Source organism: Podarcis erhardii, assembly GCF_964252035.2.
Source record: "Podarcis erhardii genome assembly, chromosome: 4".
In the NCBI taxonomy this organism is placed as follows: domain Eukaryota; kingdom Metazoa; phylum Chordata; class Lepidosauria; order Squamata; family Lacertidae; genus Podarcis; species Podarcis erhardii.
This window is the reverse complement of record NC_138508.1, coordinates 66,397,285-66,451,137: the sequence shown is the minus strand read 5'-3', so window position 1 is coordinate 66,451,137 and position 53,853 is coordinate 66,397,285. Positions and strand designations below refer to the sequence as shown.

General features: G+C 41.0%; 1 protein-coding gene and 1 long non-coding RNA gene across 5 annotated transcripts; one reads left to right on the top strand and one right to left on the bottom strand.

The window, feature by feature from the left end:
• Positions 1-271: 271 nt before the first annotated feature.
• On the bottom strand, positions 272-23,108 carry LOC309340393. 4 transcript variants are annotated; one of them, XR_014155963.1, is made up of 5 exons: positions 22,141-22,233; positions 16,096-16,325; positions 8,194-8,315; positions 3,055-4,133; positions 272-556 (listed from the first exon to the last, which is right to left on the bottom strand). It is a non-coding gene; the product is annotated as an uncharacterized lncRNA (long non-coding RNA). The 4 variants fall into 4 exon arrangements; XR_014155960.1 differs by lacking the exon at positions 272-556 and adding an exon at positions 23,036-23,108 and having other exon boundaries at positions 2,528-4,133; positions 22,141-22,270; XR_014155961.1 differs by lacking the exon at positions 272-556 and adding an exon at positions 22,574-23,102 and having other exon boundaries at positions 2,528-4,133; positions 22,141-22,270.
• LOC309340387 (uncharacterized protein) lies at positions 22,446-48,606 on the top strand. Its single transcript, XM_081859158.1, has 4 exons — positions 22,446-22,563; positions 25,947-26,292; positions 27,262-27,303; positions 48,452-48,606. Exons 2-4 carry the CDS (start codon positions 26,100-26,102, stop codon positions 48,520-48,522), a joined length of 306 nt encoding a protein of 101 aa, XP_081715284.1. The 5' UTR covers positions 22,446-22,563; positions 25,947-26,099; the 3' UTR covers positions 48,523-48,606.
• Positions 48,607-53,853: the final 5,247 nt, after the last annotated feature.

The following is a 53,853-nucleotide window of genomic DNA, read 5'->3' as shown; positions in this document are numbered from 1 at the left end:
TACCAAGTGTGTCCTTTTATGAAGAGTTAGAATTTTGCAACAGGTATCCACTGCTAGAAATTGGGTATGACATCTACGTACCCTGGATGCTGCAGGTGGTGCAGTAATGATGGGTTTTTGTTAGCAATCTCATTGGATTTGATTAATTAATTAATTTTCTGTCCCACCCTTCCTTTCAAAGGAAGCCTCAGGCAACAAACAATAAAATGTGAAAACAATACAATTAGAAGATTGTTGTTGGTATCTGTCTGTCTCAAGAGACAATGGAGTGTGCATCAGGAAAGTCAAACTGCTACATTATCAGCACCAAAGTATCTTTCCACAGTGTACAAGCCTGGGCACTGTGTATGAAGGTCCTGGGCTGCCCAGACAGCAAGACCCATCTCTCGGCCTCACTGATGTGGTTCAAAGTAAAGCAGAGCAATACGTTTGGCACCAACTTGGCTGCAGGAGTTGCTGGATTGCGGCATACAAGGTGCCATCCAACCATCTTAGAGACTCCAATCCAGATTTGTATAGGGTTTACTCCTTAGCCTTTTCTTCTCCCAAAGATATCCTGCAAGGAAATGGAGGCTTAGAATCAGAGTTTTCCTTCTCCTAGACAGCCTACTTTCCCAGGTTGACAAGCCCCATCTGCCTCCCACTTCCCTCTACAGCACATGCAGAAACTGCCTTCTTGTTCATTGGACCCACTACTGGTCTTGTCCTCTCAATCCACTGGAGCCTGTATTTGCATGCAGGGAAAGTCCCTACTTCACCAAAGGTTTAAAACCCATCGGCTACCTGATTTAGCCAGCCAGTGAAAGCTGTTTCCAAGGGTTTGAGAGCTGAGTTCTAGGTGCAGACCAAAGGTAGACAAACCACACCAGAAGGAACACCCCAATTAGATGATTAAAGATTTTAAATTAGAAGATTAAAAACACATCTAAATCATTTCAAAGCAATTAAAACCAGCTAAATATGTTTAAGAATATTAAATCTAAAAGCACTGAAAACAATGACTTATCATCACATTTTAAAATTTTAACCATAATACAATATCTCCTACTCCCACAGCCTTTGTTCCAACAGCCTTTCTCAACCTTGGGTCCCCAGATGTTTTGGGACTAAACTCCCATCATGCCTAGCTAGCAAGGCCAGAGCTCAGGGATGATGGGAGTTGTAGTCCAACAACATCTGGGGACCCACTATTCCAGAAGGACACCATGGTCAATGCTGTCAAAAGCTGCTGTAAGACCAAGGAGAACCAAGGGGGCTGTATTCCCCCAGTCTCTTTTCAAAAAGAGGTAATTAATCTGAACAATGAAACCGCTTTCAGTGCTAAAACAGGGCCTGAAACCAGAGTGAAATAGATTGAGATGTGGGGATGCAAATTAAATGTAAATTTGAACTGTGTCTCCCACAACTTTCTTCAGAATAAATGTTTTCTTTATTTTAAACACAACATTAGGTATACAATATATTTAACTTCAATCACTCCTCCCACTATTCCCTTTTCATGTATTATTCAAAATGCTGCAATATTATTAGTTTATATTGGTGTTCTATTAGCATACTTTTCAAAGCTTCAGGTAAACACCACCAGTTATCATGAAGCTGTAATGAACATAGAATACTCAAGGGGGCACCCCAATCATTGGAAAATTTAATGTTTCAAAATAGGGGAAAGATTCCTGTACATTTTTAAAAAGCATTTTCAGAACCACTTTGGAGCTATTTCTTCAAGTGAGTCAAGCTTTTTTGTAAGCCTTTATTAAACATGTATGTGGGACCTGAGCTTTCACCAGGAACCCAAATCCCGCTTAACCATGGCACTGAAAGGACCCTGCCCCTCTTACCTTTTAGAAGCCTTTTAAGGCTATGGGGGCATGATTTGGCTAAAATTGAAAGTAAGGGGTGGAGCTTGTGAATTTCATCATGGGCCCTATTAACTCCCCTCTGCCCACTAAATAATTCAAGTACTAAATGCTTCTGAAAAACTGTGGTACTATGTGCGACCAAAGACAAGCTAGTCAGCTGCCACTTGGTTTTGGCCTAGGGGACAGGTCCAAAGCACTTAAACACTGTTAAGAGTGGCTAATCATGTAGGCTGCTATTTTGCACCTGATAAAATTGTGTTGTGTTTCTGTACTGATGCTTGCTTTACATATTTTTTAAAAATAATATATTGCAAGCTGCCTGGAGAACTGAAGATAGCCGGGAACATTTTGAATAAAGAAATGTTGAATGTAATTTACACCTTGCTCTTTCTGTCATTTGGACTTTATGGCCAGCTGTGGACTATTGAGGGTTATTTCAAGCTTACTCATTATTAGTTTCCTTTCATCTATGAAGGTGCTGTCAGGGACTTTACTTTTTCCCTTAGGATGGTTGTTTATACATCAGCCAAAAGAGAACAAAAAAGGACACTAATTTAAATATGGTAATTTCTACATACAAATTTAGAAATAATTCAAATTTAGAAATAATAATAATAATAATAAATTATTTCTATCCCGGCCGGAGCTCGGCTCAGGGCGGTTAACATCATAAAACTAACACAGTATACAAAGAAGTTAAAAACAGGCAATCAATTAATTAAAATACATCTTAAAATTAGTTCAGAGTAAATTAAAATCTGGACAGATGGCAGTCCACAAGTAAAATTGAGAGTGGTTAATATTCTCCAGGGCCAACAGTTACCACTGGTCTTATAAAGGACCTGTGAGCAGGCTAGGAGGCCTCTTTAATGCTTGTTCTTATACAGAAAGAAAAGAATCAGACTGAACCCCGACCAAAGGCCTGGCGGAACAGCTCTGTCTTGCAAGCCCTGCGGAAAGATGTCAAATCTCGCAGGGCCCTGGTCTCTTGTGATAGAGCATTCCACCAGGCCGGGGCCATGGCCAAAAAGGCCCTGGCTCCAGTCAAGGCCAGTCTAATGTCCCTGGGGCCTGGGCTCTTCAGGGTGTTATTATTTGCAGACCTTAAGGTCCTCCGTGGGGCATACCAGGAGAGATGGTCCCGTAGGTACAAGGGTCCTAGGCTGTATAGGGCTTTAAAGGTTAAAACCAGTACCTTAAGCCTAATCCTGTACTCCACTGGGAGCCAGTGCAGCTGGTATAGCACCGGATGAATGTGCTCCCACGGTGAGGACCCCGTGAGGAGTCTCGCCACGGCATTCTGCACCGCTGGGTCAGTTTCAAGGGCAGCCCCACGTAGAGTGAGTTACAATAATCAAGCCTATAATATAATATAAATGCACCTTATCATTGTGGGGAAGACTGACCTTCATATTCAAAATATGCTTGGCTGCACTAGTGTTTTTCATCTGATTGTATTAACAATTTCTAGCCACTGAAAAACAAATAGTAACTCATTTTGTTTCAAGTACTTTATGATTTGTTAAGTTGAACTTAAAGAAACTACAGAAACTGCATTTGCATTGAATTCACACTCAGCTATGAAACTGACTGTGTGATCTTGGACTGGTCACGATTTCTTAGCCTAACTCAGATGTGAGCATAAATGAAGCGGGAAGGAAACAATTATCTTGCTTCAAGCTGTCAAATTTCTATTGGTTCACAAAGGAGCCAATTCCTGATTTTTGCGGAAATGGTTTCGCTCATTTCAGAGCCAATCGTGTCCACTTCAAATTTATTCTGTTCCAAAGATGCCAGCCTAACTTTACAACTAAGAAACATCAAGGCACAGTAATGGGTGACTAGCTTAAGATTAGTTGATGAATTCTTAGCACAGTATTTTTAAGCAGAAATATTAAATAGCAATGCTTTATTCATAAGCTTTCTACTAATCACTAATCATAGTTTCTCCATGCTGAATTGGGAGCCTGGGCTTGCAGAATTAAGCATAGCTCCCATGTGAATTAAAAATTCAACACTTCTTCCTTTAGACATTAAACATGTCACCTCCATTATCAGCAAACTAGAACAAGAGAAAACAAACATTTGCTTTTATTCACACAATAAATCAATTATTTTTCCTTCCAGGATATAGCCCCCCCCTCTCTCTCACACACACACCTCGACCAGCCACCAAGCTTTCCCTCCTTATTCTTGTGTAAAACCCCTATGGATTGCCAGGGACACAGCCCTTTTTGCTCTTTTGGAGCAGCAATAGTGTGGTTTTGAAGAGATCTGAAGAAAGAGAAAGAATAGAAAATTACACCTAGAGGGAGTAAACCTTTATTACATACATAGCCCTTTATTACCCAGAGGGAGTAAAAAGGAAACATTCAGAGAACACCACCATGGAATAAAGAGCAGTTGTTGCTTTCTCCCCTCCCCCAGAACATTTATTCAGCAGCAGCTCTGCCAGGGTGTGTAAATGAGGCCTATGGACGTATCCCAGGATTGTGAAGCCATACACGTCTGAGAGGTTCTAAATGCTTTGCTATGTCTAACTCCATCCACTGTATTCTCTTCTGTTGCTTAGGAACACTTTAAATCACACCTACCCAAGCTGTTCCTCTTTCCCCTCCCCTTTCCTATTAGGTAAGTCCTAGCTCAAGAATGTAATACATTCTATTAAGTTGCCACTTGCTGTTTCCCCTTCTTCCTTTCAAGTACAGTGGTACCTCGGGTTAAGTACTTAATTCGTTCCGGAGGTCCGTTCTTAACCTGAAAATGTTCTTAACCTGAAGCATCACTTTAGCTAATGGGGCCTCCTGCTGCCAGCACGACACCAGAGCACGATTTCTGTTCTCATCTTGAAGCAAAGTTCTTAACACAAGGTAATATTTCTGGGTTAGCGGAGTCTGTAACCTGAAGCATATGTAACCTGAGGTACCACTGTAATGTGGTGGGCTTGAGGCACTGCACTTGGGCAACCAAATAATATTTGGGGCCCCAGCATTTCCCACTCTCAATCATCCTACCATGGTCTGAACTTAGGTCCCATAGCTCCTTCCACACAGCAAGGAGTAGCTGGTTAGAGAAAGAGGGTACTCTTTCCTTGTCTGTTTCCCCTTTCCTATTTAATGTATACAAAGATTTCTCCGAGTACACACATCGCCCATCTCAGGGTTATAGTTCTCAGCAACCATTAACAAACTACAGTGCCCGGAATTCTTTGAGGGAACACTTTATTTTGAACGTGCTTTAAAGGTATAGGGTGTATTCAGATGACTGAGTTCAGCTGCTGGTTTTCAGTACTAGGGTTGAAGAATGTGCAGGGTACCTTTACCACTGAAAAACTGCAGTGTCTTGTCTTCTCACACACTTATAATTCAGGAACAGTTTCCCTCTGAGCACATACCTACATAGGATTTTCTATATAAGGTATGTGTCTACAATCCTCTTATTGCACAAAGAATACAAATACTGTATGGGTTTTCACTCTGCCTCTGTGTTAAAAACAAGCACTTTCCTTGCACAAACGCCTTCTGTTCCCTGTCTCTGCTTGCAAACATTAGTTACAACTCTTAACTAGCTTTTCCTCATCTCAGTGGATTGTGAGTAAACTAGCCAATATTTAAACCAACTGATTTTAATTTGATGCTGAGAGTTATCAAATTAAAGGTGGTCCATGGGAAAAAAATGTATTTCAGCCCCTCCACTTAAAGAGTGGAAGAGAAACCTGCAACAAAGTGTAGGAGCCTGGAGTGCTTCTGTTTGAGACCCTATAGTTTTCTGTCCCCACCTTCAGTCAGCATTCTGTGCCCTCTAAGAATACTTAGTCCTCACTGGGCTATTTTTGGATCCCCTGCTTTTGAGAGGTAATATGCAAAAAAGATGCCTCTGATTTGGAGAGCTGAATTAGGGTAACCTTGTATGTAATGTGTAGCTAGGCTCAAAGAAAATCAGCCATATGCCTGAAAACTACCTTTAATAATTACTGATGTGCCTTTCCCCATGTTTTCTCCTCTGCCCTAGCGATAAAAGATATTTTATCTGTTAGAAGGAATCACAGGATTCACTTTGTTATAAACAAAGCACTACAGTACTTCCCATTCTAGATATTGTATATACTAGCGTTGGAATACAAGGAGCAATATGTTTGAGAAATGAGCTTTCAGCGTTATCATCTCTGTACTAAATTCACTATTGCTGCAGGGAACTACCAGAAATTCATGGTTCACCTGATAACAAGAGTAAGGCTGCTGAGAATTACTGGAGTAGTTCTGAGGATCTTTGTATTTCAGTGATTAAATGGGGCCAGTTGATCTTTTGCCTTTTTTCATTTTAGCTAAATCTCTCCCCATGTTTGTCATTTTGCCTGCAGCAAGGTGAATAAAAGCCGTTTTGTTTTGATATTTTTTTTAATCCATTGTGTGCCTTTGTGTTTCTATCATTCTCAAAGGACAAAAGGAAAAAGCTACCTCCCTGCTGTCACCTTTTCAGCTATTTGCCAACCTGCCATCCCCTGCCCCCAATCTGGTAGTGTAACAGATGAACAAAACATTGCCAAAAGGAATTCTGCAGATTACCAATGTGGAATCTGAACATGACAGAGGATCAAGGCTATGTACCATCACTGTTTAATTCAAACATTTTGTATTAAATATTTTAAATTCAAACTGGATTTTTCTATAATTTTTTACCATTATTATTTCACAGTTCTGCCTTCTTTAATAAAATTAATTTTGTGTAAGTTGTATATAGACAAAAACACAAACCTTACAAAATTGATGTCGTGTTGAGTCATTGAGGTACATTTTTTTTAAAAGACTGGGGGTCATAATTTCACTAATATCTGTTCTTTTTCTGTTTCAATTATTCTGTTTCAGCCTTCTACATTTAATCCAAACCCTTTTCCCCCCTTGCTCTTCATCTTTACTACATCTGTTTCTACATTTCCTGTGCTTCTCACTTGGCCTTCCTATATGGTTTCTTCGTTTATTTAATTTTGAGAGCTTTTTTTGCAGTGGCAAATCTTTCTCCTGGGGAGAATGAAGAGATACTTTCAGGGCACAATGCTGCAACTTACTGGCTGTGTGCCAGCAAATATAAATGCTTGTTAAAAACATTTGACAAACAACTGCTGTCTGAGCCGTGGTACACAGCAGGGCTTCATACTAGTGGTCCATGGAATGAGCATAGGACACTCCCTTCAAGAATCAGCTCATATAACTGTCAGCAGGTGGTGGCATTGTCATATAAAGTTGCACAATGTAGAAAAACGGAATGTGATGGGCCTTTGACTATCGATAAGATGACTACTGATTTAGTGTCCCAGTAAATTACCGTACTGGACACTAAAGCACCAACTAATATGTGTTAACATTTTGCAATGAAGAAATGGTAGGCAGGAGTTTCAGTAGGGCTGCAATAACTCACAGCATACTCATTCCTCCTCATTCCTCAAGCTGCTGTTAGGTGATGGCAAACCCCAAGTTGATGTACCCTTAGAATAATAAAGAAAATAGAGCACTGTGTACAGACATTTGAGGGTTAGGGCTGTTCTTTCGTTGTTGCACTCTTGAGAGTACATGCATCTTTGGGATGCAAGAAGCTCCACTGAGAACTGCAACTGACACTGGCTGGAGTCTTACACTGCAATTAGGACCGTGGAATCTTAGGTGTCATTTTTTGTGTAAAGTAAGCATGAGTGAGAATGGCAATGCCTATTCTGGCAAATGCACAGATTTGGAGCTAAATTCCATATATCCTGGGTGGATAGAGTGCTTGATTTTTGTTGTGGGACAAGAAAAGAAAGGTACTAGTGCTCTTACAGCAAATGAATATGTGAATGACTGAACCAGTCCCAGTTATCTAACCATAATTTGTTTTCCAGCAGCGAAACATGATCTGAAACCCTGGTTTTGCTCATATAACTTGTTCTAACTATGATTTGGTACTATGTACAAACCTAATTGATTTGCTCACTTATTGCTTTTTGGCACCTACCTCAAATGCATGCCAAGCTATAGGCATGAGGCAAGAGCATCTGTAAAACAGACCATAATATAGGCTGTTTAGGGACTTCATGGGAGGGGGGGTTGCCTAAAATACTTTCACACATGAATGCAACAACAACAAAAAATCTAGATTTTGCTGAACCATTCTTTGCTAATTTATTCTAAGATTATCTTTCCCTGACTTTTCATCTCTTCACCAGAGGGCACTCTTAACTAAAAGATAGGACTCAAAACATCTATCAAAAAATACTTGTTTTCAGCTATAAAGAGATTAGAGGAAGTCTCAGTTCTGAAAAGCATATTTTACGTTTAGAATTTTTAAATTTTAAAAAACAAACCTTATACAGAAGCTTCTATGTAGTGTTTCATCTTCTGTACTAGTTGAATGAATATTCTGCTGCTCTTTGAGATTAGTAGAGTGGTTTCATCACTTTAGAACAATATCTGCTTCAAGGCTGTTCTGGAGAGGAAAACCATGTGTGTCAGGAACTTGTCACCCTCCTCCAAATTATTAGATGTCACGTTGTCAAAGCCTTTACAATCTTATCTTTACCTTATTCTCTAGACAGAGCCTAGATCTCTACATGCATCCTTTCCTAAAATGGAAGTGCTCATGTTGTATCATCCTGGGCTCCCATTTTATCCTGTGGGTAATCCTTCTGCTTAAAGTATTTTATTTGACATGGAATTTTCAATTCACTCTTGTGGTGCAGACTCTAAAGCTTGAGTTCATCATGCTTACACTTCAATTCCTTTTACTCAACAGCTTGAGCTATCATAGAATTGTAGAGTTGGAAGGCACCATAAGGGTCATTTAGACCAACCCTTGCAATGCAGGAATCTTTTGCCCAACATGGGGCTCAAACCTATGACCCTAAGACCAAGAGTCTCATGCTGTCATAAGACTGTTTCTGGTTTCATCCTCTGTCTTTTATACTGTGCTGCTTTCTGCCTGGACCTGTTGCCAGACTTTATCCTGCAAATGCATCCAGATTTATGCTCCTTATTATGAGTTTCATTTGTGCATTACTTATTCAGTCTTTCCAAATCCTGTTATTGCATTTTCACAGATTTAAACTTTTTTGTTCTGAGGGATATGCAGGAGGATGTTGAATTTAAATAATGCCAGCTTGTAGGAAAGACTCTGAACTTTTTGCAAATGACTTCTATCTATTGCACTGATGAAATCCTTTCTTAATTTTCCTAAGGGAACTGATTTGAGAGCTCTGTCTAGAACATGAAAAAAGCCTGAAATTGATGTATAGATGCTGCTGCTTCAGGGCCCCTGCATGCTACCAGCCCACTCATAAAATGAGTCATGGTAGCAGTGTGAAGTTTTAAGTCCATACATCTGAGCAAGAGCTAACAAGCTATATTTAAATAAAATCCCAAGAAAACACTCTTGTAATAAAAACAGGCCACTGTATTTGCTTGTAATATATATTAGAAAATTCATAAACTGAAACCATTTATTTTCAGATTTCTAATCATGTTATCTGTTTTAAGAAATCAACATAGATTCATTTGCCTAAAGTAAACAGGATATTGCTTTTGCAGCAGTGAATTAAGTGTTTGTTGTACAGCACTAAACAATAAAGGTACTGGAATAGTAAAATTCTGCCACAATTAGAAGACTCACTAAAAAACACAATCTGTTTTGCTCCGATACATTTAACAGCAGCTGTTTTCACAGAAATAAGTAGGTGAAGCTTTTTACAGCATGATGTTAATCATTATAATATGTTAGTGTTCTGGTCTTTCAGGGATTTCCCCCCTTTTGTTTAGACTTCAGAAATAATGTTGCTCAATACACTTTTTTCTTTTTAAAGCTATTTAAAGTAAAATGTGAAAATATGGATTTCTCAGCTAAAGTAAGGCAGATATAATGGCCTTGTTCTCACTGAGGTGGCAAGCCTGTATCCCAATTGTACTATTTCAGATGGGATATCACAAGACAGAATGATATTTTGTGCAAAAAATAGCACTACCCTAGTGCATAAAACATACGAATCATATGTTGAATCAGCTCAAAGGCTTATCTGTATTGGACATGAGCACAACAGCACTCCCCCTGCTGGAGAGTTCCACAGCTGCTGGTATTCAGAGCTATATTAAATTATGGTGCAATGTTGCTGGAAGTGTAGTCAGGATCCCATTATCCTCCTGCCAGCATACATGTACTATCAAAGTATGCTAGACTTTAAAAATTGTTTTTATGAGGGAGGATTCTATTATGTAAATCTCCACATGAAGTCTGAATAGGCCAGAGAAAGATCCAGCTTAGTAAGAATTAGGCCATTGCTTTGCTGTGTTTCTCATATTCATTGATTTAGCTAATCAATTGTAGAATTAATTTTTCCACCTGAGAGAGAGAGAATAGGGGTGTGTATTAGGAGAGTAATGCCACAGAATTTAAGGCGGTCTTAAAAAAGACAGCTGTAAAATGTTAAATTGACCTCAGGGGAATACCTCCTAAGTTGTTTCATGACATGGTATATTTCAGTTTATTGCAGCATGATCAATATTCATTAGACCTGACCCCCACTTACCCCTAAAGAGACAAATTTGTGAGCTATCTTAGCATGGTGGTGCCACTTTTATCTTTTACATGGTGCATAGTAACACAGATTTGGTTCCAGCTAAAAATAGTTCTCAGTGGGAATGAGTGGCTATTGAAAAACTAGATCTCCTCCCTTCATCTCCCTGCAATGCTTTGTTAAATAGACATGTGTTACAAAGCTGTCATGCCTAGCAATTCTCTGGTCCTTCTAAGGACCAATGAAGTAAAGCAGGGACAGGGAAACACGTTAGGATTTTCTTTAAATAAATTAAAGCATTTTTACCCCACCTTTCAGCCAAAAAAGTTCAGAGACTGGCTTACACATAAATAAAACTGTGCCTGTCAGTGGCGTAGCGTGGGGGGGTGCAGGGGGTGCCGGCCGCACCGGGCGCAACATCTGGGGGGCGCACTCGCCGCCTCCAGAGTCGCCGAAGAGCCTCGGGGCTCAGCTCCTTTGGGAGGAGGGGTCGGGCTGGGCGACCAGGGGGAGCAGCAGGCGCCAGCAAGGAGGTCCGGAGCCGGAGCCTGGCCAGGATCGCGCGCAGGACGGGGCGCAAGAGGCAGTGGCGTAGCGTGGGTTGTCAGCACCCGGGGCAAGGCAAGTAATTTGCGCCCCCTAACCCGTGGATTTGCGCCCCCTAACCCGTGGATTTGCCCTAACCCCAGATGTTGCGCCCGGTGCGGCCGGCCCCCCCTGCACCCCCCACGCTACGCCACTGGCAAGAGGGAGGGGAGAGTCGAGCCTGTCCCCCCCCCGCGAGGACTGCTGCGAAGAGGCGGGAGGGAGAGGAGGCCCCTTGGGAGGAGCGGGCAGGTGCTGGGGTGGCAGCGCCGGGCGGGGGCCGAGGGGTGGGCGCCCCCCTGCGCGGGCATCGCCTCGCCGCCGCCGTGGGCTTGGCTGGGCCGCCGGCCGAGGGGAAGCGCCAAACAAGGCCAGGATCCAGGCCCGCCCCGCTCTCCTTATTTGGCGCCCGGTTCCGGCTCCCGGGTGGCCTCCTCCCTCCCGCTCTCGCTACCAGTGGAAAGAGAGATGGAGGTGCAGCGGAACCCGCAGCCTTTGCAGGTGCCGCCCGGCCGGGGGAGGGGAGCGCGGAGGAGCCCCGCGGGGCCTGGGCCCGGCCAGCCGAGCCCTCCCGAATTGCGCCCCGCAGCCAGGATCTTGTGGCGAGGAAGGAGCCCAGTCTGCGCCCTCCTTCCCCACAGAGCTGCAGAGGGAAATCAAGGTTCTCCTGCTAGTTTCTCTTCTTCTCTCCCCCCCACTGCGTTGCAACCGTGCCCCCCCCCTCGGTGCACATAGCACGATTGCAATCTCTCTCTCACCCCCCCCCCCAAGTTAAACTAATGGAGCAAGCCAGCGCCAAAGATTTGTAGAACTGTGAATACCCCGGCCCAGGCAGCAGCAAGAAGCTGGCAGCGGCGGCAGGTTAGGGGTTAGGGGCGCAAATTACTTGCCTTGCCCCGGGTGCTGACAACCCACGCTATGCCGCTGGTGCCTGTCCCCGTAGCTATAAGGCACAAAAAAGGGGGATGGAGAAGGAGGATGAAAACCAAATGCAAACTCATGCATAACTTTTTAAAGATCTAATGAGACCAGGTGCAACGTGAACTGTTCAGGTAAATAAAGAGGCAAAGGGAACTGGTCTCAGCAGAGCCATTCAGTGGAATGGCCTTGTTTCATAACTCTCCATCTACTGAAGCATGCTTGAGGGAATGGCATCTACTAGGTAACAGCTGAGAAAGAACCTAAAGCAACTGGCCTCTTAGCAGAGCCAATGGAATGCCCCTCCTTTCTCTCCCTCTGCTTTGCAGCTCAGTGACATCATGCCTCATCTCTGCTGTTAACTAAATGTTACAAGGATTGTATTGTTACTATTCAAGGAATTCAGAAAACCACTGCTTTATTATGTTTGAGATATATATTATTAATTATTTATTATTATTATTATTAGTAGTAGTAGTAGTAAACAAGCTATAAATTAAACTGATCAGCAGTTTGATGGGGAGTGTGGGAGACACCTCTAAATCTAGCTCTCTTCTCCCATCTCTGGTCAACTGAGCGAAACTACATCTTTTTTCAACATTAAATATGTACAGGTCTAGCAGCAGAACCAGACTTGGAAATCACGCACAGTACTTGTTAAAGAATGCAGTTTCACATGGATGCAGGTATGATCCTAGCTAGAATGGGATGTGTAGGTGTGGAAGTAATTTTAGAATATAAATATGGGCTTGTTTCTGTAGAAGATGCAAGCTGGGGAAGGGGAACCCAAGGTATGTAATTCACCATGCAGGAGATGTAAGAAGTGTGCTTCATCCATCTGAGGCTCATCATCCAAAGGCAGAATTTCATTAGTGGGCCTAGCCTACTAAAAGCTGTTTGTATGCAGCTAACATTGCAGTCTAAGTATTTTTCAGATATAAAGCATGATTTCCCTTCACACTGGACCATTAAAAAAAATTCTATGCATTTTGATTTTATGGTCTTGGCTTTAACGATGCATGCTATTTATTTCTTCACTGTGCCCAATCCAATTGTCCATCTCATTTATTTCCCAAAAAGGATGCCTTTAAGAGTAGTTTTAAATACACACACCCAAATCCCTAAGCCTGTCTTTTGATTTCACAGTTAACATAACTTCAGTGTAAACATTTTCAAACAGCCAACACTGTATTTTCCTTAGAAGTGGGATATTATAAACATGCTATTTTCTGACATCTGCAATTGAGATGACAGAGGCTGCTGCAATATTCATCAAATGGAGTATATGCATTTGTCCCTAATACTTGAATGCAAACAGAATAAGAGGTTGAAGGAATCTTAAGAGGTCATCTACTCCAGCCCCTTTCTCAATATAGGTTCTATAATGCAGGATGCAACACTATCCCTACAAGCTCGCCATTAAGCCTCTGTTTAAAAGATATTCAAAGAAGGAGGGAGGAAGTAGTGGTAACAATGAATAGCTGGTAACCATTCAGAAGTGTCTTCTAATGTTTAACTGAAATTTGTTTCCCTGAAATTTCCACCCACTGGTTCTAGTCCTACCCTCTATATATACCCAGTCAGCTCAATGCATCGCCTTCTATCCACCTCCTTATTGTGCCACCACAAATGCTTGAAAAAGAATGGTGTTACAATTGAATCCAGGCTCACTGAGAGCATGATACAGAGACAAGCAGATGACAGGAAAGTTCTGTTCATACTATGATTCCACAGACCCTAAATGTGTGCAGAAAGTATCAGGATCTCATCAGCTGTGTCTGTCCCTGACCACTGAGCAGTGCAAGTTGTTTGTGCATGGGCTCTTTATAGCAGTTCTGCTGAATGTGTGGAGGTCAATTCAGTCATTCAGAGTATGCAGAATCCTCACCTGAACCCAGCAAGAGAAGGGCAAATAAAGGAGAGTACCTCGCGTTAAGTACTTAATTCGTTCCAGAGGTCCATACTTAACCTGAAACTGTTCTTAACCTGAAGCACCACATTAGGTAATGAGGCCTCCTGCTGCTGCCGCACCGCCGGAGCACGATTTCTGTTCTCATCCTGAAGCAAAGTTCTTAACCTTAAGCACTATTTCTGGGTTAGCAGAGTCTGTAACCTGAAGCGTATGTAACCCGAGGTACCACTGTAAAGGGGAAAGTTCAGAGCCATTCTAGAGTTACCATCCACTACCAAGATTAGCAACTCAAACTGTACAATTTACTGTGTGAATTGTGGTTATTCATGCAGTGAACTTTCTCACTCCAATTGGTAAACAACTCTGCTGTGGATTTGGAATGGGAAACATGAAGATCCTAGCTCATGTGAGTAAGCTATACTAAATATACAGCCAAGGGTGTGCAGGAAACTCACTACATGATTGTTGATCCCTGTGATAAATAGACCAGCTTGCAGTTAACAATGCCTGATGCTCTGTAACTCCTGTCCTCCTTCTGTAGGTGGGCACACAGAACAAGCCAGTTTCTCCCCCTTGCTGGTGATTCACACCAGGACTAGGATTAGCTCTGCACATTGGTGTGAATCGCAGAATGTGTCTGAGGTGTGGTATATTGTAAGGCACTGTCACAGGGACAATATAGATAACTAGAAATAACCCATCCCAGCCTGTTCCTTCTTCCCACCCTCCCTTCACTTTTCATGTACAAAAGGGCTGGATCATAGCCATTGTTTTCAGTAGTGAGTATAATCAGGAGCTTGATTAATGGTGGTGTCATTTCAATTCCCAGTGAAATGAAAATATTACCATGGATTTGAAAACAACCCGAAAGTGGTTGGAAGAATTGGCTCTAAACCTCACTGATTTTAATACTTCTGTTTAAGTGTATTTGAAATGAGTCTTCTCACATAATTTACATTTTAGTTTGCCTTTTTATATGTGTGGCTTTTAAAACACACACACATCATTGTTTGTAAATGCTAAAAATATAGCTAATTTAATTTAAACTGTTCTAAAGTAGCATTGGGTGTAATCCAGCTCTATTCAAATCAATGGGAATTTCGCCACTGACTTCAATTGGATGTAGAGAACACCTTTTCTTTTAGAACTTTACTTACATCTACCAAATGTAGAGGGTACTGAAGTTGTCTTAGGAACAGGATAGTGGGAAGTGTTGACAATATTTGACTGCACCTGTTTCAATCAGATTTTTAAAAATATGACAGACTACATCATGTTTTTGTGGATGTTTATTATTCAGATGTTTGTTTCAGAGAATGTTAGCGCTGGTGCCAAACTGAAAAATCACTGAACAGTTATAAAAGATATTGCTAAGGAAGTCATAATTCATACTTCTACATGTTATGAAGGAAGAGGAGCTATACTTTTGACTGTAATACAGATGTGCACCTTGCCAGGATTATATAATGCAGTACTATATTATTGTTAGTTCCAGAAAATGTCTAGAAAAGGTGAACAAAGTGCAAGTGCTGGTTCTATGTCAGAGTGTGATGCCTGATTCAGCCCTAAGCCTAAGACTCTTCATCAGATGAAATCCCTGAGGTCATGAAGTCTGAAAACTTTATGGAACACCTGCTCTCCAGCACTATCCCAGATACCTCCAGCCTCAGGAGGCCAGGTTTAGCTGTAGCTGAGGACTCAGAGGGACTGAGGACCCCTTGGGAGTAAGAGACCTGGAAGAGAACCTAGAAGGCTGGGCTGACCAGTTGTAGGTGGGCCTGGATGGACCTAGGTGATCAGGCTACAAAAGCTTCCAGTTGCTGGAACTTTACAAGTTGTTGTTTTTTTTATTTATCCTGACTGACCCAGTGCATCTGTTAAGACTTTGTTCTTGGAATCCTGCCTACCCTTGGACTGTTTGACCTTGGTCTTGTCTCATGAACCTGCTATCATGCCTGCTTTTGTACACTCTCACCTTAGCTCCTACTTAAGAAGCTGTGTTTCTGAGTTAATATCTCACTGCTGTGGGAATGATTAGGAAGGTTGGAGAGGATATATTGTTTTGCTATTATCCCTCCTCTCTCACACTAGTGAGCAAACAGCAGAGCACATTCCCTTTGCAACTTATTGGAAGCAAGTTGATGACTCGCTAGAGTCTTTTAATTAAGCAATCCAGTCTGACTTGTCCAGACTAGAGCCTTCCTGGTAAATTTCCCCTATATTTCCCCCTTAAAATACGAATAACACAACACAGTCTTCTTGAAAATAACAATAAGAGTTTTACTCACATTCTGTTCACAGTTCGCTAGCATGAGCCATGCTCTGGTTAAGGGCCAGGAACAGTGGAGATCCAGAAGTGAAGTTAGTCAGCACATGGCTTATCCTTTACAGACGATGGAGGCCACAAGCAGCAAGTCTGAGATTTAGCTCAGACTTCTTTTCTCTACAAATGTAACTACAACCACAACATAAAGCCTGCCTTCAGTTTACTGCTGAAACTGGAACCTTTCCTGGTCATCTTGTAAAAGTAGAGAAAAGTGATGTTAAAGACACATGATGTGCTTTTAATAGTTGATGTACTCTGTACCTGAGTATCTTAACCAAAGCTTAGAATATTAATGAGGAGTTACCTTATGCCACTTCTGTCTTCTATACAGTGCTTAGGACTTTATATACATAGTAGTCAGGGCTATGTTTAGCCTGTAATTTGAGGACCACACCATGCAACATGGGAATTTAGTGTTAGAGTGAAGAATCCAGAATTCTTCAAATGACAGCTTTCATTAAAAAAGGAAGAGCAAAGGAACAGTTATCACATTTTAAGCATGTGCCTTATTGCCATTTTGAAATAAATGGATTTCAATGGATTTTTAGAAGACCTGTCACCTATGGTTCTATATGCAGGCTTCCTACCAGCCACTTCACTATCAGTTTAATTTAATTCCACCTTTCTAATGCCTGAACTATGGAGATGACTGCAGTGATTAAAGCAGCAGTCTGTTGTGTGTGCGCACAGAAGCATTTTGTGCATGCATATTTCTATCTCAGAAGATGTCCATAATGCCAAGTGCCTGACCCTGTGTCTAACAGTGACCACTGTGTGGATTACCGGACTGGAGGTGCCAAAACAGAATATCCAGTCTCCAGTGTCCCCAAGTGTGGCTGTATCTTTGGTTGAACTTGGGGAGGATAAAACAAGCTGTTTTTATAAGATAAAGGGACGATCAAAGATTTCTGATTTTAAACATAGGGAGGAATTCAACGTCACACTCTTCTTAGTGTTCCGCCAGCACAAGCATTTCTGCTTGTCTCCTAACCCTCCAGAGCACATTTGGGGAGCTGGGCGGGGGGAGCCCTTCTGTTCTAGCTGGAGATCTGGTGCTGGTTTCCACTAGTATGCTGTGTTAGTTGAATCTAGGCCACGGTTTGCCTCTTCTTTCCATACAAAAATAGAGGAAGCAAGGCTGAGAAGGCAGGACAGACATACAAAATAAAGACTTAGCTATACCAATTTAAATTCCTTGTCTTCTTAATATAGCCTGTAATTACGCTGTGGGGTGTGGGCTATTCATCAACTGTCTATTTAAAGTACCTAATAAGCTATCTCTGACAGTTTTGTGATTGGAGTTCTATAGAAATGGAAGTAAAGAAGACAGCCCCCCCCCCAAGTTTGAATGCTGACATTTATTCTGCTGTTTTAATTTAGAATTATTTGAAAATTGAACTTGTAAAAAAGGAATTTTGCTAATTTTGGGGGAGGAGTTATTGCATCACTAGCTACAAAAACAAGTTTATTGTGGCCACTTACACACTGTATATTGAAAGCACATGGTCGGTCCCCTCCCCCCGGGACTCGATCTAGGAAACAGTAATTTGTTAAGGGTGCTAGGAATGGTAGTTCCATGAGGGAGTTTAAGAAGTACTGGAGAGTGCATCTAACTAGATTTTTTTTAATGGATTTTGTAGCTAAAGCCACTAAAGAATTCTGCAAGTTGTCAGCATTGTGAGTACTGCTGACACAAGCACCAGGTTCCCTTAGAACTGCTCTCACACATGATCTGGAGTCCCAATAAATAATTTTTAAAAATCTATACATGATCACTGCAGCATGGGAGCCATTTCTGAGGAAACAACTTGGTGGTAATTACAAAAGTAAGTACAAATATATCTTCCCTCATTCTGCTTCAACGTTTCCTGGTGCCTTTGGTCCGTGATAGCTAATCTCCTGTGTCTCTCCCTCCCTCCTGTTTCTGGCCTTCTATCATGCTATCCTGTGCTCTCTAATACTCTTTACCAGATTCCAGGTCCTCTTGAAGTCCCACTAAGTTAATCTACCTAATTACTGTTTCTCCATAACCTTCTTGTTATGTATTGAAGTTCTCACCCTGGCCAGGAGGTCTGTTCTTAACCTGAAACTGTTCTTAACCTGAAGCACCACTTTAGCTAATGGGGCCTCCTGCTGCCACCGCACCGCCACTGCACAATTTCTGTTCTCATCCTGAAGCAAAGTTCTTAACCCGAGGTACTATTTCTGGGTTAGTGGAGTCTGTAACCTGAAGTGTATGTGACCTGAAGCATATGTAACCCGAGGTACCACTGTAGTTTTCACTCAGGTCCACGTTAGTTACTTTAGGCGGGAAACACTGGGTTGCTGTTGCTACAATGTTGACAGCTGGCTGCCAATAAAAGCAGGCCGGCTAAGCTGTTTGCTGTTCAGTTCTGTTCCAGCTTACAAATAAAGAGCTGTTTGAAGAATCGCTGTGTCGTCTGATATGTTTACCCACAACTTAACACTTCTGGTTGACTCCTGGTTGACAGGAGACCCTAAATGGCTGTCAGTCTGTGTCCTCTACTCCAGTTCTATGTAGACAACTGTGTAATTTTGACAACTGTGTATTTATTTATTTTTTACTTTGCGATACCTAGCACATTGGTTGTTCAGTACCCCTAACTGGAAACATTAGAAACCACCAAAAGAATGGATAAAATAAGCTGGTATTTCTTAAAGAATCTTTCCCTAAGGGAAAACAGAACAGCAAGCCTCATTAAGGGAGAGAGACCCTTTCTGTGCCAGAGCGTCAAATGCTCTCTCTTTCTACAGATTTGCCAGAAGTGCTAATTATACCATAAATGCATGCGAACGTACAGGTCCATAAGTTGTAACATATAATTATGTGCATATCTAATTGAAAGCTAATGATTTCTATCAAGTATAGGTGAACCATGGGCTTAACATACATTACGGTAGTCGCCAGTTTAGCAGAAACAAAGTGAAAACCCAAAAACATGTAAATGTGGCACTTAAGAGGAGAAATAAGAATAATGTTTATGTTCCCTTTTTAATGCTCCCACAAATGGCTTAATGATTAGCCAATATAACAGAAGCAACAAAAGGAAATCTTATATAGATTATCTTGACAATTAATAAGATTCTCTGTTCCATTTGAGGGTCATTAGAAATAAATAATGATGCACATAATAAAGACCCTAAAGCTGGATCTTGAAGGAGAATTAGAACTCTTGACATCATCATAATCAAGATAGATTATCAGTCTGCTTTGAAGCATCTTTTTTTTCATATGCAGTAAAATTTATGCCTATGTTTTGGATTACAGTCTATGTTCAAGATCCAAAGCAGATTAAGTACATACAAATTCCCAAGAGTACTTTGGACTTTTGTTTCCTTAACAGCAGCATGCAAATCTAGAGGAGTTCCAAAAAGCAGTTTGTAATATAGCATGGGAGTGTCTGCTCATCAAATTCCACTGAACATGAGCTACTCTAAAATAGCTCTTTGGATGCTAGACTATGGCTGCTTTCCAGCTACTCTATCTTAGTTTAATAAACCAATGCACAAGCAAGCATTTCACCTGCATACAAAGCCTTTTCCCCTTCTCACTTTATAGAATGCGTCAATAATCCAGGAAGTTTCCCGTATCATACAAACTGGGAAAATATGGGTGCCAGCTTTGGAACAAACCAGGATCTTAAACCACAGTTGAAGCTGGTTTAAGATCCTGGCTTGTTCCAAAACTGGTAACTAAATATTCCTCATTAAACTGGAATATGATAGTCTGACCATGCCTGTCTCCAACAGCTCCTCTCAGGTTCATGGCATCCAGTCCAAGGACTAGCTGTAACGCAGTGCGAACCAATGTAGTGACTTCCAGGTGTTCTTAGATTACAACTCCCATTGTCCATGAGTGTTGACCATGCCAGTTGGGGCTGATATGAGTTGTAGTCCAACATCATGTAAGTCAGGGATCACTGGCGACGTCTGCTATAATGTAATGAGATGCTGAAGAAACTTAAAAGGGGTTCCTAGACTGGACGTATCCCTCCCAGAAATCCAAAAGAAAAGAACACAGGCTCAAAGGGGAAAGATAGGCCTTTATTGAAATATAGTCTCAATAATAAGACTGCAAAGAACCACACCCAAAGCAATGTTCCTTCAACACTTCCAGATTACATATGTGATTTGATTTCACAAGAATCACAGCAATCTTAACAGTTGCAACCAAATAATACAATCCTAAACCAATCAAAGTCATTTAACTCTCCAGATCAGCCCTCATCATAATATCATGTGATTACATATAATAATTTTTCAGTGTCTTTCTTTTAGAACTTTGACTAATTTTCCTATTCACTAAATGTCTCCCAATATCCTCTTTTATCAAGCTACAAAACAATTCAAAATTAATCACAATTGCCATGCTTAGCCGATGCTCTTTTCATGCATAGAATGGCCACCATAGAGTCTAACAGTTTTATCTTTTCATTGTTCCAGAATGGACATTCACTACATAAAGCACTGTACCTGAAAACACTTAGTTTCTGTGCCGTAAAAGGTAGGCAGATACAGGCCTTTTCAATTTAGCTAGGCCATAGGCTCAAAAGAAAATGGGATAAGCAAAATGATAGTTTTATGAAATTATTATTTTCTCCATCAGAGAATTGCTATTATTTCATGTGATTTGCACTTGCTATAAGCATCTATCATCACATCTTCATTAGTTTGTGGGCTATTTTGCAACTTTCATCTTTCTCCCATTGCTGATGCTTTTCTTGTTCTGAGAAATGGAATCACTCTTTGCTGACCATAACAAAAGGAGATGGCAAAGAAAAGAAGCTGTCATGGTTAGGGAATCTGTGTGTTTGTGAGAGGCTAAATTCTAAAATCAAATTTTAATTAAAGCCATAACAAGTGTGTGAGGAAACAGAAAAAGTGATCCTAGGAACCGTTACAGTTTCTAAAACATGAACTCAAGCAGAAAGAGTCAAATAGAAAAAATCAGGACTCAGATGGAAGGCAGAGGAGACAACGTAAATGAAGCAGAACCAGCAGTATCATAGCAGATGGTGTGAGATGCTGCTGGATAGACTTGACTCCTGTCTCAAAGTCACTGAATGCTTGCTGCCATGGGGATGCAGTAAGAAATTCATGAGAACACTTGTTCTCTTGTGGATTTGTCTCCATCTCCCAATGGTTTGTTTGTAGAGGGAACAGAAAGTTTTAAGAACACAGAGTCTTTTACTGTGGGTTGATTCCAGTTTCTTTAAGACATTGCTTCAACACTGGGCCAAACTAGAAAGCATATTAAATATCCAATTGCATTTAATGTGTCTAGTTATTTAAAATAAAAGAACAACTTTGGAGGAGGAGGGGCCCCTCAGCATGCAAGGAGTGGGGTTTTTAAACCTACCACCATCACCAATCTTGACAAAAAAATAAAAATCCCCCAAAGGTATTTGTTCTGCGAGAGAAGCTGCTATCAGCACCAATAGTTAAAACTCCAAATCTTCCTGACCAGGCCTTCCTGTGGCTGTTTTTAATATTAAAAAAACTAGGCATATTAGGTACAGTCACACATTTAATGCACTGTCTACTTTTGGAGCTACTTCATGGAATTTAGGGTAAGCGGTTGCTAAGAAATCTTTTTGGAAGTGTGTCCTCTAGCACTACTTCCTCTGCATTCTGCATGGGCACAGTTCAAATGTCCAGAAAAGTTTACTGCCTGAATAGATGAAGCCTTAAGCCTGTGAGAGAAACCCAGAACTGTACAGAGGGGCAGATGTAACTCTTGTGTAAGATTTTTACTATTTCTAACATAAACATTCAGAGTTCTTGATTCTGGGACTCGGGAGGGACTCAGAATAAAGGACTTATACAGAGACAAACAGCATATGATTTTTAAGTATCCAAGAGGAACGGTATTCCATATTAATCACACATAAAATGTGATTAGGGAGCTTATAGAGCTGACAATTTTGATACAATTTACAAAAAATAAATTTAAAAAAATCACAAAACAGTAAAATGCAACACCAACCTCTCAGAAGTCTGTTTTCTTCAGGCTCTCCCTGAAGAAACCTCTCCGTGAAGTTTGATCTTTCATCGGCCCAAGAGGGAAAAGGGTCTTCTTATTTCACCTCAGCTCCACAGCGTTCTTCTCAAAATGGCTGACAGGGACAGCAACTCAGAAACTAACTTACAGTCTTTTATAATATAAAACAGTATAAACAGACAAGGAAATTCGTGACTCATTTTGAAACTTTAAGGGAAGCCTCACGCCTAATATCTTTTTAAAAGGGCTTAGAGAATTGCTGAGAGGAGAAAGCAGGACACCATCCTAATCGCACTGAGGTAACTGGCTGTTTATGGGCTTCAGCTGCCTTATTGAGCAAGTGCAGAATCATTAAAGTAATATATACCAGTGGGCTACAAAAACACCACAAATAAGGGAAAATATTAGGTAAGTATACCTGTGAAAATACCTCTTCTGAGATATTGGGCTGCCTCTGATTATGAGGTGCCTCCAATCCAAAGCAGCTCAAGGTGAAGTGGGCTAGGCCTGAGGCTTCAGAATTGCCTTGGGAGGTGTGTGTTTTTTGGTATACGTGTCCCAAGTTGCTTTATTTTGAACTTCCTACAAGTTCTCCAGTCGCCACATAAAAAGAAAATACTAAGGAAGAGGCATGTGGGAGTGTAGTCATGTGACAGACAGATTTAGCTTGCAACCAGAGAAAGACTTGTGAGGGCTCTAAAAGGGCATATCAGAAGCTGTTTGCGTTGGGAGATTTTGTCTTGCTGCCTGCTCTTGTCGGTGGCTGACACAAAACTCCTCAGCCTTGGAGCAGCCACCTTGTGAATGGTGCTGTGTCCCTTGGCCAGCCTATTTACCATTAGGCACATTAGCCAGCCTCCCTGTCAGCCATCCAACTCACTTCACTTAGTGGCAGCACATAGAGGTTCCCAGAGCATGGATAACTGTGGCCAAGACATCTGAATTCAGGTATGGTCACAGTGGGTATATCAGCCAATATACAGTGGTACCTCGGGTTACAGACGCTTCAGGTTACAGACTCCGCTAACCCAGAAATAGTACCTCGGGTTAAGAACTTTGCTTCAGGATGGGAGCAGAAATTGCACGGCGGTGGCGCGGTGGCATCGGGAGGCCCCATTAGCTAAAGTGGTACCTCAGTTTAAGAACAGTTTCAGGTTAAGAACGGACCTCCAGAACGAATTAAGTTCTTAACCTGAGGTACCACTGTATTGCTCATTATGGGGCTTTTAAAATGATGGGATTTAATGATTAGATTATAATAGATTGGAATGCTTTCTCTCTTCTCTCTCTCTCTCTCTCTCTCTCACACGTTTCATTTAAAAGTTATATTTTCGTAGCCAAAAATGATTATTCTACAATGATGTTCCCCGACGATTCTTCATATTCAGACTCCAAATCGTTACATATTTCTGATCCTTACGGCATGGTAGATTCAGTCACAGGAAAGAAGTTGCTGACAGACACAAATCTTTCCATCTCTGTTTCCTTGTGGAGCAGTATGATCCACTCTTGCTTGAGGCATCAAGAGTGAAAATGTTGACTCAGGCTGTATGAATGCAGATTTGGAAAGGTTCCCTGAAATCTCCAAAACAGAAAGGCAAAAAGAAATAAAGCTAAAGACATATAAAAATAGAGACAAGGCAGATTATTATAAAAATGATATTTTTATATATATTAAGACCTTACTACAATAAGTCAAGAATCAGAAGCTAAGGTAGGGTAATTTATTGTTTTCTGGTACTGTTTATTAAGGAGGCCATCGCTTAAAGAAAACAATGTCTCAACACACAAACTCCAAATTGTGTAACAGAAGTAACTTAGCCATCAGTTTTTAAAAAGGCAATGAACTCAAAAAAGTATATGCCAAAGAATACTTGACCAGAGCTAATAACTGAAATATAGTAACATGCTAGGTCTAGATAATAATTATAAGGTTTATTTTCTCTGATTTATTTTAAGACTTCAGGTATAAACTTAAGGCTCAAACTAGACATGATGTGCAAATTCCATGACTGGAAATCTCAACAACATATTTTGGTTTTACAAAAGCGGCTGTCCTTTCCTCATCTAATCATGGCACAAGGACCTAACCCTTTTCTCCACTGCTCTGTTTTCCCACAAAAATCACACCCCTCCAAATCTTCTATTTGTCCCTGTTGGATAAATGTATGGGCTTGTAAACTCAGTGAGAAAATGGCACATGAAAAAGAGCTAAACCCCTCAGCCCCCATGCTACTGTCCTGATTTGGATTCCTACGACTTCCATTTTTGTAAATGGGAAAAAGCAAATATTGGGAGTGGAACATCTAGTTTGATAATGATCTCTATAATAAAAGGGTTCTTTCTACACTGGAGTAGTAAAGCATTTGATTTGCATGCAGAAAGTCCCGGGCTCAACACCCAGCATCTCTGGGTAGGGCTGGGAAAGTTACCCTGCCTGAAACCTGGCAAGCCACATGCATGACGCCCCTTCCCCACCTGGAAAGCCACATGCGTGACGCCCCTTCCCCGGTCTGGCCAGGACTGCCAGGACGCACAGACATCCCTTTGAGGATTGCCAGTGCCTTCCTGGAAGGCGCTCTGGCGATCGTGGCAAGGGGGCACAAAGGGTAAAAACTGCCCTCTCCGCTTCCCACCCGGCAGACCAGCACTCACCCATTGGAGGCAAGGGATGGCGCCCCCTCATGGGGGGGGGGACTCTGCTCCCTGCCTAGAAATATTGAGTGGGCTGAACCCCCTTCCGCCCCCTATAGTTGGAGCCCTTGGGTGCCACTAATGCTACAGTGTGCCTTGCCACCTGACTGAACACTCAGCTGTCTCCAAGAAATCAATTTCTGCTAATTCAGGATCCATAAAATTGTAGCTCCTCAGTTTTAGCAATGAGAACATCCCGTCTGACTAAGCATCCGATGCACCGCTTCTCCTGCAACTGCTGCCTTGCTTTTGGCTCATCTGAACATCAGTTGTTGCTCTTTCAATTTGACTCTTGCCTGCCTTGAAGTATGGTAGCATCTTTTGCTATTGTCACTATAACTTGACCCCCCCTTCATTTCTTTGGCTGTATCCCTACCCTTCTATGGCCTTATGCCTGCAAAGCCTGTACTCCAACATTATGCTTCCTCCCACTCCAAGAACTAACACTAGTGTGCGTAGCTGAATTAGGGTATATAAGATTTTTGGGTACAAAAAATGTTTATGAGGGAACATTTCATAAAGGAGAAGTTGCCTAGCCTTGCTTCATGCTATGTAATCTCTTTTAAGATTCCTACAAACACCTTTAGACTGTACTCTGCATTTTAATACTACAGCAACAGATGCTATAAACTGCTGGGAAGAGATGTTTAAAGATTTAGTATGGAAAGAAATTGTAACAGTTATCAACATAGCTTCATTAAGCTATGCATGGCTTCTTCCTGAAGCCCTTGGTGTTGTCATGGAGACCACAGCCAGAAGAGCTAAGGAATACCCTGTGTACCATTTTAGTTCTCCACTGACTGATGGGTGGGAATATTGATCAATTTTATTCATCTAGAAAAATGCCTCTCAAGCAGACAAATTTAGTTCACCACAAATTAATTTATTGGCGTTCTGTTAATAGGTAGGATATGTGAGATTTCAAAATATAATAATACTTTAGAAACCCACATTGGGAATGAATAAGCAAGTAGATTTAACATGGTATAGATTAACAGTGGAAAGAACAAGATATACACAGACTAAAACACTATTTTTGTTTATTAATATAACTCTTGTAATAATATTAGTTTTATACTCTCTCTCTTCTTTGCCAGGAGTTAAGATCAACTTTGTCTGGCTAAACAAACCACCAAGAGTGGCAGCTAAGATAAAGAGAGAACGTGAAACTGCTCAACACCTACTTTGCCTCTGTATTCACCCCAAAGTAAAACAGTGCCCAACCTGGTGATAACAGAATAAACGATGCAATGAGGGAGCTGCAGCCCAATATAGGAAAAGAGGTGTTTGGGGAACACCTGACTACTTTAAATGAATTCAGATCTCCAGGGCCTGATGAGCTGCACCAAAGGGTACTAAAGGAGCTTTTGAATCTCAGAGCCTCTGACTGGAGGCAGACAAATGTAGTCCCCATCTTCAAAAAGAGGAAAAGAAAAGACCCAGGTAACTACTGACCCGTAAGCTTGACATCAGTGCCATGAAAGGTCCTAGTACAGATAGCTAAATAGTTGGTCTGTGAGCACTTAGAAAAGGATGCTGTTATTATAAGGACCCAGCATGGGTTTCTCAAAAACAAGTCATGGCAGACAAATTTCATTTCTTATTCTGGATGGAGTTACAAGCTTGGTGCACCAGGGGAATGCTATGGACATAGTGTAACTTGATTTCAGTAAGGCTTTTGACACGGTCCCCCATGATATTCTTGCGTGGAAGCTGGTAAAGTGTGGAGTAAGTGAGTTAAGTGTTTGGTGGATTTGTAGTTAGCTGATTGACCAAACCTACTTTGGGAGGGTACGGGTGTGAGAGAGTATGTACGAGAATCATTTTGCATATCTTTGTAGGCTCTTTTCAGTCATAATCAAATATTACTTGTAAAACAATGCAACTTTTTATTGCCCAGTTACTGGCTTATATAATGCTGTGCTACATTTATAAAGGTGAAAGTAAAAAATAAAAATACTCTGGTTTCTAAACTGAAATGAATGGTCATTAGATTCTGAAAGAGTATTAATAGGATAGTTTTTGAATCTGCAGTTTGGTTTTAAAACATTCAAAAATCTCCATGTTATAAATAACTTTGATACAAAAACATGAGGTTGAGAAACCTTTTTCCTTAAAGTAATGCTTGTAAGACTAGAAATAGATATACTAAGCTGGCAGTGTTGAGATGATTATTTCACAAAGTGTTGTTGCAAGTGTGAATTACTTTTCAAAACAGTACTAGCTAAAGCAGTGGTAAAACTCCAGCTTCATTTGAAAAATGATGTGCCATAGAATATAAGTGTTGGCAAACATGTCAGTATTTTTTAATGTGTGTATATACAACCTGCAACCTAACCTCAAATTGTGTTTAAAATGGCTTCAAAAGTAGAGAAGCACAATTTATTATTTTGTTCCTTTCTTTTCTTTCAGTGCCTGCATTGCCTTGGGTTAATATTATCACCATGGAGCAAGGTACACTCAGAACCATTACCTGTCTATTTAAATGCTTCTTTCCAATGGGAAAAGGTAGGCCATATGCCACATAGCTATGTTGTAAAGATTTATGGTTGAATCCTCACCCAAAAGCTCACAGAGCTTTCAATGGTGCTTGAGGGAGCTCCAGTGTTCCATCAACACCAGTGATTTAGACCTTCTAGTAATTTAGGCTTTTATGTGCAGATGTTACTGATGGTCAAAACACACAGCGGAACATTTGGCAGAATCTGTTGAACAAACACTAAAAGACATTGTTACAAATAACAAGAAAATGTGAAATATTGCAATGAAGAATGATTGTGATTAGTTGCCTGTGATTATTGATATTTTATTTATACAAAACAGAAGACTTCCCAAGCTGCTTGTATTTTTACTTGTCCATACTGGGAATATGGGAAAGATAATAATAATTTAATATGTGGTCAATATTTGTTCAACAAGACAAGAAACTGTTTCTAACACAGACGTCTCATTGTAACTACTATCCACAGGAACTTTTCTTTTGTTCTTAGGGTCTTCTGTGTCCAAAGAATTTTTTTCATGTAAGTGACAGTACTTTCTGGTGTTACATATAAATGAGTCTTCCTTGGAGGTTGGAGTAAATGATCCTTGGTTTCCTCCCAGCCTCCAAGATTTTTGTCTTGCATTTTACCCTTACATTGTTTGTGCCACAAATCTTTGCATACATGATGCATCTTGCTAGAGGGAAATGTGCACTTAAATGAATGAATAAAAGTTGTCACAGGGATGGAAAATTGACCAACTCATTTTACTTTCACAGAAGCCCAAGCACTTTTATTTAAATATGCTTTCATGTTACAAAGGGCTGCTGCAAATCATGACATTTAAACAGGGACATTGAAAACCGATTGAAGAGGAAAATTGCTTTCAAAAGAGAGATGCTTGAAAATGGAATGTGTTATTTTGTCTACATTCAGTGAATTTCTAATCCTTCACTCTTAGGCTTCCTGCTTTCTCTTTTCTGTAGGTCCAGTTATTCCGTCCCCTGTGCCATCTGCCTCCTCTCAGGCCCCTGTTGCAGGGCTGCTAAGAGACAGGTGACAAGGGTGCAGGTTTGCTGGCCCCCAAGCCAGCAGTGGGCTAAGTGGGGATTAGAAACATTATATTCTTTATCTCAGTTCATTCCTCTACCACTATACAATACTGTCTGTCTTGCAGGAGGCTCACCAGGGCTGTGTGAGGGGGCTGAAGAGTATCCTGTTCAGGGCCCTCTTAAATCTGGTACCGACTTTGATTGCTTCCTTCCTCTTAAGCATTTCCCACCTCCTCCTTTCCCTTCCCTTCCATTTCTTTTACTTTTTCTAGGTCTTAGAGGATCCCGATCCTTTCCAGCATTATCTTTCTTCTCACATTTATTGCACTTACTCTCTGGACAATACACAATACAGATAATTACAACCTTGCTGAACCTTCACCTCCCTGTTAATTTTTGACTGTTGGCACATCAAAGTGCCAGTAAAGGGATTTGGGAACCTGGGACTGTGGATTACAGGTAATGTAGTATATAGTCAAGCAATTAACATGTCAAGTTTCAGCCTTCTGTAAATGAGCCAAGTAGATTTTTCTTCCTAACACATCTTTATCAATAACAAATAAAACATTGTTTTTAATTTGGAACTCAGCAGTTTGAGGCCTTCTCTTAAATTACCTTTAATTATGGTGCATCTTTCTCTGGCATCAAGGGTTTTCCCCCTCTGTCAATAAACTATAAATGCCAGAACTAAATAAATAAAATATATGTGCTTCCAGCTCTGGTCTTTAAAACACATTGATTTACAACAGTAAAACAAGCAGTAAGTCATTTTGACTTTAAAGCCTGTGATAACCATTTTTTTTTAAAAAAACAACAAATTAGAGTAGCTTGCTTGTTTTATAGTTAAAATTGATCACCTTGTCTGACTTGAGAGCACATCAAATGTTTCCTTATTGCTATGGAAAACATTTAATCAGGCTCATAAATGTAAACAGATCTTTAGCAGAGTTCAGATGGATACGAGCCTAAACGACAGTGAAGTGCATCCTCATTTATTAGTATTATATTTTATTTTAAAATACATTTTCCTACCATATTTTCCCAACTGCCCCATTTACTACAACTTTTAGCAGTTTATTTTACCGATTAAAATCATGTGCATGATGATTCCTGGCACAGAACCACAGCTTAAGGCTTTAATCCTGTACACAGTGGGACATACTTCCCAAGGATAGGATTGTTCTGTTTATCATGAAATAACTTTCTCTCTCTGTGTGTATGCTACATAATGTTATATTTTGCTGTACTTGATGGATGCATTTTAAATATTCTGGAGGCTAATACTATTTTCAACTTTATATTTATGTATGAAATCAGCATACACTTACTGTCTGCAAGATTGTGCTTAGGTGTAGATCATGTACCTGTTTCCTGAAAGCAGTAGCTAACTATCTTACAACTGGGTTTTAAAACCCTTTTAAAAAAACCTTTAGCCCTGCCCTCGGATTGTTTCAGAGAAGGATGTGGTGTTAGGTGAGTAGATTCCAGGGCAGGCTGAATCACCCTGATCTGGGGGCCACAGGGTGGATTAGTGTGTGTGTTCATGCACAGCCCGACTGAAAATAAGGTAGGTACCAACCCTGTTGAGTTTTTGGTGTTTTCTGAAAACATATTACTCACCCAGGCCTCTGTGAGAGTGCTGATAACTGGCCTTGAGAGCTGTTCTGGTTACTGAATTGGTGGGTGCATTTTAATTTATATTTACTCTAATACTTTTTATTGCAATTGTTTCTATTGGTTTAAAATTTTGGTTATGAGGTTGTCTTTTAAGGTTGCAAACTGCCTTGGGATTGGTCTGGAACACTATATATAAATGCCTAAAAACAGATTAATAAATAAATGTGTGAATGAACCAAATGCTGCAGAACTGTTGCAAGCTACAGTACAGTGGACACTCGGGTTGCGAATATGGGTTGTGAATCGGTGCTTCTACGCATGCGCAAAGCGCGATTTAGCTCTTCTGCACATTTACGACCACCAAAACACAGAAGTAACCCGTTCCAGTACTTCTGGGTTTCGGTGCTCTGTAACCCAAAAAACTCAAACTGAAGCGGCTGTAACCTGAGGTATGACTGTACTTCTGATGGAAAAAGCAGTAAGGCACTGGAAAATACGTTTTGTTATGATTTTGCAAATACTGAGTAAAAGTTAATTTGTACTAGCAAAAGGTGAGCTATATCTGCTAACCATTTCATGTATCAGAAGCAGAAATAGGACATATTTTCATATCGCTAAAAAATATCAGCTGGATGGGAAAGGGCAAAAAAAACAGCTTGAAAAGTTTTTTGAAACAAAGCAAACAATAAAAAAATGCTTCCTTTCAAGACCTGCAACAAATCTCTCATTCCATACGCACTCTCAAGTTGATTATCCCTTCTTCCCTTTTCTGGATGTCATTTGAGGTATGAATTGCCAAGCCCATCTGTCCCAATATTCACAGTAATTCTTGGTTGCATGAGATCTGTACATGCTGTGCAGTTTTCTGATGGAACAGTTTGTTTCTTCCCTGCAGTAGTCTTCCTTTTTGCTGAATAAATTGGCTTCTGACCAGCTCTGGGTCTGTGACCTTCCAGTCAGTTGTACAACCTTGTACATACTGAATCCTTCTAATATTTGACCTGGGAAGTTGGAGCAAATTCTTTATCCTGCCAGCATCCAGTAGCACTTGCCATAAGTTCTTCCAGATGACTTTTTTATTCAGCATTCATCTTTATCTGATTGTACTGTACATTGGTTAAGACTATGTCTGGTCTTTACTGAGCATTTTAAAGCTCTGTTGGTAGAACATACAATGCTTAATCTCAGGGTCATTGGTTCAAGCCCCACGTTGGGCAAAATATTTCTGTATTACGGAGGGTTAGAGTAGATGAGCCTCACAATACCTTCCCACACTACAATTCTATGATTCTTTACCAATGGCTGTATGACAGTGAGCATTCATCCTGATTTCCTTGCAGATTGTTTATCAGGGCCTGCCCAATACATTTTGGCACCTGAGGCGGATACCAAAATTGTGTCTGCTTCCTTGCCAAGGAAGAAGGGGTGAGGGAAGATCTACATTGGGATCTGCTGTCCCTGTGAATCCTACCACCTGAGGCAGTCATAAGGTGCCTCATAACGTGGGCTGCTTCTGGTGTTTATACATATTCCTCTGAATTATTCACTCATCTCAGTTTTCAGTGCATTTCCTTGTCACTTTCCAAACTGCAAAAAGACTGTATTTTTTAAAAGGAAGATGTGGATTTGTTGTGCAAGGGCAACAGAGAACGTTAATCCTTTTTAATTGTGCAAGCCTAAAGTTCCAGTACACATTTGAATCCCTCCCACAAAATAGTGACAGTTTTGAGGCACTCTTAGATATTTTCACAATTGAAATGGAAAGTTGAAAGGGACACACACTGTTCTGGATTGCGGTTCATATTTTCTTTAAAATGATGCACAGAGATGGAGACTGGGAGAAAGAAAATGCTTTCCCTATTGAATGATAAGGCTAGGCCTGGATATAAACAGATACAGCTCTGATTTCCTTCCAACAACTTTTCACACACACACCCACCCCTAAAATGGTATGTTTCTTGTAGTAATCCACAGTATAGAACGTGTGACTACATTTTCACAATTGTTTAAAATTTTTATCATCAGGCTAACAGTTCCTGGATTGTCATTTCACACCACCTCCATAAAATCCTATTAATAATCTAATCTACATATGGGACAGACAGCTCAGAAAACCTCAGATATGTTGGCTCATATGGTACCATTATTCTTGTTCTCCTGTTTTTCCTGTTTAATTTTCATTATCTTATGTTCTCTTGCTGTTAGACTCACTCACACTCACACATAAATGATAAGATGCTTTGATTCAGGTTTCCTTGTGGAATAAATTAAAATACCATAGCTTATATGTGTGTGTATTGTTTGAAATGCTTGGTTTAAGTGACACTCAATTAGAATATGTTCTACTTGGTATTCATATATTATAAGCTCAAAGCAAGACCTATTGTCTTTCATGCAGAAAGTATCTTTCAAAAATATGGTAAGGACAAGTCTGCAAGGGCCCAAAGGATCATTCAACTGCTGCTCACTTAGATTTGGGAAGATCAAATTATTTAAGGGGTTACACTGAATTCACACTGATTTATTTTACCAATTCCATGCAGTTTAGGGAATTATCTAAGTGCCACAACAAATGGAACACAGGGGTGGTGTGGGGACAAATGCCCAGCCTACATGTAGATCCATTGCACGGGAAGCACCATGTGGAGACAGCAAATTCCCCTTTGCTGCTGTGCTTAGCTTGATAGAGGTGGTCAGGGGTGGACTTTGTCTTTCAAATTTCAGCAGGACCCTGTACGAGCCCAAAATTCAGCACCCCCTGCCTTTCATCTTCCTTTCTGCTCAATTCACTAGGTCATAGTTATATGGCCTTCTGTTGCCCTTTAGGCCCTGTGCCCTTGTGGCATAACTGGTGGCACTACTATAAATCCTCCTCTAAGGTGGTACAAATATATAGTGGTCCTTGATTCTTTGGCTACTATCAGAGGTCAGCTTCAGTAGTCTCAAGCAACCATTAATAACAGCGAAGTTTTTCATACAACTCTTTATGGGTCTTGATCTTTTTAGGGAAGCTTCCTCCAGCGATCCCTTTTTTGGCCAACAGCTAGAGACAGTCTGGTCTTCTTGCTATGGTGTTGTCACTCGGAGAGAAGGGATGCAGCTTCCATTGACCATTATTTTTCAGGCCAGTAGTAAAGGCCAGGTGATGATGCTTCATGCTTCTACAATCCCAGGGCAACTTCTTTTCTGTTAAGACAGGATCCTAACCATAGATGCAATAAATAAAAATGTTTGGTAATTAAAAAAACATTTTAAAATCTAATTCTATAAATAACTTTCTTCTATAAATCTGACTAAGAATCTATAAATCTGACTAAGAAAGACTGTAGTTAACAATAGCCAATATTTTACTGAGATTTTTTGAAATAGTAAAACTTAGTGTAGCTGAAAATTGATTTTGTTTTGTGATGCTTAAAAATAACTCCCTTGAATTTGTGTCAAGGGCCAATAACTTCCTCTTTGAAATGAAAACTTGTTTGTAGACCTGGAGGAAGAAAACCTATGATCCCATTATACACAGAAGAAATTTTTTTCCTGAAATACATACAGCAGAAAGCCATTCTGGGGCAATGATTTTTTAATGCCGAGCACATTATTCTTTTGAATTATATTTTTCAAAAAATACTTTGCAAGTCCAATCTAATAAATTGAACTGATTTTTCAGAGCAGTGATTTAAAAATATTATCAATCTAAATACATTCTGCATAACAAATGCAGGGAGGGGTGGCACTGTGGTCTAAACCACTGAGCCTCTTGGGCTTGCTGATTGGAAGGTTGGCAGTTGGAATCCATGCGATGGGGTGAGCTTCTGTTGCTCTGTCCCAGCTGCTGCCAACCTAGCAGTTTGAATGCACACTAGTGCAATTAGATAAATAGGTACCACTGTGGCAGGAAGGTAAATGACGTTTCCGTGTGCACTGGCTTCTGTCACGGTGTTCCGTTGCCCCAGAAGTGGTTTAGTCATGCTGGCCACCTGACCCAGAAAGCTGTCTGTGGACAAATGCCAGCCCCCTCAGCCTGAAGAGAGATGTGCATCGCACCTCATAGTCGCCTTTGACTGGACTTAACCGTCCAGGGGTACTTTACCTTTCCATAACAAACATTTAAATTAAAGTTCTTTGTCTCTATGAAGCCCTGCCCCAAGTACCCCAAGGGAGCTGGGCATGTTTAGCCTGGAGAAGAGGAGGTTAAGGGGTGATATGATAGCCATGTTCAAATATATAAAAGGATGTCACATAGAGGAGGGAGAAAGGTTGTTTTCTGCTGCTCCAGAGAAGCGGACACGGAGCAATGGTTCCAAACTACAAGAAAAAAGATTCCACCTAAACATTAGGAAGAACTTCCTGACAGTAAGAGCTGTTCGACAGTGGAATTTGCTGCCAAGGAGTGTGGTGGAGTCTCCTTCTTTGGAGGTCTTTAAGCAGAGGCTTGACAGCCATATGTCAGGAGTGCTCTGATGGTGTTTCCTGCTTGGCAGGGGGTTGGACTCGATGGCCCTTGTGGTCTCTTCCAACTCTATGATTCTGATTCTATGATTCTACTATTTTTGAAGATGTAATGTCTGGTCATTTGTCTGGTTCCACACTTGCTATTATTTCTAGAATGGACAGCATTTTCAATTATTATGAAGAATCCAGATGACTATTTTTTGTCAAACTATTGTGTTCCAGTATTTTATGTGTTGTCTTCACATAAGGACCTTACCTGTGGCTATTTTGTATTAGTATTGGTATCTGATAAGTATTAGGCTAGACGACAGACACTTTGACCTGGACAAACTTTGAACTTCCTTAAATTAAGCTAGCCTAAGTTACCCTTATTCCAAGCTCCATTAAGGAGTGATGCTACTCCTGGCTGAGCTGTTCCAACCCTGACTGAGGGAAAAGAGGCCTTTAAAATAGAATTTGATTTGAACTACTCTTTTTGCCAGTATAAGTTCTGCCAGGTTGCTGGGTCACATGACTGAGCTGAAAGAAATTTGAAAGAGGTGTAAGTATTTTCTAGCCCTCTCCCTGGAACACTTTTAAAATAACTTACACTGGCATAGGTTCCACTAGCTTAAGTTATATAGGCTGAATTTCAGCTGAGCCAGCATAGCCCTGGCTGAGCCAGGCTAAGATACTTACACTGATGTACCCCTGACTGAGCTGGAATGGGGGAATCGTGCTGGTATAGCCCTAGCTAAGCCAGGACAGCCTATTATCTTCTTATTCCAAACTTGCTTATCCTGGCAGATAGTGGGTTTGCATTACGTTGCAAATTATTACTTTGGAGTACTTAAGATGCTTTAAATGTCACCAGCTCCCAAACAATAGGATATGGGCTGCCATAGCTGACTTCATTATGCCCCTGATATAAAGGGAATATGCTTAAACTAAAACTTGCATGTAATATGGGTTCTGAAATATAAAAACAGGGGTTTTCCTGTGCCTATGCTATAATGGCAATTCTAATACAATATAAACCAATAAAATGTGCACTGTTTTCTCTGTGCTGAAGCAAATTGCATTGTGTAGCTTGCAACAAGCTTAAGCCCCCTAGAGTCCTATGTTAATAGGATTCTTTGCAAATAAAACTCTTCTGTGAGAGCATAAGTAGACCATCTGTTTCTGCCCTCTGTGGCACTGTGTCTGCCTTCCAGGACCTTCCTGTGAAGGTCTGCTCCTTTAGGAAGGAAGCATGATCTACTCGGGGAAAGAGCACAGTATGTTGTTGGTCAGAGGACCGGCAAATGTCAGGCATGCCTTCAGAAAGATAAAAATCTTTCCTTTCTTCAGCAGAAGGAATATAATTTGCCAATAAATATATAATGGACTTGCCACTATAAGACAGACATCGGTATTTTGCCAGTCACTGTATAAGATAAATGTTATATTCCATTTGCATTGTAGAGGTGCTGTGCTACGCGTATCAATAACATAAGCAAAACATGACAGTAAAGAGCAGTTGTTGCTACATAGCTGCTATCATGTGACACCAGGAAACACGGACCTCATATTTTAAAAATGTACGAGATGTAGCAGTGCTGTTTTCAGAATTTATGAACAGCATGCTGGTTCAAGGAAAAATAGGTATAAAAGGAGAATTCCTGGATGCCAAGATCCCAAGTATGGGGCAAGTGAGAGAACTCTTTTGTGATTCAAGGACCCGCCCCCCACTTGGGGAATAATAAAGACACGTGGACACAGGATATTAGGTTAATGGGCTAGAAAAGGCCACAACTTTATTGATAACAGCAAGTGAGAAGGTATTGGCTTAGGCATTGGACAACCGCAATTTGACTCCACCCACTCGAAGAGGGGTGAGTCTGACAAGGGGTTAACCACCAGTAGGGGGAGCCTGTTGATGCAAATACAACTATAAGCTCTCCCCTGATGTCACCGGGGGTCGTGCCATGGCCCCCCGCCACACAGGGCATCGGACAGGATCCACGACCGCCGGATTCCTTTAACGGAATACCCTTAAGTGAAGGGGTAGGCAATGGCCACACCTTGCCCTTCCATACACCAACAACACATTCCAGTGCCTAACTGCCAAATACCAAGAAAGTTGTGACGATTGCTACGAGGTAGGCGAAAAAAACCAAGAGGTGCCAATTTGCCAAATGGAAAAAACTCCTACCAGGCCCCCTGGGCAACCAACCATGGGTCCATAGCAAGGTCAAGTGAGAAGCTATGCACTAAGGGAGTGGTGGGTGGGTGACCTGTGGAAAAACAGCTACACAATGGTGTGGAGAGCTGGCGCGGCTGCATTTGGGCGGCTAGACCACGCCCCCGCAGTGTCTCCCAATTGGGTACCCACCCAGGAGGCGTGGTGTGCCAGCGATGATGTCAGGGCAGGGGGCAGAACGCCCCCTGCGTGATGTGGGAGTCGGCTCCCGCTCACAATTCCTCCCCTCTGGAAGGAGGAGAGGCTTTGTGAAAGAACCCCAGCAGAGATTTAAAGTCACAAAGTGTGCAGGAAAGTAAATGTGAAAATATAGGCTGTTGGAAAATATGCCCTTTAAAGTGAGTCCCAAAGTTTCCCTCTTTCTCTAGCATAGAAAATAATCATAGGTTTGGTAAGTTAAAAATAATTTACTTACAAACTCTCTAAGCACAGATTCATGTTATTTTCCATACAGCATTCATAAAAAATTGCACATGCTGTAAAAGTTAGAGAAGCACTCCTTGCTTCTTGTCTATAATCTAATAATAACAGTTGATAAAAAGCGATAGAAGTCTGTTGATTCTTAATAGGAGTCATGCTGGAGACTTTGGTAGGACAGGATTTTATACCAAGGCAAGTGTTCCTTTATTTGCTACATAGTCATCAATGCAGAGAAGAACAGATTGCATGATTCCAAGTTTAAATATGCCAGACAATTTCCCTTCTTTGTACTGTAAAATATAAAACATGTCCTTCTAACCTACAAAATACATTAATCAAGATGTATAGCTTATATTTCATGACTGGTCAGTTGAAGTGGTGTTGTGATGCACACTGGACTGCTAGAAATGATACTTGTTCCACAGGAAAAGTACCTGAAAACATGTGTTCTCATATTAATGGAGTAGTTCTATAACCTTGTAAAAAAAGAAAAGTGTGATTCAGGTGTTGCTATCACTGATCTTGACAATAACATGATTCAATATTGTCCTACAACTCATATATTTTATTTGCCCATATTTTCTGTTAAAAACAGCTGAGTCCCATACATTTCACATTAATCTCACCCTTTTATTTGCAGCATTTAGAAGGGGGGGGGAGGAGATGAATGGAAATGCAGCATTAGTCACTCCCTATTGCTTTATTTGATCTCATGCATGATGGTAGCATCAGTATTTATTGCCAGCCATTGTTTCCTGCAAAAAAAATATATGCCTAGAAACTCCCTCTGTGATATAACATCATGCTTTAGTATTACACACAGATAACATCTGATGGTGGCGGGGATGTTAGTGGCCACCAGCCAGTGGTTGCTAAGATGAGTGGCTGCAGTGCACTTTTCACTGTCGCCAACCTTTTACTCTAATTCATGTTCTCTCCAAAATGAACCCTTTAATTGTGAATGTGGTGGCAAAAACAGGAGGGGGCATTTTGGAACAGCCTGAGAGCGAGCTGAAACTTTGCAACAGCAATGATTTGAAACTGAGGATGTAGCCACAGAAAGTCCATAAATTGTGCTCTGGGAATCTGATGTGAGCCCTACAGTCTGCTAATAGGGCTGTATTTGTCTTCACTCTGCTCCACTTGCATGTTGGTAAGCAAATATTACAAGATACTGTAAATCTCCAGCGCTTCCTCATCTAAAAGAAATGAAACCATTCCTTTAGATGAGGGAACGCTGGAGTCTTAGTGTTTTGCAATACAGTATTTGCTTACCAATATGCAAGTGGAGCAGAGTGAAGACAAATTTAGTGCTATGAGTGCTGTCCTTGGTACTTCACATTGCTTGGGGGAAAGCATGGCGTAATTGTGTTGGAAAGCTCTGTAAAATTTGAAAATTGTCAACTGTAAATGTTTGCCATTACTTCCATCTCTGATAAAAAGCAGATCATTAGTAGACTTATAATATGCAGCCCAATCATATGCACATTTACTTGGAAATAAGTAACAGTGTGTCACATATTTAGTTTCTGCTACTGGCCAGAAGAAAAAGGGCAGCACTAGAATATCACACCCTGTCTCTTTCCTAGGAAGAACCCCATGCAAGGAAGAGATCATTCTGGAGTTAAGTGAATATTAGGGATAAGGGAGAAGTGTGTTTCTCCTTGAATTTTAATGAAAAACTACCTAATACCCAATTTTTAAACCAATATTCAAAATTCATATTTGTCTGAATTCGCAATGCAGTTCTTCATCCAAAAATGCATATATTAAGAGAAATTTGCACTACAATGCTTCTTGAGGACTTCTTTAAAAATTGCAAATTGTTGCCAAAATGTGGAGAACTAGATTGGAAAAATGAGAAACTGAGAAAACCAAAACTGACAGACTTGTCCATCCTTAGTGGATATACATGCCTGCATACAACTTATCACTTCATTCTGGCATTCTTAAAGTGATCTCCTCTACTGTTCCCTTGTGTTCCCTTGCCTTTTAAGCATGTAAGCCGGAGGGCATGGCCAGTATCTCATTTTATTAAAAGTTTGTGATCTGCTTTGAGAGATGACATATGTCTCTAACTGCAGAATAAAAATATAATTTGATAGAGTGGGTAAATGTTGCACCTTCAGTTCTACGTGGAACAGGCTTCCACGAGAGGGGATGGAGTCTCCTTCCTTGGAGGTTTTTACGCAGACATTGAATGGCCATCTGTCATGTATGATTTAGCTGCGATTCCTACATTGCAGGGGGATTAGATGGCCTTTGGGGTCCCTTCCAATTCTATCATTCTTAGTCTGCAAACCTCCCCATCCCCAGTAGCTACAATATTTCTAGGGTAGGAATTGCTATTAGAGATGGAAGGGTCTGTCAGTTTTGGTTCTCTTAGTTTCTCATTTTTCCAATATTAAATCCAATTATTTACATTTCTACAGTTTTGTAGCATGCAGTTTTGACTAATACACACATTGTTGCTAGCAATTTCTCCTAAAACAATGCATTTTTGTATGTTATTTTCACTAATATAAATTCCCCATATACATGCTTTTTTGGGGTAAACTGACTGGTTGGAGAACTCCCTTCCAAAACTCAGATAAGTGCAAATTTTGAAAGATGGTTGTGTTTTGGTTCTTGTGTTGTTTCAGAAAGGGATAATTTGATAAATGCAACTCTAAATGTGAACTGGATCAAAATTCTCCGCAATCCCCAATCCTATACACTTCAGGAAAATAAAATTTAATTCTAATATTCTACTTTTGTACAGTTCAGCATGTTCCTCTCCTCCTATTAACCAAACTTTGATTTGTAAGTGTCTGGCATACTGGAGTTTAACTGAGTTTATAAGGAAGAGAAAAAATCTGCTAGTTTCAGAAGATGTCTGTCACTCAATTGGAACCCTATCAGATTATTATTTTTTTAGTTGAATGATGGTCCTGGCACATGCTGCAACTAACATTTTAGCACAGTCTGAAAGCAGAAGTCAGGCCAAAAAATAATTTTCTCCCAGTGCCCTTATACTTTCTATTTTTAAAAAACCTTACAAACAATTATTTACATGCAGCACAATCCTATGAATGTTTCTTAAAGTTCTGTTAAGATCAAGTAGACTTACTCTCAATACACTTATCAGTGAGTAAACCATTTTGAACACAGTAGGGTTGGCTTTTAAATAGCATATCTAGGATTATGTTTCACATTAGTAATCTAGCAGAGCACTGCTCTGATTCATTTTCTGTTTGTCATTAAAATATATGCTTCTGATTAAGACTATAGATCTATTCAATAGTTGGTTTACTCACACGCAAAGAACATGGGGAGAAGGATCAGGGCAACATGCACCATTTCTTCCCTCAATGCTCCCAACCTGCTCCCCACTTCTGATGAAACACACATTTGAGCATGCTTATAAACATTATTATGATCAGGAAGTCTGAATTCACTTAGAATCTCCCTTCAGACTTTTGCACTGAACACATGAAGGTACTGGGGTTGGACCCCCTCCCTCAACATATTTGCTGAACATTAGTAGATATAATGACTAAATAAGGCAAGTGTCAAAGTCCAGTTGATTAATGAAATATGCTCAATTCCGTATATACAACCATTTCTAACACTGTATTTTTTCCTTTTGCATATTTCAGGTTTGTTTTTCAAATGGCAGGGCAAATCTATAATTCTTGTACTGCCACCTATATCCCCTCCCCTTTTTGTTCACAGAAACAGCTAATCTGCATTTAATAAAAGACTTTGCTAACCCTGACCACCAGGTAGCTCACATAAGCCTCATTAGCTTGTAGATTGCTTTCAGCACCTCTCTGAGACAAAGATTTGTTGGTATGCAGCTCATATTTCCAGGCGTATTGGCTGTGGCATGGTGCAACATAAATAACACCTAATAAGGTGTTATACGTGTAAAATAACATTAATAAGGCTTTGAACTAAACACAACTGGCATTTGAATCTGCCAACATGCTACTAGCAACATACTTGACTTAGTAGCAGTTATATGTTCATAACAATGTGATCAGGAGTAAATTTATATTGTATTTATTCATTGCAATATTTGGAATAAATGAATTTGTTTTAGAACATTACATACTCTAACTCTGTAAGTACAGTGATGAAATATTATTATTTGGTTAGGGATTATTTCTGTTTTTCTAGTAACATTGGCTGAGTCATCTCCCAGTCTCCCTTTGAACACAGCATGGAAGAGATATTTTCTTTGGTATGGTAAAATACAGACGTCAAAGCCTAATTACATCATCCTAGAAACATCTTAGATCTTCATGATGGCACCCTTGTTACTGAGGTTCCAGGGGAAACAGTAAAAGGCGTATTAAAGCAAATGGAGCAATTATGATCTTACATGCTTCATGTCCACCTCATGTTCCATTAACTATACAGTTTCTTAAGTAGGCCTCTAATATGGAAACAGCACATGATAGGTCTAAGATCGTGACAATTTGTCTTTTTCTAAGCAAGGCTTCCAAAAAGATGTAGAGGCACTTTTAGAAGCCAAGTATTTTTTTTTGGTGGGAAACCACACAAATGGACTAGTTATTTCTTCCAAGTACAGAGTGATATCATGGTGACGAAGACTCTCAATGGTACTAGTCACTATGGCTGTGTTCTACCTGCACTGCTGGAGGCAGTATACATCTGAAGACCAGTTACTAGGAATCACAAGCAGGCAGAGTGCCATGGCATTTATGTGCTCCTTATGAGCTTCCCACTGGCATCAATGTGAGAACAGGATGCTATTCTTATGTTTCAGGGAGTAGCAACTAACAAACAGATGTTTTTTCAATGAGACACTCGCTTTCATTATACCACCACATATTTTTATAAGGGTAATTGTTTCTAGCTCCACAAAAGGTAAACAATTTGTTTAGGGGGGAAATGGTGCTAGAAGGAACAAAGAACTATGAATAGCATGAAAGACTTCGTGAATGTTCAGCAGCAGAGGCAATGCCTCTAATTCATTGTTTTCAGTTTCCATCCTGTTCTATTCTGAAAAGTCAAATGATGTGACAAAATGTTTCATAATTGTTCTTTTTCACCTGATAGGGCATGTATGAATGGGTAATAGAAAAAATACTGGGGAAAAGATAATTGAAGGACTGCCTGTGTTCACATTTACTTCCCTATACATTAAGATCTTTCAGAGGTTTTGCCTGTATTCGCTTTTGACTGTTTCAGTCTTTCTGGTAAACTGCCATGACGCTATGCTTGAAGGGCAGTTTAAAAATACAATTATTATTATTGTTGTTGTTGTTATTTCATATATATCTCATTCTGGGTAAATTTGCCTGGTGGTGTGTGGCCCACCAAGGAGCAAATGAGGCAAATTTCTGCCCATGTATTGGCTCCTGTAGGGCCTTGCAGGAAGGGGAGGGGGGAGAAGCCTTTATAAGCTTTCCCGCTCGAGAGTTTGGTGCCATTTTGCCTTGTGAGATTCCCATCCTCTCAGCCTTGAGATAGAGCCTACACTGAGCAATCTGGGTCACTGGTTGACAGGACTGGAAATAATGTGTATGTAAAAGAGTGGAAATGGCACTGGGCAGGATTAACTGGGCAGTCCGAGGTGGGGGGGGCATTAGGCCATGGCATGCTCCAAGCTTGGGTTGGCGTCTGCCTGCCTGGAATCCTTATCCTGGTCACCCAGTTAGACCTTGCCAACTTGACAGGATTCAGCACTGAACAACTCCCATTGAATGGGTTTAGTGCGGTCCATCCCCCATTCCACCAGCAAGCGGTGAGTGGAATGATGAGTTGATCCTGGCCCTACTGCCATGCCAACCCTTACCCTGACTGCTGCAGTCAGTAAATATTTGGCCTGATCTCATCCCAATACCTGGTGTCCTGTCTGATCATTTGCTACTGTGCTGGGTCACAGAATATGCCTGCTAGGGCAATTATATACCACTTTATACCAACTCAATCTTTAAGTAGTTCACAAAGTAACAAATACGATATATGTCACAAACAATGGAAGTGAAAAACTACAACACCACGCCACAAAACAACCTAAAAAGAAACAGGAGCACCCAGAATGAATAAATATTTAAATAATGAGTTAGTCCTCAGAGTTGGAAAATTAAACCATTCCTTTAAGGCTGCAACCATGAACACATTTCTCAGGAGAAAGTCTCATAAACACAAGTGGTGGTTTCCTCAGAGTGAATATGTTACTAGGTTTGGCCTACATGAGAGATGGCTGAAGTTAACAGAGAACTGGTCCCAGCCATTTGCAGCCAGCAGAGTTAATAGATGGCTAAACTGCTTTGCAGAAGACATCTATTTTGCATTTAGTTTAATTTGGATACTGCCTCCATTTTAATCAACTCAAGTTGAGCAGAACTTAACAGCAGTAATTTTATTGTTAATGGCGGCAAGATCTGATTCTCTTTATTTACACTGGGAGTAAAATTAGGAGACATATCTCTAAGAAGATTGCTACAAGATTTTCTTTGGGTCTCTGAGAGCCGGTGTGGTGTAGTGGTTAAGAGCGGTAGTCTCGTAATCTGGGGAACCGGGTTCGTGTCTCCGCTCCTCCACATGCAGCTGCTGGGTGACCTTGGGCCAGTCACACTTCTTTGAAGTCTCTCAGCCCCACTCACCTCACAGAGTGTTTGTTGTGGGGGAGGAAGGGAAAGGAGAATGTTAGCCGCTTTGAGACTCCTGAAGGGGAGTGAAAGGCGGGATATCAAATCCAAACTCTTCTCTTCTTCTTCTTCTTCTTCTCGCCATCTTTTCCAGCTGCGAGAACTTTGGTTGATTCTCAACAGCAGTAGCTTAAAAATAAAACTGCATACCTTTGCAGTTCTACCCAGATAATAGCTTTTGAATATTCTAGCTCTTCAAAGCATTATATAGAAGAGCCACATTTACTTATACTTACTAAGAAGTGTGCTTATTTATTTGCAGTCTGTGAAATTAGTGGGCATTCCATCAAACGTCACACACAGCAGCGTAGCAGGCATCACTTTCTTTGGCCTAGTGTTTTGACAGTGGCACTGGCACCTTTCTGTGAGCCTTATGCCTCTCAGCTTTCCATAGCCCAGTTACACAACAGGGAGATGTCCCCTCCTTCCATGGTGGGGGGAGTCAAATGAGAAGCAGGGCTTAACCTAGAAGGACCCCCCACCCAGCCTATTACAGATGGGCCGTTTCTCTCCATGCTGCCACCTGTTTTACTACATGACTAACCACCCATATCTGCAAGACTAATAGGTGGGTTTGAACTTTATTATTGTCCATGGTTGTAGTAGCCCAAACCTGAACTGTAATAATGAAAAAGAAAGCGACAACAGATATGTTTTAAAGCAAATACGGATGCTTTAAAACACCTACCTACCCATATCATTTAAGTGATAGTAATAGCTCACAACACCTTTTTAACAAATTTGTTGCTATTGTGATATGGCAACAAGCCCATCCTCTATATAAAAAAGGCTGTCTTCTTTGTTTCAAACCTGTGTGCTGCAAGTGAATGTCACTTGAGAGCTGGCCAAAAGTCTCTCATTCCGGCTTGCACGGAGTGATGTCCTAGAACAGAGGTCTTCTAGGCATTTCTCCAGTGTGCTCTGGCAGGGATAAGGTCAGTCATTGCAGAGTGACACCATATATGCAGCTATTGATTCTGGCAGAACCATGCCTCAAGGAAACTGCAGTGCTGGGCTAGGAGGAGGAGCATGTGGAGTGTCACTTCTGAGTGAAGAGATGCTACAGACCAGGTAAACCAGTGTGTTGGACAGATGTGCTCCAGTTGAGTCTCTCTCCCTTTGAACATCCAATAAGACATGTATCTAGAGCTAGATTTCTGTCACACCAGCCTAATGTGCTGGAAACACCTTTGGTTTTCAGAATATCCCACCAAAGTATGGAATCACTCAAGACTGGCTCATGCAGCAGGGTTCAGCATTCTGCCTTAGGTGGCAGAATTGGGGTCACCATCTTTAGTTCATTGTTACATTTTTACAGAGAAGAGGGCTGCTGTGTGGATTATTTGGCACAGGCACCAAAGCATCTTGGGAGTGGGGCATCTTATGCTTGCTGGTTCCTTGGCTTCTTTATGATTCTAGTCTCTTTTCTGGTTCTTTGTGCAAATGATTTGAATCGCTTAGTAACAAGCAATCTGTAACGTACATATGAGCACCCCCCCTCCTCTATGCAACGCCTATCTCCTAGGACATTAGGAAATAGCTGGAAGATTGAGGACTAAAAAAAAAAAAATCAATTCTCAGACAGAAACAACGAGCAGAGGCGTTTTGCTGCAGACTGTGAAAAAACATATGTTAACAAAGGTGGGATAATGTGCAGTAAAACTGCTTGCCTTTGTGAGCTAGCACAAAATAAAATTAAAATAAAGAACTGACATCTTATGTGACAGAACCTGAGTAGGCAGCACAGTATTTATCACCTCCTGTTCACTCGCTTTTTTTCTTTTTTAAAATTAGTGAGATTTATCTTATATGACGCCTACTTATGGGCTTTGGCATAAAGTAAAAGCAAAATTGAGGGATATGGAATAATACATTGGCCCTGCTCTTACCAGCACCACGTGGGAGGTTGTTTGTGAGAATTTGAGGGCCTGATGATCCTGAATATTTGCAGATGTAAATCTGAAACAATAGTTGTGCTGAAACCAAAGAAGCGGGCTTTGATGTATTCAATCAGTTGTGTGCTCTGCTTTGCAAGAATAGGACTGTGGAACATAGACAGCTCATTTATAGCAAGTCAGATTGGTGAAGAGCAGAGCCAGTAAGGGGTGCAGCCTGGTGGGCAAAGCCTGGATAGAGAGTCCTAAGGGTCTCACAGAGTGGCCTGAAGTTGTTGCTATACAAACTATACATGTATGCTGTGCATTACTTCAGTGGTCTGAGAGGTCCAACTGGCATCATTCACAATCTCCAGAAATTTCATTTGGGGAAGGGCCATAGCTCAGTGGTAAGGCATCTGCTTTGCAAGCAGAATGTGCTAGGCTCCATCCCCAGCATTTCCAGGTAGGGCTGAGAGGGTACCCCACCTGAAATCCTGGAGAGCCATTCACAGTCAGTGTAGACAATAGTGAGCTAGATGGACAAATGGTCCAGCTTGGTATCTGTTCATTCCAATCCCAGAGCCACTTCTGTGTAGAGGTTCAGATACTACAAATGCAGAAACTGATGATGTGCCCAGAATCCTAATTTTACATTTTCACCTTAATCAGAATCTGCCATTTGATTAGCACCAAAGAACCTGTAATTGCATGATAATCAGGACTGTATGATGTGCTGCATATTGTCTGTGGGGCTGCTTGATGTTTCCTACTGTTGGGGCACCCAGCTGAAGCCATGATGAACTAATATCGTCAGCTGCAAGGCTTATGTTTCATCTGTAATCAGTTCAAAATCATTATGAAAAACTAGATAGAGCTTTTAATTAGGAAATGAATATATACACCTGGGAGTAAAGAGGAAAATGGTTAAGGTGCACCAAATTACCCAGCACAAACTGCTTGGAAGCATGTACACAAATGCCTGCCACCAAGTCTGAGGACATAGTTTGTGATGTTTTTGCCAATTATATTTTAAGGCTGTAATTCCCCCCCCCCCGGGACACGCACCACTCGCCGAGGGTGGTGCCCCCACAGACGGGTAGCCCCATCCCCAGGTGCACAGCATGTGTGCCACTCCGGGTGCTGAGCAGCTAGCTCGGCCTCTGTCTGCGTAGAGTTAAGCACATGAAAACTTAAAGATGGCCTTTCCTTTCTATACTCTTTGTCACTTCTGAAATCACTAACTACTCTGGATCAGTCAATATTTTTTACTGTCTTTGCAACCAGTAATTGCTTCAGTTAATGGGAAATGCTTTTTCCCACGTTTCTTTCTGAAAATGACAAGAAAGCAATTAAAAATAAAACTTACAAAGGAAAGAAAACCCAAACAGAATCATTTTGCTTAATAAGCATACAAAGATATTTGGGCCTCATTCTATTATTAACTCACTCACTAATGGGATAATTACAAGGGTATTTCCACAAGAGACAGAGAGCTGAATATTTGGACTGTGTGTGTACTAAACATCCTTATTATTAGTAGAATTTGGAAATGGGACATTGTTGTGGCTAACAGTCAAAACACAAACAACACAATTTTCTTCGCTGTAGAGAAAAATTCTCCCAGAGACCAAGTCAGGATAGCTCACTGACGAGAGAGAGAGAGAGAGAGAGAGAGAGAGAGAGAGAGAGAGAGAGAACCAGACTGAATTGGGGATTGGGGAGGAATGCAGTCTCCAGGGTCAGACAAAACATATCTGAAAATGGATGAAGGAGACCTAAAACAGAACTGTGGTGTAAGGTGCTATTTCCTTTCCCATTTACCACTTTAACATTGGAGGAGGGGGAGATGGCATATTGTATAGCATTGGCTTTGTTCATATCACAGATATGTGGCATGATAACAGTATAGCAGTGCTGGGGTCAAGGAGGCAAGTGAAGTCTGAGAGTGTCCTTTGGCCGGCACACAACCATTCTGCCACAGCCCATGGGCCTTAGGTTGACGACCCCTGCACTATGCCCTTTTTGCTGTTAAAATAACCAATTTCCTCATTCTACATGGAGTTCTATATATTTATTGTAAAAACAAAAACAAAAAAGCCCCATTTTTGGATGTGTGAATGCACCATCATGGCATTTAATTTTTAAATAAGACACATTTAACATTTAAATAATATTTACCAACAGGAATAATGTAAGAATGCTGTATTAAGTGATTAAGCAAATAGAACTATCAGAGGCATGCCTAGTTTGGTGCTCAGTTGTGGATGCAGACATGACCTTTGCAGAACGTGAGCTGTATTTATAGTCAAGTTGATAATATTAAATTTGTTTTTGAGATACCTCAGAATGTTTTTGCCCTTTCAGAGTTTCTGGTAATATTTCCTTATATTATGGGGAAATTATAAAATGGGCAAATTAGAGATACTTTATTAGAAAGAAAAATAAGGCAGCAGAGACAGAAAAATAAGGCAGCAGAGAGAATTATGATCTACATTTTTTAAAAGACATTGATGTTTTTCCTGCTCTTTGGTCCTGAAATTGTAAAAGTCTCCTTGTGGACATCAATATGTCTAGAACTGTTTAGATACCATCTGTAATCCCATGTACCTCCATCCCTTCCAATGGACCTGGTGAAAAAACCGCAGAAGCCAAGGATGCTTGCCAAGACACTCTCTGGAACTGGCTGAGAAAAACCGATAAGGAAAAGGACCATTAACAAATGAAATGAGCCACTGGAAAAACAGAAAACAGTGACACATCAGTATACAGATATTTGGGTGTCTTGGTGCCACAATCCAATTTTTCATTATTCTTACTTTAGTGCAAGAACTCCCAAGTGTTGCTGAGCTACAACTCCAATTGTCTGTGTTGGCAGAGGTCAATGGGAGTTAGAGTCCAATAACATCTAGAAGGCCACAGGTTAGCCAGTCCTGCTTTAATTTCTTTGCTGCTGTTCCACATGGTTGTGCCCAGAGCAGCTCACTGGCAACACAAGAACAGTACAAGAACAGGAATACATATCAAACATCATTACAAAAATCAGAACACAATACCCATAAAACAACAGTTGAATTTAATATTGCAAACATTATAACAATGTTTTGGATTCATCACATGACAGTCTCAGTCACTAAAACTTAATAACAGGCAGGATCCAATTGGTGTTCCTCCTCTGGTGGTGATGGTGATGATGAAGTTTATTATTTGCCCTTCATCAGCAGATCCCTGGGTAGGTTACAAAGCCTCTCCTTTTTCACGAGGGGAGGAGTTGCAAGCAGGACTCGTTTCCCATGCTTTGCAGGGCTGTGTGGTTGGGCCCCTGCATCATAGGGTGTCCTGGGCCTGCTTCATGCCCTCAGCTGGCCAGTCTGGCTAGCTGGGGGGTGTAGTTTGCCGCATTTAAACGGCTGTGGGCCCCACACTCTGCCTGTTTTGTTCCTGCATGCACAGATCTCCCACCTGCCCTCCCTCTAATGTCATGCATTCAACACCTGACCTTGCTATGGACCTCGGTTGGTCGCCTGTTGAAGTGGCCTGGTAGGAATTTTTTCCACTTGGCAAATTGGCACCAGTCACTTGGTTTTTTGCCTACCTCATAGCAAATTGTCACAACTTTGTAAGGTTTGGCAGGCATTGGAAAATGCGTTGTGTGTTGGAGGAGAGGTTGTGGCCATCACCTACCCCTCCCCTTGAAGGGTATTCTGTTAAAGGAATCCGGTGGTCATGGTGCCTGCCCAGGTGGTGGCTAGGGCCATGGCACGACTCTCCGGTGAGTCTACGGGAAAGCTTCCAGTTGATTTGCATAAACAAGCTCCCCCTACATGTTGTCAACCCTTGTGTGTCTTACCGCAGAGCGGGCAGGAGTAAAGTATCCAGTAGTTGGTTCGGATCCAATGGCTAAGTCAATACCACACACATTCTGTAACCAATAAAGTTGTGGCCTTTTTTAGCCCATGAACCTAAAATACCTGTGTCCATGTGTCTTCTTCCATCACAAAGCAGGGCCCGGGGCCTTGACTCGCAACAATTTAACATTCAGAATTATAAACAGTGAAAACAGATTTTTACTGATGAAACTCACCCATCAGTGGAACAGGAAGCGGGGCAATACCTCCTCTCCCCTCACAGTCCCTGCCCCTCAAAATTTGGTCCAACTGGTTGAGGAACTCTCTGAAGCACACTGAGGGAACAGTGGGCTACTGGAATCACAAAAAGGAGGAATCACAAAAAATTACCTCTCCCTTTTCTGGTGATGAATAGCTTCCATTAGCAGAGTGACATCAATTGGATACCACACATTACCAACTTACACACACACACACACACACACACACACACACAGTTAGAATATGTAAGCCAGAGTCAGATTTGATAGAACTTTCAAATACTGTCAGAAAATAATGAGTAATATAACCAGCAGCCCATTCCTCAGAAGTAGCAAGAGCAGGAAATATCAACTAGATGTATGAAAACTGCCAATATATTTTTTAAAAATGCTAGAGGCAGAGATATAAAACCAATTTTAACTAAGGAGGACTCTGCATGCACAGAACTTCACACGTAGATTGTGAGGGCTCCATTGCAATCGCAAACACACTAAGCCAGGGGTGGCCAACTCCCAAGAGACTGTGATCTACTCACAGAGTTAAAAACTAGCAGTGATCTACCCCCTTTTTTGGGTTCAGGTCAAAGTTGTTTTTTTAGGGAGGGGGAAGGCCCATTTTTGGGGGGTGCAGGGCTAAAATATTGAGCTTTTTTTAGGGGAGCTACCTGTTGGACGTGCCTGCACTAAGCAAACAAAACACAAACAAAGCCATTTCCTCATCTCACAAACCCCATTTAGGTTGCAAATCAAAAACATTACAATCCCCGTTAAATGAAAGATTGCAACACAAACCATTAGCACTTTAGCATAAACCATAGGCTTCCAAGGCAGGTGGTGAAAATAAGCCACACTGCAGAACTTTAGCTTTTAGGTCCTTCATATTTTCCTCCCCTAAAAAGAGGCATAAGGAGAAGAATCACATTTAGAACAGGAGCCTCATTTTTATGTTATACTTGGAATAGGTCTGATTTAGAGACAACAATGCATCAAGGGGAAATGCAAGAGAGGGAAATAAATAAAAACCAGCTTTTTACTTATATTCACTCCAGTGTTTAGGAGTTTGGGAGAACTGGCTTGCTGTAAATCTATAGAGACAGTATGTTTTCCAATAAGGATCTCATAGCAGTTTCTTTGGAAGGCAAAACTTATTTATTGTTGAAAAGTGGAAGTGCTTTGCTGCATAGCTGACAGCATGAAACACAGTGCACACTAATGAGGTCTGTTAAAATACAGCGGCACTGGTTAACTGCCCTGATAATTTTGGCACTCTCTCTTTTTTTAACACCCCCCCCTCAAAATTATCCTCTAATTTTTCTACTGGAATGAAGACACAGTACAGTATATTGAAGCAGTGTCATATCACTCACTTTAAACAGCCATTAAATCTCCAAAGAATCCTGGAAACTAATTTGTGAAGGGTGCTAAGACATGTTAGGAGACCCCTGTTTCCCTCACAGAGCTACAATTCCCAGACTTCCCTGGAAAGAAAGACTGACTGACAAACCACTCTGAGAATTGCAGCTTTGTGTGTGGAATAGAGGTCTTCTAACTGCTCTGAGGAACCTTAATAAGCTACAGCTCCCAGGATTCTGGGAACTGCCTAAAATGGTATAATGCTGCTTTAAATGCAGCACTTTTTTCTGGGGGGTATGCAGGGATACGCATACCCCTAAACATTTTGTGAATATATGTTTGGCCTCACTGAGGGGCAGTATTTCAATATGAGTAGGAAAATGAGAGTACCCCTAAACATTTTTTAAAAGAAAAAAAAAAGCACTGTTTAAATATATAGTGCAGATGCTAAATCAGGTGCTTGTAGATGACCACTTTCTCTCCTGGGCAGGACTGCTGACAGATGGCTAGAAGGGCTAGGATGGAAGCGGGGTTCAAGGCCAGTGGGTGCCTCTTGACTCTCAGCTTTCATTTTTTAAAAGAAAAGTAAGTAAATCCGACATTTCTGAAGAAAGTTAGAGCACAAAACATGGGCATAGCTCTAATACTTTGGCACTTGGCAGACAGCATCATCGCTAGGGACATTTAATCACTGTTGCTAGGAAGGAATGTTGATAAAAAAGCAGGAGAAGCTGGATGGAGGAAGATATTGGGGCATGTTTGTTAAAGCACTTTCCTTGTGTCCACATTGTTCCATTCACTCCTCAAGTGTGCTGCCTTTATAGAATAAAACACAATTTGCAACAACCCTGTGAGGGTGGCTAGGTTAAGTTAATAAATGTGCATCAGCAGCTGTTATTGACAATAGATTTTTGGAGGTGTGTGTGGCGGTGGGGGGCGGGGGCGGAGAGGAATACAGGGGGTCCAATCCACGTACAGTACACTGGGTCCTGGAACTTCTCTTAGCATCCCTGCTCTGGAGTCACCCTTTTCTCTTGTCTTTCCTGTCCTAGGTGGGAAACCCAGCGACTCCACTGAAGATACTCACATGTGCTTTACTTTCATCCTTTGCAAATCAATGGGAATGATATGCATTTTACTTTGACTGAATCACAACATAAATCCCTACAGGTGCATAGGAAATAATGTCTGTATGGAAAGAATGGCATCTTACCCCATGCTGAAATAGATGACATCCTTGGTTATTTTGTTGCTTAGTTATTTCATTGTTATATATGGTGATGCAACCTGCTAGCAAAACTCTTTCAGAATTTATTAGGAGGCACGTTGCCCATTCTGACGCACAACTCTGAATCTGAACAATGCTGTGCCCTCCCTAGTTTCAAAGTCTCTATCTGTCTTACCAATAACAAGTGCCTATTGAAACAGAATATATGTGTAGGCTGCTTTTTTAATATTAATAGAAAGCCACCTCTCCAAAATATGGGAGCAGGGAGGACTGAGTGTAATATAGTGACACATTTCTATAGTACTTCAAGAGAAAGATGTATTAATCTTTGAAAAAGAATAAGTTCTATTAATTGTTGTGCCTAATATTAACAATCTCAGTGGTATAGCAGTGTACGTTTTCTATTGCTCTGTACAATATGTTCTTCTAATTCAAGTGCATATTTAGCAAATCCTTGCTGTTTGGGAAATTTCCAAGATGGCTTTCACTGTGTCTCATGCAGCTTCTGGTTTGAAACTGTAAAATAACTACCCTGTTTTCCTTCAGCAATATGCTTTTCTGACAGGCTATACAGTGAGAATAGTGATGGAGCTCCACAAGGCTTATCTCATGTCAGCAGCATGTGTTCTTTTAAATGACATCATAATGGGTTCTTTTTACACTCTGTACCATCTTCATGGATATATCTATCTGTCTTTCTGTCTGTCTGTCTAAACCAGGCATGGGAAAACCTTTTGGCTCCCTGGGCAGAATCATAGGCCACATTTTACAGGTGAGCTGGGCTGCCCACCTGCCAATCACATGACATCCTTGTGACATCACATAATGATGAAACAAAGGTTGAAACAGGAACATGGGGGCTGCTTTAAAGCACTTTGCAAAAGCACTGTTTGCAGTAACTCATTCTTCTCCTTTAAGTGGGCAAGTAGGTGGCAGCAGCCATCCCAATGCTGCTGTAGCCACCTGGCCGCTCATCCACTTACTTAAAGGAGAAGTGTGAGCTGCCACAAACAGTGGTTTTACATAGGGCTTTAATCCCTACTCATCTCTGTTAACTCAACTCTTGTTCCCAGACCTGTGGAGCTACAACACAGTTTCAGCCTTCTGGTCACTTGGTCTTGCTATTCATTCTAGACCACAGCACGACTTTCTTCTTCCATCCTCCAGGACACATACAGCTCTTCACAGATGACTTGATGACTTATGCAAAGAACACATTGCAAATGTGTGTAAAAACTTCATCAGGCACGCAGTGTAGGCCTGTAACATGTGCCTGCTAAAAATGAAAATTGTGCAGTACTTCTGATTTTCCTCCCAGATCTATTCTTGTCCATTCCTTTTTTACTCTCCCCTAGTCTTGGCTAGTTCACACTTCTATCTTTTTCCCACCAGAAAAACAATGAATCATCTGGGTCAGCTTCAGCGCCAGAAATGTAGTCTATGTTTTTCTGATCCTCTCTGAAGAAACATTCTGATGGGTCCTGCTATTCAGGTGGTATAATCCCCCACATCATTTGAATCAGACAAGGGAGGATGA

Bases quoted from the DNA above. Each gene is read 5' to 3' on its own strand.
- LOC309340387 (XM_081859158.1), top strand. From the start codon at position 26,100: ATGAGGGAGCTGCAGCCCAATATAGGAAAAGAGGTGTTTGGGGAACAC. The intron at 26,293-27,261 runs GTAACTACTGAC...CTTTTCTTTCAG, and splicing joins GAGGAAAAGAAAAGACCCAG to TGCCTGCATTGCCTTGGGTT. The intron at 27,304-48,451 runs GTACACTCAGAA...TTCTTACTTTAG, and splicing joins TATTATCACCATGGAGCAAG to TGCAAGAACTCCCAAGTGTT.